The 72,089-nt window shown below is 45.1% G+C and overlaps 2 protein-coding genes across 2 annotated transcripts; one reads left to right on the top strand and one right to left on the bottom strand.

Annotated features, from left to right (window-relative positions):
* Positions 1-4,687: 4,687 nt before the first annotated feature.
* GPR12 (G protein-coupled receptor 12) lies at positions 4,688-6,996 on the bottom strand. The gene is made up of 2 exons (XM_033146366.1): positions 6,840-6,996; positions 4,688-5,955 (listed from the first exon to the last, which is right to left on the bottom strand). The coding sequence occupies exon 2, from the start codon at positions 5,938-5,940 to the stop codon at positions 4,936-4,938; it is 1,005 nt and encodes a 334-aa protein (XP_033002257.1). The 5' UTR covers positions 5,941-5,955; positions 6,840-6,996; the 3' UTR covers positions 4,688-4,935.
* A 13,501-nt stretch (positions 6,997-20,497) lies between these two features.
* On the top strand, positions 20,498-27,487 carry LOC117045078 (testicular haploid expressed gene protein-like). The gene is made up of 5 exons (XM_033145860.1): positions 20,498-20,564; positions 21,348-21,414; positions 23,725-23,851; positions 25,336-25,420; positions 27,167-27,487. Exons 1-5 carry the CDS (start codon positions 20,498-20,500, stop codon positions 27,181-27,183), a joined length of 363 nt encoding a protein of 120 aa, XP_033001751.1. The 3' UTR covers positions 27,184-27,487.
* The last annotated feature ends 44,602 nt before the right edge of the window (positions 27,488-72,089 follow it).

Genomic DNA, 72,089 nt, shown 5'->3' on the forward strand with positions numbered 1-72,089 from the left:
CACACAGGCACTAGAACTGGCCTACAGAAAACAAACCCTAGTGCACAGATCTACAGAATCTCTTCTAGGATTCAAACAATCTTCTTTGCATATATTACAAGATATACTTGATAATCTTCATGTAACTTGGAGGGATGGAAGGATATACACCGATGCATGAAAACTTTCATGGCTGTCTTAATAGGACAGCATGTTGTACCAATTCATTGACAATCACTTTCTTTTAAAAAAAAAAAAAAAAGAGAGAGAGAGAGAGAGAGAGAGTTCTAAGAACTGCCACTTTTGGCCCCAGAGGAAATGGCACATGTGTCCACTACATTCGTACAAATTGTGTCTAGGTAGCATGTGTAAAATAATGCTAATAGAACTACTAATAATAAATTGCTGCAGTTTTCCTGTTTGTGATATTTGGTGGGACTGGAGGAAATGAGAGCATGTTACATCCAAACCAGGGTTTAGTGTTACATTCAAACAGAGTCATGCTTTGAAAGAAAGGGATAGTGAAAAAAAAGAACCAATTATTATCCAATTTATAGAAGCGTTTCTCTCTGGTCAGCTGAGTTTGCATACTGAACACATCAGACCCCTGGGCATGTTAGAGAAAGACAGAGAGAACAACAAGTGGTTTTGGCAACATTTGAACAAGATTCTTTGTTTTACTAGGGTAATACAATCAAAATAAATTGACTTTTTCATTTTAGCAAACAAGCCTAACACGTAGTTGTCATACATTGTATACACTTTGTATAAAAACCAAGAGCATTCATTCTAGAACACATTAGGAGATGCTTCCTTATTAATAGTGGGAACCGGGAAATGATCAGAATTGCCTTAATATACAAATGTAGACAAAGAAACGCATTATAGTATTTTGAGATGTAGATTGTTGCTCAGATCTACCCATCTGATGAGTCTGGAAGAAACAGTGGTGTTCAATACACCAGTCTTGGTAAGTCCTTGTAGTTTTACAAATAAAAACTTTAAACAAGATAGTTTACATTTGGCATAAAAACTAAGTTATTGCAATTGAAACCCCTATGGCCTCAGACAAAACGAGACCTATGCACACACATGAAATTCTGTTCTGTGTTTAGCTTACAAATTGTTAAAAACCACAGAAATGTGCCACAAAAGCCACAGCCGTCAAAACAGCCACATGGTAAGACAGGGAGCATGGACCGATTCAAACACGTTTCACTGAGGAGGTACAGCTCTGACAAAGTGTTTCTACCACCTCAACTTTCCACTGAGTTGTTCTGTTGAAGGTTCTCCCTGCGAAAACAGCGCCACAAGTGAGAAAGTTTAGCACCCCAGACAGGAGGCTAGGCTAGAGAGCTCCCCACCCAAAAAAACAAGGCAATAGTTCCTACTGCACAAGAAGTCTGTGCTACAACAAACCCATAAGATTGAATCAGCCCTTTGATTAGTAAGATACAGTGTCAGAAATATGGAATATTCTTCCATCAATATATACCATACAGCGCTTTTTTAAAATATAACTTTCAATATTTCTTTTTTTCACAAAGGAAATGTAATGGATTTATACAGAGACATGTCACTGAAACAATAAGGTATATCGCTTTGACATTCAGAAGATGTGTAAACTCCTGTCAATGCTTAGCAACCACACCCTTGGGGAGACATTCTGGCTCCAAGGTCAGAGGTTTTTGCTCCTTGTTATATTACACCCCACCCCCACCCACACAAGCAGTTCCATTCCCCCCTTCTCTCCCCAACAGTTCCTAGGTTTTGAGTCAGCTCTTCTCCTCGGCCGCTCAGAATGCTTGCCAGCATTTCCCTGACAGAGGTTTGGTGCTTTGAATTGCTTTGCAACAGGCCGACATTCAACAGGAACCGCTTTGTCTGGCAGAGGGGTGCAACAACGGGGGAGCTGCATTTTGTCAAATTTCTGCGTGCAGCTGTTATAGAAGGGGCGGCCAACATGGCGCCCTTCAGATGTTCTGAACTCCAGCTGCCATCCAGCCACCATCAACATGGCCAGTGGTTGAGGATTGGAACTGGAGGTCACAACATCCAGAGGGAACCACATTGGCTGCCCCTTTATTAAAGGCACAGAGTCTCAATTAGAATAAAAGAGAAAAGAGGCTCCTGTTCTACTTCCGCAGAGCTGCTCAGATATTCCCCTTCCTAGCCAGAAAACCCAGATTTGCTCCCCGCTGATGGCTTGGGAAATAGGGCAGAGGTGTCAATGGCTAGGCATCTCATGGATTCATACCCTAAGAATCTCCTCTCCTTGGCTCAGAAAGTAATACAAATGCCTACATTTCATTAAAACAGGCCAAGCTGCCAGTAACGCAGTAGTGGACAACCCATGACCCTCCAGAAGCTATTGGACTACAGCTCCCATCATCGCTAACCATTTGTCATGCTGGTTGGGGTTGACAGATGTTGAAGCCCACCATGTGGAAGATCACAGGCTGAAAACCACTGCATTCTTAAGTCCACGTGAAAATACTGCTTAGTTGTTTTTTGTTTTGTTTTTTTACATTTTACTTTTTTTAAAAAAAAAATCCAAAGCTTACAATACCCTTTCTGGCAAGAGCATCCCCCTCATAAATGTTTCCAAGTGCAGAAAACAACAACACGTTGTCTTGCATTACAGCCCATCACTTAACTATTCATTACAATAACCTCCATCTTTCACACTAGAACTAATATCCTGAAATGAAATAGAATTATATGAATACAGTATTGTGCTTCAAAATAGGGGGGGGGGGGAGTCACTAGAAAATGTTTCTTTAAAAAAAAAATGTTTCGTGCGTATTTCATTATTTGGAATGACAATCTGAGCTCATGCACTCAAACATGAAAATGTCAGATTTCAGAATTGGAGGCCAAGAGAAGAACAAAGAGTGTGTCATGTAAAACACATACAAATGTCAGTGACAAATCTTACCAAGCTGTCCTGGGTTGAGATTAATGCTGAATTTAAAGCATGTTGTTTCATTGAATTGTTCTTGCAGCCTTGAAGATGAATTTTTTTACCAGCCCCACCAATATTTTTTTCACCAGCCTATATGCCTGCCCTCGTGTATTTTAAGTGTCACAGTAGTGGGTTTGGCAATCTATGTGATCAGAAGAAACCATTACTCACCAAATATGAGTGGGCTAGTGGCTAACTGCAAGGCTGGCTGAAAAAACTAATCTGTTGTAAAAACAGAGCATTCCGTGCTTTATTGCTGTATAACAGTCTTAGTTATTGCAAATCAGCTGTCTAGGGTGCATAATCATAAACACAAGCACTAATGGAGCTATTGAAGGTTTCTGTTGGATGTGCAGCCTGGTTAACATTAGTGGAAACTGAGTTAATGATTCTTGCCCACTCTTCAGTTCACATATAAGGTAAGCCAAACCATGGGTTGGCACAACTGCAAAGGTTCTTGAGAGACTCTCTGCAGTCTTCCCCTTGTTCTCGTCCTGCTGCACTGCTTTGAGCTAAGCTATTCTTTGGCTTGGTGTGTTATCCACACATGGGATCATGGTTTGCTCTCCCAAGACAAACCACAAGCTGTAAACCCCAAAATAAATATTAGTTAAAACCGGTGCTTTTCCCCCCAGGGGGTACTCAAGGATACACAGTACCGGCACCTCTTTTGTTGTTGTTGTTTAAAAGTGTGGCACTTACTGTAACAACTTCATGGTGAGTACCGACACCTATTTTTCTAGGGGGGCGGGGAAGCACTGGTTAAAACTAATGGTTTACCTGAAGCAGGACAAACCTCAATTCCAGGGTTCAGATGACATGCTAAGCCAAACCATGGTTTAGCTCTTGGTAGTGCAGCAGCAGGAGGACCAGAAGAGGAGCACAACAGCTACCATCTCTTCTCTGGGAACCAACATACTTACACTAACCTATGGTTTAGCTACGTCTTATTTGTGAACTGGGCTGAAGACCAAAAGGGATGGGGTTTTCTTAATACTAAGAAGAAGAAAAAATGCAGCATAACTGGTCTCAGTTGCATAAACAACTGGGGAAAAGACTAATTTTTTGCTCATTTAGAGATTTATGGGAAACGCTAACTTCTGAGGTCATATTTTAGGCAAACTTCTCTGCACGGCATCCCTTGCTAAAACAGGAACCAAACATGTGCATCTGATGTGGATATACATTGGCATGTCCTTCCTCCAACACCAAGATCTGGAAGCAAGTCATCCTATGTAGGCATCCATATGAAACCGTGTGGTGGTGAAATCTCAGCACCGCTGCAGGCCAGTGTGTATACCCCAATCTGGTATCTCAGGCCACTAGTTCCTGTTGCAGGTGACTATCTCTTGACCACAGCCCACTTCATGTGTAACTTTCCTTGAATGTCATTTGCTTGTGTCCTAAAATGCAAGTCTGTAGATCTGTGTCTCTAAAATACATCAGAAACGAGAGAGAGAGAGAGAGAGAAATTCCCAACCCATTTACTCTGGACTAGTCTTATTAAAGTTAATGAATTTTTTTCCCAAGTAAGTTGGGTTGTGGACTTGCTTGCTCCTGAACAGGAACTCTATGTGTACCTCGTCCTACATTTTGGTGCAAGTGGGTTCTTGCAAGTGGCACACATGGGCAACTTTCTCTCATAGGGAGAAATCAGATCTACATCGAACATCCCCTCTCAACTGAAATGGTGAAGCCTGGGAGAAATAGTTGGATCTAAGGGGATTAGTCCCCCCCCCCCATCCCCAACAAGAGCAGAATATAAGCAACACTCAAAAGTTGGCAAAGAGATGATTTAGCTTCTAGGCATGATCCTGAAACTGCACAACATGGTTTATTTGGGTCAACAGGGTTTTCCTTTCCTTTTCTCCCTTTCTTTAAAAAAGGTCAATACTCCCTGTGGCTCGAGTGTGGATCTGTTATGTACAATGCAATGAAATCAGCAAAGCCATGTAACACAACGCTAAATGAACGTCCGTCCTGTCTCTTAATCAAACATCGCTCGGAGATCTCGCCCGTGCCGAAAGGTTGGAAGAAATGCAGCCGCAGCAAATGAGCCAAAGTGCCTTTTGGATTTCTTGGTTTCGGAAAGCATATATTACAGGGTTGATGATGGAATTGTACGTGGCCGGGAGGAGAGTTGCGTAGGTGTATATTGAAGGATAGGTGTAGTCGGCTATTAAAGAATAGAGAGTGAAAGGCATCCAGCAAGCAGCAAAGGTCCCCAGGATAATGGCTAAGGTGGACACTCCTTTTCGGGTCGTCACATAGTGGGAAGTGGCCAAGAAGTGGTGCTGCAAGGCAATCTGATGGGCATGGCGCATCACGATTTTGCAGATCTGAATGTACAGCTGAAGCATGAGAGCAAACATGAGCAAGAAAGAGACAGAGAGGATGGCCGCGTTATTTTTAGTGAGCGGCCGGATCACACTGCAGGTGGACTCGTCTTTCAGGCAGTTCCAGCCCATTATAGGCAGCAGCCCGATACAAATGGAAGCTCCCCAGAGCAGAACCAGCATGATATAGGTGAAAGTGACAGTCCTCTCCGAATTGTAAGTCAAAGCATAATAGAGGGAGAGGTAACGGTCAACCGTGATAGCCAGCAAGCTGCAGACAGAGGCAGAGAAAGAGGCAACGATCAGTCCAACCGTGACCAACTTGGTAGATTCCGACTGGAGAAGGTAGGCAAAGATAAAATTGAAGATCAATCCGATCCCTGCCAAGAGATCTGCCAAGGCCAGGCTTCCTATCAGGAGGAACATAGGGGCACGGAGACTAGGATTATGGAAGATAATAAGCACCACCACGGCATTTTCACAGGAGATAAGGGTTCCTGAAGTACACAAGACAATATCCCAGGGGTTTACTATGAACTCTGGCTCTGGGTCACTGGCAGGAATCAGGGAGGTGACTGCAGCCGTGACATTCTCTGCCGGACTGGCTTCTAAGTGATCCGGAGGCAGCCACGTTAAATTAACCGTTGGGTCTTCGTTCATATTTAAACCCGTCCTCTTCAACGAAAAGACAATTTTTTCATTTTATTGCTCAGATAAACAGCACTTTTAAAGGAGCATGCAATAAATAAATAAATAAATAAAAAAGCCCCCTCCCGCACCTGCCATAAAACAGCCTAAATCTACTGGGCAGGCACCCATTACATAAACATGACTGTACAAAATGTGGGTGGTGAGAGGAAACACAATGGATTTGAAACAGGATTTCAAAGAAAAATGAAAGGAAGGCAAACGACATCAGAGCAACACTTGCCCCCACCTGCTCCTTCGTGTCAAAATAAAAGGACAATTGCATGTATCAGAGCTATAGGGTCCTGCTGCCCTCGATAATAAAATGTTATACGACAGCTAGAACTGTAGGAGATAAGGATTTTAAAAGCACACGCACGTAGATGACACCCAAGTTTTATTTAAAGACCGAAAAGCAGCATGGTGCTGGAAGAAGCATAAAAATCCACATCCACCATTTCGGAGCAATTAGTTAATCTGTAACCTTGCAAACAGGCATGAGAGTTTATTACCAGCGATCCCTGAAATATAATCGATTTAACAGAAGAAAAGAAGTCTTGCAACTCCCTATACAGCAGTGGGGAGGGCAGCCTATCAGCACCCAGAGCTTAAATAGATCTTGGAGGCACTGATGCTGCAAAACCTTGGCAGCGGGGGAAACCGGAGTGGTGGTGGTGGGGGGGGGGGCAGGTATACATAAAAGGAGGAAAGGAAAATGTCATGCAGGGTGACGGGGGCGGCTATCGGCATAACCTCCCCACCCGGGCAGACGCATGGAGGAGATGGATGGCACACAGACACACAGACAGATATATATATATGATCACAACACAGACAGGAGAGCGAGACGAGCCCTCTTGCGCGGTGGTCACCTTGGCTTCTCCTCTGGAAGAAGAGGAGGAGGAGGAGGAGGATCCCCGCTTCCTTTCTATGCAGCTAGACTTGCCGCCGCCGCCGCCGCCGCCGCCGCTTCATGCATGCTCATTGTTTGCGCGGCGCAGGCAAGTGGAAGGAAGGCAGGCAGGCAGGCAGGCAAGGAGGGATGCAGGCAGCCGTCCCCGCGCCAGCTCCAGAGAGAAGGAGCGCAGGTGGGAAGCGCCCCCCTCTCCGTGCACGCGGCCGCCTGGCGCATCCAGGGGCGGGGAGCGGAGGAAGAGGAGGAGGGAAAGAAGGGAAAGGAGGAGGAGGCGCGAGCACGCGCGGGAAAGGAGAAGGCGCGCCTCCCTCCCTCTCTCTTTCTCTCCCGCCGAGCGGGGAACCACGTGAGCCGCAAAAGGCCGGCTGGCGGCTCCGCAGAGGCGGCGCGTTGATAGACACCTGCTGCTCTCTAGTGCGCAAGCGCCGCCTTTGGGCGCTTTGGACATCGGCCGACGTTCCTGCCTCGGTTCCCTAGTCCGCTCAGGCCACATTTTTTTGTTTTGCTTTTATATCCCGCTTTTTCTCCAACGGGTTAGGCCCCGAGTGGGGGTTGGAACCCGCGTCTCCCAGGTCTTAGTCCAGCGCTCTAACCAGCACACCATACTGGCTCTCCCTGCCGCCTCCCTTCTAAGAGCCCTCCTCCTTGCTGCTCTTTGCTTCAGACCCTCATCCCTCTGCCTGAAGAAATCGCCTCTGCCATAAACTGGTCAGAAGGCAGCTGCTGGCAGACCCGCCTTCAGTCATGGATGATGCAGTGATTCCTGGGAGGGTGACCTTGGGCATGTGCAGAGTGCCTTCCTTTCCCTTTGAATAGCTACAACCGCCCCACACCTGCCTGGAATGAAAAAGAAACGTCTGCGGAAAAAGTAGTTTGTAGGTGCACCTCACTTCCAGCACCCTTTCATCCTTCCCTGCCTAGGGCAGGCATGAGCCACAGAGGGGTGAGCAACGTCTGCTTTGCTTGTTCTTAAGACTTGTAGGCCCATCAGTTGGAACCAGGCTACAAAAAAAGGGGGGGGGGCTCTGAAAAAAACGGCAGAATTAAAGAGCAACAAGGCACCATTGTGTGCATCCGTGTTCTTTCCTGCAGTGAGGTCTGGAGGGTGGCAAAATGAGAATAGGACTTTTCAGTGGTGGCTCCCCAACTGTAGAATGTTGTCTTCAGAGAGATGTGCCTGGCACCATCATTATCAGCTTTTAGGTGCCAAGCAAAGACGCTCCTGTTCACCCAAAGTGTTTTAGTCTTAACTGGTGGATACACAAGCTTCTACTTTATTGGTGTTCATCTTTGAGTGGGGTAAGGCAGAATTTCCCCTTTTTATGTTTCTGCAGAATCAACACTTTCAGCCAATTAACATTATTTTATCTTTCTGGTGTATTTTAAATTGCGTACCTACCATGTATGCTTTTATAAATATAAGTCACTTTGAGTTATTTTTGTAATAAGCAACAAATAAACACAATAACCAATCAATCGTTTTGTTTGTATGTCACCCTTCCAAAGTTAAAACCATTATTCATGGTTTCTTCCATTGACTCTGCCATCCTTGCCCTGGACTAGAACACAGTAATGCTTTCCCTGGCATTTGCACCCATTAATTTAACAGAACCTGCATCCTGCTTGATTGCAAATAAAACCTCAAAGCTGTCTCCCTCTTTCGGGGAAGGGAGATGGACAGCTCAAGTTCCTTCTACCAATTAGGGTTCTTCCAGGTAAGGCCTTGATATTGTAACTGGGCCGTGCAGATATCATAAATGGGTTCCTGGCAACAGATGTATCAGATATCTCCTAGAAAGGGTAAATTTGGATTAAATTGGGTGGGTGGAGAGAAACGTATAGCATTTTCATGCCGATGGTGTTATGTGGATGCTGCAAAAAAACTTCCATGTGTGAGGAGCACTGATCCCACAATAAAAACACGTCTGGTCCTCTGTACCAGTTTCTCTCTCCTTTCAGTTTGTCTCCCAGCTGAAGGCTGAATTCTATCAAAGCAGCGAGCAACGCACCTCTGGCTTGATGCAACAATGCACATGTACGGTAGAGTGGTGTGCAACTAGGGTGTTCCATCAGCACAAGGATTCACCCTTGTGCAGTGGAGCTTCTCCCCTCCCCTCTGCCTTGTGCACCTCCTAAATATTCTGGGGTTTCCCTCAACCCTCTGAGGCAGATTTGGGGAGGGCATGAGGTGAGCAGGGGAAGAGGAGAAGAGAAATTTCATTATGCGAGGGCAGATATTTGCATTCACAGAACGAGTTCCTTAGGCCTACATTGCATACAACCCATAACTTCCTACACAGAGATAATCTCTGAAAAAGGGGGAAATAATTTACAGCCTTGTCACTTCTGATGTGCAACATATACGAGCTTTTTTGGCCAGACATGGAAAGAAAGGGAAGGGGCTTTGAAGCAATGACATAGTATGAATTGACAAGGCAGAGGCCATAGATTTTTGGTTTCAGTTCTCTGCTATTTCATGGATCTACCACCCAGATTACCCTGCATCGCCTGTTGGCAGACTGTACCAGTATTTGAGATGAAAACATTTCTGTGGAGGATGGGGTCACAGTAAAAGCTGCCTCAGGTCAGGCTCGGGACGGTAAAGCAACTTGAAGCTTATAATCTGCAGGTCATTACATTTGCAGGACATTACAAAGCCCAGTTAACGTTTGTATGCTATTTGCTTTCTGGACCTCCCTACCAAATCACTGTAGAGGTTAATTTGTGAATTTAATAAGTGTATTCTCTCAAAGGAGAAGGGGACGACAGAGGAAGAGGTAGAATCATAGAATCATAGAGTTGGAAGAGACCACAAGGGCCATCCAGTCCAACCCCCTGCCAATCAGGAAACACCATCAAAGCATTCCTGACAGATGGCTGTCAAGCCTCTGCTTAAAGACCTCCAAAGAAGGAGACTCCACCACACTCCTTGGCAGCAAATTCCACTGCTGAACAGCTCTTACTGTCAATAAGTTCTTCCTAATGTTTAGGTGGAATCAGTGGCGGAGTAAGGCTCCGCGGTACCCGGGGCGGCAAAGGAAACGCCCCGGGGGCGGGGCATCGTGACATCACATTGTGACGTCATGACGCTCCGCCCCCAGGGCGTTTCCGGGGGTGCCGGCGCCGCTTCTGCAGCCCTCTTTTAAGCCGAAGAGCTCGCTTTTAAGCTCTCCGGCTCAAAAGGAGGCTGTGGAAGCGGCGATCCGATGACAGAGTGCGCCTGCGCGTGCAGGCGCACTCCGTCGTCGGGCCGTGCGCTGCCGCTCCCAGGGTGACGGAGGGAGCGGCAGCGCGTGGGAATGGTGGGAGGGGCTGCCTCTTGTCACCCCCACGTGCCGCCGTTCGCTCCGTTGTCCCAGGAGCAGCAGCACCGCACACACCGTGCGCTGCTGCTCCCGGGGTGACGGAGCCAGCGGCAGCGCGTGGGGCTGACAAGCGCCGGCCCCTCCTACCACTCCCCACGCTGCCGGTCACCCCGGGAGCAGCAGCGCTGCACGGACGGGGTGCTCCCTCGGCCGTGCGCTGTTGCTCCTGGGGTGACGGAGGGAGCGGCAGCGCTTGGGAATGGCGGGAGGGGCTGCCGCTTGTCACCCCCATGCGCCGCTTGTCGCCCCCACCCGCCGCTTCTCGCCCCTGTCGCCCGGGGGCGTACCGCCCCCACCGCACCCCCCTAGCGACGCCCCTGGGTGGAATCTTCTTTCTGGTTGGACAGTGTTCTCGAAACTACCAACATGAGTCTGACCAAACTGCGGGAGGCAGTGGAAGACAGGCGTGCCTGGCATGCTCTGGTCCATGGGGTCACGAGGAGTCGGACACGACTGAACGACTGAACATCAACAACATTCTCTCAAAATTATCAAAATGTAATGTGCTGCAGATCTATGGTGCTTCCACTCTATTGGGTACAATCAAAGGGTTGTAGACTGTTGGGTTAAGGCATGGCAGGCTTGGGTTCAAATTCTTGTTCAGGTATGGAACTCGTGTGTGTGTGTGTGTGTGTGTGTGTGTGTGTGTGTACACACATATATACACACAGGTGCCAACTTGAATAAAATATTGAGGGGACCCAAGTAAGCCCCACCCTGCATAATTGATCACATGATGCAGCACATGCACACCATTTGAATGGCAATACCCATCAACTTTGGGAGGGGACAGCCCCCCCCCAAATATTATATGGGGGGCAAAGGAGTTGCCCTACACACACACATATACACACAGTGTCACCAGTGGACTATTCCTCTATTGCAAAATCCGTTTGTGCCATACATTTCAAATGCATTTATTTAACCAAGCATCCTGGTAACATTTCCACGAAATCTATCCATTGTAATCAAACTTCCCTGTGAAGTTCTTGTGATTTTAACATGGTGAATGTATCGCTTTGGTGCTGGTGGTGGGGAGTCCAAGAATTCATCCGATTATATAGCAATGAACACGGTGCCTTTTATTCTGGTGGCTACATGCATCTGTTCTATATGCTGTTGTATATCACTTGTTTCGTTGGCTGAAAATCGCCCGTCGGGGAAATCAAAGCAACTATAAAAAGCTTGCCTGAAGGATTTTAAATATAGCAAAGAAAAAAAGAAGAAGAAAAAGGACTCGTTTCTCTGGCAAGGGCTGAACTTCAGAGTCCCACTCTCAGCGGAACAAAAGCAATCGGAAATGGCAGTCATGGGAAATCTTCAGCGAAGCGGCAGTCTGCATTAATTTAAAATGTTCACGCACACCCAGGAGTGACATATGGATTTTGTGCCTTGCAGTGCGATGAAGCTTGTGACACCTGTTTCATAAGCACACACCAGCCTGCTTTTTATTTTCTCTGTAAACTGAAGGTAACAGCGCTGCAGCAATCTGACACCAAAAAATTGTGCGGAAAAGTCACCGCTAAATGCTTGCGTTTGTTATTTTCAGACTAATTCTAAGAACTCAGCACTTTTGGTTAGAATTCCTTTTATGATCTCTTTTGCAACCAGCACCTCTAATTTGAGGTTGGAATGCACACTGTACTGAGTTTGCACACCCACATTGGGCAATATTAGCATGTTTAATAGCACAATTATGTGAAGATCACACACATATGTCACCCTGGAAGCATGATCCCCCCCCCCAAACCTTAATCCAGAACCATTTTGCATTTAAGAATGATATGGAAGAGTACTATAATTGCGTACATTCCTTGGGGGTATTAGCAAGAGCCATTGATTCCCAATTTGGATTCAGATTGGAAAGTTTAATCTGTGTGCAGAGTGGAAATGGTGGCCAGAAAGCAAAAATAGCTTTGCGGCTTGAAACACCAAATGCAATGTTTACAAAAGAATAAGGTGGTTAGCTGCTCAAGTTCAAATGTATGCAAGCTGCCCTAACCCACATTTTCTGGACTGCAGATTTATGCTTAACTATGAAAGAGGCTGAGACAGACAGGTGAATAATATTACTGTCACTGTATAAGGGGTGAGGAGTGGTGCTGAGGATTTGGCAGGCTGAAATGGAGCTGTACAAGCCCTGAGGGGATGCTTAGGTGCAAATGACACAGGTTTGGACATGATGGCAGGAAGATAGAGAACAGGGGAGGTGGAAGGAAAGCATGGAACAATATTCACCTTATACAAGGAGGAGATGAGTGTGCTCCTTGACTCTCACTATAACACTACGGTTTGGTGCTCAGCCTTCAGGGCTTCATGGAGTGGCTGACCATGAATTCTTGGGCATTTTGCTATTTGATGACCAGACACCTCATGGGGTCAAGAAATATACAGTGGTGTAGGGGTCTCTCCCTCTCTCCCCCCCTCCTTTTCTTCTTTCCTTCTCTTTTTCTTTTCTCTCTTCTTCCCCTCTTTCTTTTTCCTTCCCTTTCCTGCTTCTACAGTATCCTCTATATCAGGGGTGGCCAACTCCCAAGAGACTGTGATCTACTCATAGAGTTAAAAACTGGCAGTGATCTACCCCCTTTTTGGGGATTCAGGTCAAAGTTGGTGACCTTTTTTTTAGGGAGGAAAGCCTTGTTTTGGGGGTTCAGGTCAAAGTTGTTGAGCTTCTTTTGGGAAGGAGAAAGGCCCATTTTAAGGGGTTCAGGTCAAAGAAGTTGAGCTTGTTTGACGGAGGAGGGAAAACCCCACTTTTGGGGGTGCAAGGCCAAAATGTTGAGCTTTTTCTTAGGGGAGCAAAAGTTGTTGAGCTTCTTTGGGGGGAGCCAGTGATCTACCACAAGACGTCCAGTGATCTACTGGTAGATCACAATCTACCTGTTGGACAGGCCTGCTCTATATCATACATCCTAGCTTAGTCAAAACAAAATAAAAAATAAAAAATTCCTTCCAGTAGCACCTTAGAGACCAACTAAGTTTTTTCTTGGTATGAGCTTTCGTGTGCATGCACACTTCTTCAGATACACCTAGCTTAGATACACCTAGCTTTGTGATTGTTATTATTATTGCTGTTCGTTTTATTCCAATGCACTTCTCTTTACAAATTTTCTTTGTGTGTCTTTTGTATGTGGTGTGACAGGCACAGTTCTCCAAATGGTGGGAGAATAATTCTGTGAATCCACCCTAATAATTTTTAGCTTCCCTCCTTGGATGTTGCAGTGCAGGTGTCAATTGGCCAAGGGCTATGAGAACAATGTCAGTACGCTTTTTTATATATATAATTTTTTTATTATTATTAAATTTTCTGTTTTTCAATTTAAAATACTCATTTTTACATCCTTAAGATATCAATGACTTCCTTTCTTCTCTTTCCATGGTTCATTTTACATATCATAAATCCCTGCATATTTTACAAAAAAAACTATACCATTCAGTATTCCATTATTACATCCATCAAAACTTATTTACACTGTTGAATTTATCATAATGCTGCCAGCGTCCTCAGCTGTACACAGTTATATTCAATAAATGTTTTCCAATCTTCTCTAAACATATGTTCTTCTTGTTCTCTTATTTTATTTGTTAAGTCTGCAAGCTGCGCATATTCTGTCAATTTAAGTTGCTCTTCTTCTTTGGTTGGGGCCTCGCTCGTTTTCCATTGAATGATGTTAGGACTCTTTCCTAGCCTGCTCTATAGCTGGGCTTTGGTATGGCCCACACTGAAGACAAGAAACAGAGCTGTGAATAATCATCGTTTGGAGGGGGCGAGGACAAGTATACAGTGCAAACACACTGATGATACCACCTTTAATGGGCTGCGTTAGTTTTCCTTGTGAGCTTGTCTTCTTCTGCATTGCATGTCAGAGTGTATGTGTATCTCTGAGCTGTCTACCTTAATTTCCTCAGTTGTCTCTTCCATCTTTGTCTCTCAGGGGAATTCAGAAGGCGACAGGAGGGTGTGCTCATGCTCTTGCAGCATGCAAGTGGGTGGATTCACTGCTCTGAGCATGGCGGGGCGTTCTGTGGCATGTCAGTCGCCGTGACTATTTTTGTTTTACTGCTCCAAGAAAACTAATGTTTATGACATGTTCTTCATAAAGGAAACCCCTGAAGGGCATGATCACAGCCGAACCTTTATTACGCAGACCTTGGTTATATAAATCAGAGCTGGAATGATTCTGGAGGAAAGTTCTCAAATATATTCTCTCCTAACAGGAATATACTTGCAAACAATAACATACAGGTGAAACTCGAAAAATTAGAATATTGTGGAAAAGTCCATTTATGTAAGCAATTGTTTTCATTAGCTACTGAAGTTTAATATATGAGATAGACTCATGACATGCAAAGCGAGATATGTCAAGCCTTTGTTTGTTATAATTGTGATGATTATGGCACGCAGCTGATGAAAACCCCAAAGTTGAGATTGTTAATTTGGGGTTCTCATCAGCTGTACGCCATAATCATCACAACAAATAAAGGCTTGACATATCTCGCTTTGCATGTCATGAGTCTATCTCATATATTAGTTGCACCTTTTAAGTTGAATTACTGAAAGAAATGAACCTTTCCACGATATTCTAATTTTTCGAGTTTCACTTGTACATATTCTCAGAGATTCTCTCCTCCCCGCCCCCGAGCATTCTAACATTAGGAGAGCCAGGCGAAGCAAGGTATAATAATGTTTAATTCTAAAAGTGCTGACTTAGGGTGTCATCTGAACCTGGGTTCATGGTTTTGCTCTCTCAAAACTAACCATTATTTTTATTCAAGATTTGTCCTGTGGTTTATGACTCATGGTTTTGTCCTGCAGACCTAAACCAGGTTCAGATGACACATTAAGCAAGACCATGGCTTAACACAGCACGGTGCAGCAACAGAATGACCAGGGAGGAGCAAAGCAGCCACAATCTCATCTTGTGGAGCCCACGTACTTGCACGTTCACTACAAACCATGGTTTGTCTTAACATGATGTGGAAACTAGGTCAGTTATTAGCAGGTGAAGCCATGGGGATGGGGGAAGAGTGTCAACACCCGCTGGTCTGTTGTCTGTTATGCAGCTTTCCCAGCCAGAGTCTGGACCTGGACAGTTGGCCAACCCCATTGAGGGGTCTTTTCCTTCAGAACCCACTCACCTTTCATACAGTTCAATAAAAAGCTTTTGCTTTTACTTTCAGAGGTATTTTGATGGCACACCATCAGAGAAGGGCTTCTGTCCCCATGTCCACCATGTGGGCCTCTCCTAGAAGGCATCTGGTTGGCCATTGTGGAGAGCAGAGTGTTTGATTCAATGGCCCTAATTTAGTCACTCTTACTACATCCTTGGGACGCGGGTGGCGCTGTGGGCTAAACCACAGAGCCTACGGCTTGCTGATCAGAAGGTCGGCGGTTTGAATCCTCACGACGGGGTGATCTCCCGTTGCTCGGTCCCAGCCCCTGCCAACCTAGCAGTTCGAAAGCACGTCAAAGTGCAAGTAGATAAATAGGTACCACTCCGGTGGGAAGGTAAACGGCGTTTCCATGCGCTGCTGTGGTTCGCCAGAAGCGGCTTAGCCATGCTGGCCACATGACCTGGAAGCTGTACGCCGGCCCCCTCGGCCAGTAACACAAGATGAACGCCGCAACCCCAGAGTCGTCTGCGACTGGACCTAATGGCCAGGGGTCCCTTTACCTTTACCTTACTACATCCTTACGCCCCTTTGGCTGTTCCTAGAGTGCAGCCTAGACATTAGGTCTGCAGGAGCTCCCCCAGCAACGGAAGATGCGGTCACAATCCCCATGGCAACAGCTGTTTGCATCGCTGTGTTCTATTGAATCATGTGGAGACTTGGGACAGGTTGGTATCAGCGTGGGGGGTGGGTAATAAGCAGCAGAAAGCATGCAAGAAGGAGTCAAAGGCAAAGAGAGGGAGAGGTGGAAAAGCATCCCATGTTGCAGGCTGGGAAGCAGGGCAGAGATGTGCCTCTAAATCCACAAATCTACGTTGGTGGGGACGACTTGCCAGAACCTTTCCTGGTCGGTATTCTCCAAATTGACTTTGGAGAATACCGACTTTTACATCTATGAAAAAAAGGAAGGTTTAAAGTTTGGACATTTTCACCTGCCAATACGGTGCTAGCCATCTTTAAAACAAACAAACAAACAAACAAACAAACAAACTGATACCCTTTCAAAAGTAATCAGATGAGCAGCTCATTGTAAACACAGACAATATGTTACTATGATTAACAGTTATGTTTGCTGTTACAGGTAGGTAGCCGTGTTGGTCTGCCATGGTCAAAACAAAATAAAATAAAAAATTCCTTCCAGTAGCACCTTAGAGACCAACTAAGTTTGTTCTTGGTATGAGCTTTCGTGTGCATGCACACTTCCTTGTAGGTCTTTCCCATTCTTGGTATGAATATATTGAAGACGGTCATGGAAGGGAAGTCAAAATGATCATGGGACTGGAACAACTCTCTTATGAGGAAAGGTTGTGACTTTTAAGTTTGGGGGGGAAAGCAAGTAAAGGGAGGCATAATAGAATTGTATGGTATTATGTATAATGTGGAGTATTGGACAGCGACTTTATTCTTCATATTACTTGAACTTGGGGCCCTCCAATGAAGCTTGAATGGTGGGAGTTTCAGGATGAACAAAAGGCAGCACTTCTTCAAACAAGAACACAGGTAAATGCTGCAATTTGCTGCCGCAAGGTGTAGTCATGGCCTCCAGCTTGGTTGGCTTTGAAAAGTGTTTAGACAAATCCAGGAGGACAAGACTATTGGTGGGTACCTGTCCGTGGAAGGTATACTTTGCCTTCACTGTTGAAGGCAGTAATGCTTCTGCAAACCAGTTGATGGGAATTGCAGGTGGGGAGAGCACTCTGCTCCTGCTTTTTGGCTTCTCATTGGTATGTGGTTGGCCACTTTGAGAACAAGATGCTGCACTAAGATAGCCAGTGTGATGTAGTGGTTAAGAGCGGTAGACTCATAATCTAGGGAACCGGGTTCGCGTCTCCGCTCCTCCATATGCAGCTGCTGGGTGACCTTGGGGTAGTCTCACTTCTTTGAAGTCTCTCAGCCCCACTCACCTCACAGAGTGTTTGTTGTGGGGGAGGAAGGGGAAGGAGAACGTTAGCCGCTTTGAGACTCCTTCGGGTAGTGATAAAGCGGGATATCAAATCCAAACTCCTCTTCTTCTTCTTTTGGTCTAATGCAACAGGACTCTTATTACTAACAAAAGCAGTTTATGCTAAAGAAAATTATCTAGCACCTAGCGACACATCAGAAATACCATACCCTCCAACATTTCCAGGCCCAAAACCAGGCCGCATGGCTTCTGAGCAAATCACATGAACTGAATGAGATCGCAGCCCCCCACAAAAACACTTTTTTCAGGACTGTGTGCTTCCATGAGCGCACAGCACCCAAAAACACACATTTGGGGGTGCTGTGTGAGATCATGGCCTTGAAAAAGCACTTTTGGGGTGTGTGATTGCGGCATCCAAAATGGCTGCAGCCCGCTGGCTCTCACACGAAAAAATGGGATGTCCTGGTTTTCCCAGGACAGTTGTGGATTATGGAATACTTTTTAAGTAAGTAGACTTATATATTCCTTTTTCAAAACCTTCCTTCTTATATAAACTCTTCCCTTTATTTCCTCGCTCTCACCCAAGGAAGGCCCTCAGAAACTTGAGATCTTGGGGCCGCTTGCCCTGAGGGCTGAAGATGGCCCTCTGAAAACAAAGTCTCAGGCCAAAATCCTAGACGTCCCCAAGACATCTAGTTGCCTAAGTTCACCACTTGGCTGGAAACATAATTGTGATTCCTAGAAGGAACACCGTTTCCAGAGCTGGTTGCACTGGCAACACATACCTTTGAAATGGGATTAGTGGACGGAGGATTGGATCAACATGCTTGGCCGGGTGCAAGATAACCAACAAGTTAAGAGGTAAGAACTATGTCTGTTGTCCTTTGTCCCAGTATCAATGCTCATTGGTGTTGGGTTGAAATGTCATGTTTGTATTAAATCATGGCATTGGGCTTATCTACAACTTACCTTTCCTCTGCTCTTTCCAGCCACAGTCTGCAATTTAAAGCTCTGTGTCTGAGCATACCCCCACTCCCCCCCTTTTGCTCCAGAGCTTTCCTTGCAAGACAAACAAACCCACTCTTTAAAGCTCAACTGGAGCAAATGGTAATCCTCATAAAACCCTAATAGACATTTGCTCAGATTGAGCTTTCAAGAGTGGTTTTTTTTTTAAAGGGAAATCTGGGGGCAGAATAAAAATGCTCAGACACAGAGTGCACACCTCTGCCTGGAAATAGCAGACAGAAAGGTAAGTGTGGATAAGTCGTTTGTGGTCTCAGATTTCACTGTGCATTAGTTAGCCAGCTTATTTATTTATATATGCTGCAAAGCTGTGGGAAACTATTTGATTTAGTAGCGCTGCCAGCATGAAAGTTTTCGCTATAAAGCACTGCCACTGCTAAAGGGGGGGGGGAGGAAATGCAGTAATTCATCTCAGAAACAGCCTGTTGTTTTAAACCAGTATAAAACAGATACCTGTTTTAGTGTAGGTCTGCCTAGAAGAACATCAGAGCTGGGCACAGAGACAGAAGTGATTTTGCCAATGCTTTTAACACACTCTCCCTGCCCCCTGTCTCTCCCTAGGCGTACATCAGAACGTAGAGGCACAGTCCCAGGCAAGTTGTCAAGTATTTGTGCTCTGATCAGTGCTGACAACAGAATTGTGGGGGGCGGGGGGGGCGGTTTGGGGCATGGCAACCTCTGTGTTACCCTCTGTCCCAGGAGAGCTAGTAAGCAGCACCTGATCTCTTTGGCTACTCTGTGTAAAGTGGAAACAGCAGTGTTGTTTTTAGCACATTGGATCCTCAGCTGGCATGGATTTAATGTCCATGGTTCTCCTCCATAAATTGCAGTACTCCCTAACACACTGGTGTTTCTGTCAAATCCAAAAATCTTTGCTGCAAGCAGCCGCCATCTTCACTCAGTCCCGATAAAATCCAAACAAAGTATCTGCTCAATAACTTTTCCAAACTGGCTGCATCAAACTTTAACCTTTCCAGGGGAGGGTTGCCAAGTCAAACTGGACGTACACAAATAATGAAATATTATTAGAGACTCACCTCCCCCTATGGAATCCTAGCCTACTTTAAGGCAAGTCACGTTGGTATCACCACCACCATTTCCATTTCCCATTGCTGCCTAGGGTGTTTTTTAAGAGAAGGAGAAAGGCGGAGGCAGAGGTAGAAATTTGATAGGGCTTCCTGAAACAAGGCCAGGGCAGTGTGTGATGAGGATTCTGGCCTGCCTTATTTCTACCATTGCAGACAGTGGAAATTTAACTTGCTGGATTGATGGGCACTATTTAAATGGGCACTGTGGGTTAAACCACTGAGCCTAGGGCTTGCCGATCAGAAGGTCGGTGGTTCGAATCCCCGCGATGGGGTGAGCTCCTATTGCTTGGTCCCAGTTCCTGGCCACCTAGCAGTTTAAAAGCACGTCAAAAGTGCAAGTAGATAAATAGGTACCGCTGCTCTGGTTCGCCAGAAGCGGCTTAGTCATGCTGGCCACATGACCCGGAAGCTGTACGCTGGCTCCCTCGGCCAGTAATGCAAGATGAGCCCCGCAAACCCAGAGTTGGACACGACTGAACCTAACGGCCAGGGGTCCCTTTACCTTTTATTTATCCACACTTCCTTGTGTCTTGCTGCTTTCTCCCAGGGAAAACCACTCTTTAGTACTCAATTGGACCAAACAGCAATTTCGGTTTTCTCCAGATTGATGTTTGCTCCTATATGTCACTAAAGGATGGGTTTTCTCTGGGAAAGCAGCCGGGCCAGGGGAAAACCACTCAGACCCATGCCTCAAAAGCATATGTCAAGTGGGAAACCGCTTGGACCCAGGTATTCTAGGCACAGGACAAATATGAGCAAGCCCAGACTCTTGAAGGAGAAGGGGTACGTTGTCCAATGAAGAGAGATGGTGACGTTGCCCCAGGCCCTGGGAATGACAAAGCGCCAAGATATTTCCTGTAATATTCTCTCTGCCTTTAATATTCTCTCTTACTGTGTTTTGGTAAAATTGCAGGCAGATGAAGATGTTGGACAGTGGGTGAAAGACCCTGTGTGAGAGCAGGGGCGGAGCAAGGGGGTGCGTTGGGGGTGGGTCGCCCCATGTGCCACCCTGGGGGGTGACACTCGGCGCCCCCCCCCACGACTCCCAAGCCTACAGTGAACGATGGCCATGGCGGCCAGTCTGGGCTGCCAGCAAAACGGCAAACTCTCCCCCTTTCCCCAGGCTCGCTGTAGGCTTGGGAGGCAGGGGGCGCCATTGCCCCACCACCCAGGAAAAGGCATCGCTCGGTAGCTTGCTCGCTCACCTGCTCGGCGCTTTGCTTCCTTCCCACTCGGGCTGCAGGTGGAGGTGAGGGGTGGGCCAGGGAGGGGCATCAGCGGCCCAAGAGAAGCGTCCCCTCCCACCCCTCCCCTCTGCTCGCAGCCTGAGCAGGCAGGAAGCAAAGCGCTGAGCAGGTGAGCAAGCAAGCCACGGAGTGAGGCTTTTTACCGGGCGGTGGGGCAACGACACCTCCTAAGCAGCCCAGTAAAAAGCCTTGCTCCGTGGCTTGCTCGTGGTTTGCCGGCTCCACCGCCAGCAACCCGCTACGTAGCGCACACGTGCAGCGTTGCTACATAACAACGCATGCATCGTACATAGCGTCGCTGCGCATGTGTGCTACGTAGCAATGCCTCGCCCCTACGTGCTCATCGTGTTTGCTGCTCCAGGTGCCCGAGCGGCTTGCTACGCCTCTGTGTGAGAGGCAGGGAAGGGAGGGTCCCCCAGGATGAGAGGCAGGGGGAGGAAAGAGATGCTCCAAGGCGAGAGATGGGAGGGTGCATCCTTCTCTGTATGGGATAAAAATTAGGATATACTGGTGAGATAGGATTCCTATCTCTCTCTCTCTCTCTCTCGTTTTTTGTTTAGATTACTTTGTTGTTTTATTGTATTGTGAAAAGTCTTAATAAATCTTCATATATAAAAGGTCCACTAACATAAATACATGTAAATATATTTAAATACTTCTCTTCAGTCTTAACTCCTAGGTTGGAAGAGCTGGCTAAATGCAAAACAGTAAATCCACGTTTTAAAGCAGACAGGTGAGGAATAAAGTGACGAGACTTCAGACAAATAAAAACCCACCCTGGATTGAGGGATTTGTTTACAATGACCGAATTAACTCAGTGTGCACATATATGAGAAAGGGAACGGCATGCTAAATCTGGACAACCAATTTTATTATGTTGCAACACAGTTTCAGAGCAAGATTCGCTGTCCTTTAAATCTTTATGTTTTTTTATGCCACCATTCAACGATTTCTCCAGGGTGGTTTACCAAAAGGAATGAAGGAATTAAAATGTAAGTGCAATACTAACTATAAACCACAAAATTATAAAAAAGCAGCATAATACAGCAGGAGGAAAAATGCACCTCAAAAGCTCAGGAGAATCAAAGCCTGGCAGGGCAATAAGTCTGGCGATTGTGCAGTACTGTGATCTCACCATTGTAGGGCCATAGAAGAAGAAGAAGAGGAGTTTGGATTTGATATCCCGCTTTATCACTACCCGAAGGAGTCTCAAAGTGGCTAACATTCTCCTTTCCCTTCCTCCCCCACAACAAACACTCTGTGAGGTGAGTGGGGCTGAGAGACTTCAAAGAAGTGTGACTAGCCCAAGGTCACCCAGCAGCTGCATGTGGAGCAGTGGAGACACGAACCCGGTTCCCCAGATTACGAGTCTACCACTCTTAACCATTACACCACACTGGCTGACAGTATCCAAATCCACACCTAGAATGTGTGCTTTACAGTCCAGGGTTCTTGTGCAGGAGCTGGGGGAGGCTAGAGCAGTGATGGGAGCTGCATACCCTCCAACATTTCTCTGATGAAAATTGATTTTGGTCAGGACCGCATCAGAGGAGAATACCGTTGATCCCTCCTCCCTCCTTGCCTGCTGTGATCTTACAATTATCAGCCCTTCCTGAGGCTGCTATTACCTGTTACCTTACCTGTATTATAAAATGCATGTGCAGTACTGTAGATGCAAATAATCATTTCAAGGCTGCTTCGGACTGGATGCATACCCTCCAGCACTTCTCCTGTGAAAATAGGGACGTCCCATTCCATAATGATCATTTTACCCCACACATCTTACTGGGTTGCCCCAGCCACTCTGGGCAGCTTCCAACTTATATAAAAATGTAATAGAACTTCAAACATTTTAAAAAACCTTCCCTATGCTGTATAGCAGGCATGTCCAACAGGTATATCATGATCTACCGGTAGATCATTGGACGTCTGCTGTAGATCACTAGTAGATCATTGGCTCCCCCCCCCAAAGAAGCTGTATAAACAACTGTGGCTCCCCTTAAAAAAGTTCAACATTTTACCTCCTCCCTGACAAAACTCAACAACTTTGACCCAACCCCCCCCCCCAAAAAATGGGCCTTCATCCTTCCTTAAAAAAGCTCAACAACTTTGACCTGAACCTGGTCAACTTGGGAGTTGGCCACCCCTGCTGTACAGGATTGCCTTCAGGAGTTGGATAGCTCCATCCCCTCTAATATTTCTCCAATGAAAATAGGAACATCCTACCATCCCCTTCAACATGTCTCCAATGGAAATAGGGACATCCTAAGGAAAACAGGACATTCTGGGATCAAATCAGAAACCAGGACAGCTTCTGTCAACAACTTTGTCCAGATTTTCACTCTTGGGAGTATTGCAACCCTACACTTGGAGGGTCTGGAGCTGGGCCCTAAGATGCAACAACTAAACAATGTTGCTTGTCCTTTATCTGTACCAACTGTACAAAAGCCAACAAGAATTCAGTAATCGCAGCCAAAGAAAGCAAATAACATGTAAGCAACATCTGTACACAACTGAAGCGCAGGATCTGCCTTACAGCTATTCAAAGCCCCCAGCCTCAAAATGCAATTGCATCCTGAAAAAATGCAGGCAGGCAACTGCAAAATGCAGTGACACTGTTTGAGTATCGTCAAGGAACACAAGTCTCTTGAGACATTTCCTCCTAGACTTTGGTCTTCTTGCAGAGATAGGGGCCGCAACTACATGATTTCCTCCTCAGCCACCTCCTGCTAAATAGCTGGTGTGTGTCGGAGGAGACCCAGAGAGATCAAATCTTGATGTGGGCCTTATCTGTGCTGTAGGTTGGGGAGATTCTGCACCACTGATCTAGTTCTTTTAAAAGGTGGGGGGGGGAGAGAGCATTTATTTTGCAGGCATTGCAAAACCATGTGGCAAACTGTTCCACAGCCTGTGTATGAACTATTTCCTTTAATATGCCTTACATTTCCTGACATCAATTTTTTTAGATGTCTGAGAGATTTTTTTAAAAAATAAAATATTGTCTCATGCGTTGCTGCCGTTTTCCTTTTGTTGGCAAACCCAGATCCCCCGCTGAATGGTTCGTGACAGAGGCAGCTCTGAGGGCACAGGCATCACCCAGGTTGAAGGAGCTGGCACAGCCTCGGCCTTGCCCAGCTGGCTGGGAATTCCATCGTTCCCCTTATTCTGTGGTATGTAAGTCCTTCACTAGCCTGCCTCATTTTCGGCCCATCTGGCGTGATTGCCCCTAATGCTTCCCTGCGGTTGAGGTTCCACACGATGATGTAGCTGCCCCATGTTGGCTCGCTGCTTACAGACATTTGTGGCAGCCTCATACCCTGCTACTGTAACATTCAAATAAAGCTTCCCTTCCCTCTCTATAGCAGGGGTTGGGAATCTGCAAACCGTGAACCAGATTTGGCCCATGAAGCTGTTCCTCAAAAACCACACCCACCTGCCCCACACCTAGCATGGTCAAGTGCCTCCACTCCACAACATCAGCTGCTGCCATCAGGGAGAGAGACGAGGCGATGTCGCCATGATGAGTCCCCTTCCTGTGCCACAGGTTGGCTACATATGCAGTAGAAATCCACGGAGCAATGAGCAGAAACATTTTTACATGCAGAAATCATCAAATCTTTGCTTCTGATCATTGGCTTTTGGGTTCCCCTCTATATGCTCCAACTTGTGCCCCTCTTCTGTTGACCTTCCTTCCACTCTCAGCTCCCTGCCACCTGCCAAGCTACCCTCATCTTGTCATGCCACTTCCTTCCCGTCCATTCGTTCAATTGGTCCACCACACCACCTCTGCCTCCCCTGTTTCTTGCTTGTGTCCTCTTTGCTGCATGAATATTATTACATTGTCTCTCCCCATCATGATCCTGCTCTCCCTCCTCCAGCCTCTTCTTCATTCTTGAATCCTAATATTATGACAGGGATGGGGTTCTTGTCGCCCTCCAGAAGGTACCAGACTACAACTCCCATCATCCCTGGCCATTGGCCATGGAGGCTGAAGCTGATGGGAGTTGTGTTCTAACCAGATTTGAGTGACATCGGTTCTGTATCCCTGTGACAGAGCATATCTTCAGAGCAGATTGTTCAATGGGTTTAGCAATCATTCTCTGTAGTACTGGTATTAGGGTTGCCATATCTTGAAGAGCAAAAAAGAGGACAGCCCGAGCCGCTGCCAGTCAGAGTGGGGAAAAGAGGTGTGTGGATGCGCCTACACAACCCTACACAAATCCACAGTAGAGTCCCTAAGATGGTTGGATGACATCTTGTATGCCTCCTTCCAGCAACTCCTGCAGCCAAGCTGGTGCCAAACGCATTACTTTGGACCACATCAGCGAGGCCGAGAGGGGGCAGGTCTTGTCATCTGGGCAGCTCAGGACCTCCATACACACTGCCCAGGCTTGCGTCCCAGGGAGGTCATTCGGGTGCTGCTAATGCAACAGTTTGACTTCACCCCCAGAGGCACACTCCATTGTCTCTTAAGAGAAACGGATGCCAACAAACATTGAACCTAGTTGGGCATAATTTTTGGAAAGCTGCTGCAAGGGGAATTTGATTGGCTGCTCCTTCATGCCACCTGCCACCCTCTCTTTGCTTGTGTGCAGTCCTGGTGCAAAGATATAGAGCATCCTTGGAATACAATATCCTTCTCTCTTGTCTTCAGGTGACTCAGGCAGCAAAGAATGCCGTAGCCTCAGAGAGGCTACTTGCTCTAGCCAAGCCAAGGCCACAAGCCAAAGCAGCAAACAGTAAGCCTATCCGTTTCTTGGTTACCTTTCTGAGACAGGTTGAGGGGTTATGCTTTTCCTTGCTATCAACCCCCCTCATTCATTCATTCATTCATTCATTCATTGAATTTCTCTATTGCGTTTATATTGCACCTTTCTCTCCAAGGAGCTCAGGATGGCATATCTGGTTCTCTCCCATCTCGATTACTCCCCACAACAACGCTGTGAGGTAGGGCCAAGAGGAAGCAACTGGCCCAAGGTCACCCAGTGAGCTTCATGGCTGAGTGAGGATTTGAACCCTGGTCTGCCATGTCCTTGTCTGACACTTTAACCATAACACCACATTGACTTTCTTGTCCATTTCCAACTTTTTGTACAAATGTCCCCTATCCCCCCCCCCCAAAAAAAATTTGTTTAGACTGCACCAAAACATCATACTTTGTTCAACTGCTTGGGGAGCTTCCCATTTATGCGGACAGGCGGAGTCCCCCCAACCCCAGGCAACTCCCGAGTGGAATAATGACTCAAGATAACGTGCTATGGGATTAGAATTGGCCACAACTTTATTAAGTTTCAGATGTAGGGAGACCTTGGCTCAGGCATTGGGCGTTTATCCTTCCTAGTCCCTAGCTGGGGATCTGGGAGACTTCAGGGTTATCCAGAATGTGTGGGGATTGGGCTGGCTCTGGAGAACCTATGTTCAAGCAGAGGAGAGCAATGACAGCCTCTCGACGTATGGCCAATGCTTCCCCTCAAGACCCCTTTAATGGGGAACCCTGGGATCACACACACCCCCATTTAGGGAAGATAAAGGTTTCCGCCCAAGGCCTGAAACCACCAAATTTGTGATGTTTTTCTATGGGGAAGCCAAAACCTGCCAATGCAAGAAAACTCATTTCCAGCCCTTCAACAGCGACCATGACATAGCAGCGCCCATGTACCTGTGGAGAAGAGGTTAACCTGCAAAAGAAGGCTTAACTGTGGGAGGGCAGGGTGGGAAAAGCTCTGCAGCCAACTGACAATTCCCAGGTAAGATCCACCCTCTGTTGTGTGGGCAGTGTGGTCCCTCCCCTTACCTGGCCGATCCCCTGGCAACACCTCCCCAGGCGGGATTGGGCAATTGGCTGAGGTAGGCAGAGACCTCCAGGTATCCAGCCTGGGGAGGGCGAAGCCAGCCCGTACTGCCAGGAGCCCCATGGCATCTGGGTCAAGACATTTGTTACTAATTTTAGTAGTAGTAGTAGGAAGAGGGAAGGCAACAATCTCTCTCTGGCCACACCATACATTTAAAGCACTCTGATACCACTTTAAACAGTCATCATGGCTTCCCCCAAAGAATCCTGGGAGCTGTAGTTTATTAAGGATCCCAAGAGTCATTAGGAGCCCCCTAACAGAGCTACATTTCCCAGAGTTCCCTGTGAAGATGGACCGATTTGTAATTCACTCTGTTGATTGTAACTGTGAGGGAAATAGGGGTCTCCTAACAGATCCCACCCCAGCACAATCCAGGTGAGCTATAGCAAGATTGGTATTGGGAGGGTGTCTCCATGGCTCTGCCACCCCACCAGCTCGGCTGCTGCCGCCTAAGGTGAGACATGACAAAGCCAGCCTGCTCTTGGCACTATAATGCAGATGAGATAGCTTAAGTCGTCTCAAAAGGCTGAAAATCTGAGAAGTTTTGCTGATTGTGACCTCACTGCATCTTCAGGAATGTGTTGCTGCCCTTGAATTAAACCCCAATCTAACGCTTCTGGTTTGCTCTTACAGCAAAATCTGGAAAGTAAATCCAAGGAGTGGTTGTTGAATCTGCGAAGTTTGGCAAACTCTCTGAACCTCAGATCTACATCTTAGGCAGTGGCAATCCTTACCAAGTTTCCAAGCCTGCTCTTCAGTATTTACCTAGTCTTCACATTCTTGAAATCAACCATCCTGGGAGAGTAAAGGCAAAGTGGACATTACTTGGCCTTGACATTGACCAACTTGAGGAAGTGATTAAAGTATCTTGCACCCTTCAAATCTGTAAACTGGGAATGATGTTTCATCAGTTTGGGAGGCTCCAGTCTATTGCTTGGTTGAGTAAAATTTTGGGCCCACTATTTCCCTAGGTTGGTGGGGGGGGAGGGGCCTAGTTCTTATCACAACTTGGAGAAGTTCCTATGTGTTGCAGGGTCAACTTTATTTGTTTATCTATTTAATGCTTTGTAAACCACTTCTCCGCCAATGTTTTTCAAGCGGTGCACAACAGAAATATATATTTAAAAATATGAGTGATATTCAGCTAAGTTTTACTCAGAGTAAACTCATTGAAATGAATGGAGCTAACTTAATCTTGTTTATTAATTTCAGTGGGTCTCCTCTGACTAAAACCTAGTTGTGTATCATCTATCTATCTATCTATCTATCTATCTATCTATCTATCTATCAGAAAACTGTAGAGATCTAAAAACATGGATCTTTGTAAGCATCACATTGCAAAAATTCCACATAGTATGTTGTTATCAGTTTGTGGGTGCCTGGAACCCCCACCCCCATCTAATCCCTGGGTGCCACACACTGGATTTAGCATGTTAAAATACAAACCAGGAGCTAGCCTGGTAATGACCCTCTAAAGATGAGTCGTTAGGGGCACAAAGGGAATTGCTCTGTGCCAGAGAGCAAGTGGGAGACGCCCTTTCCTCAACTCATAATTCATTAGAAAGACAAAAGCCTTTGCAGTAGCAGTTTTTTTGAGTTGGAAGGAGAGGGGTTGTATTTGGGATTGCAGTCGGAGATGATGTGGGGTGGAGGAAAAACAGTTGTGTCAGCAAGCTAGAGGGAAAAACCAGCAGTCTGTTAAAATGCAGCAAGCTAAAGAGGAGGATCAGAGCCATGTTTGATCTCTTTTTGAATCCAAGGCTGCAGCAAGGGGAGAAACAGGATCCTCTCGAAGTGTTCATGCCTCAAACCCCTCCATGGCAGGCTCAGGTTGTATATATGTGCAAATAAACCATATATCCTAAAGACACCACATTCTCCACTGTGCCTTATTTCCAAGAAGAAACAGGAACCCTGGGTAAGTGCCTGGAACCCCTAGATTCTCACACCTCTCAGAGACTGGGGTGGTGTGTAACAATATATATATATATAAATCTGAGTCACTCTCCTTTAAATGCTAGGCTTTCAATTGCTGCATCAAAGCAAAAATGCTAGGTGCTTGTCAAAGTGCGAAAGGAAATGGATTCCAACTTTGCCTTTAATTGAGGTGCCTCAGGGTGAGGGAGTTGCTCTCCTCTACTTCTAACACCAGCCATGTAGTGTGGCCAACGCTGTCTTGATAATGAACTCTGGTGTGTGTGTGTGTGTGTGTGTGTGTGTGTGTGTGTGTACGCGCGCTAACCTTTTAAACTGGGGGTTTAACTCTGTGACATAGGGGTCTTTATAAAAAACAACTACCGTACTGAGCTCCATTTGTCATTCATGTTTATGTTTGGAGTTTGGTCCTTCCTATTATAGAATCATAGAGTTGGAAGAGACCACAAGGGCCATCCAGTCCAACCCCCTGCCAAGCAGGAAACACCATCAAAGCATTCCTGACAGATGGCTGTCAAGCCTCTGCTTAAAGACCTCCAAGGAAGGAGACTCCACCACACTCCTTGGCAGCAAATTCCACTGCCGAAGAGCTCTCACTGTCAGGAAGTTCTTCCGAATGTTTAGGTGGAATCTTCTTTCTTGTAGTTTGAATCCATTGCCCCGTGTCCGCTTCTCTGGAGCAGCAGAAAACAACCTTTCTCCTTTCTCTATATGACATCCTTTTATATATTTGAACATGGCTATCATATCACCCTTTAACCTTCTCTTCTCCAGGCTAAACATACCCAGCTCCCTAAGCCGTTATAATGGTTACTCTCAGAAGCTACATGGGACTTGTATTTCTATTTATGGTATATAGTAGTGATGATTCCTCTGTTTGCATCTATACGTATAAATCGGCACGTGCAAATCCTGACCCTCCTCTCTTCAGGCGATGCCATTCCTCTTTTTAGGCAAATTTAAGTGGTCTGTGGAAACTCGGTTGTAATAGCAACCCCCCCTCCCCTTCCCTCTTTATTTTATTGGGTGGATGCAGACAATGAACAAGAAAGAGCTTTTGGATTAGAAAACAACTACAGATGGCATTTCTGCAGGAAACTATCTTGTGGGGCGAGGAGCCTCTTCAACATTTACAACTTGTTCCTTTGTATGCTGCTAGTTCTGCTGCGAAGCAGCTGGCCGATGTCCTGAGGAAGAAAAAACAACAAGTCCCTCTATCAATGGCAGGTTTTAGGCTAGAATGGAAGCAGTTGCCTCCAATGGAACTTTGCCTTTGAGGTGGGATGGTGCCAGGAGTGCTGTGCAATTAAAGGAGGAAAGAATCCCCCCCTCCACCACCCCCGCCCCCTGCTTCTCCTGAGAGTTACAGATACAGAGATAAGTGAGGGATGGTGCAGAGTAGATGATTCACTGGAAGAGATGGGGGAGAACCAGGCTTCAGAAAGGCAATCTGCTAAATAATCTGTCACTCAAGCATTCAAACTGTATAAAATTTTCTCTTGTTTTAGACAGTTCCGATACAAAGGATAGCATTAGAGTAAGATGAACCTTCTTGCCATTATTTTTTTTGAAATATTTTTTATTTGGTTTTACAAGTATATATTCATAACAATACATCCATTCACATTCACATTTACAGATTCCTCCAAATCTCTGGACTTCCCACCTCCCCTCCATGGGTCCTATATTTAAACCTTTTCTGCTGCATCTTTCCCAATAATCTATATTTCATATAACTCCATTGTCTCCATAGTACTTGCTACATTACGAGTGTTATTGCAATCCTGCTAATGTTTTCATTTGATCACAGTGGTCTCCAAGATAAATTACAACACCCCCCCCCCCCCGTTCTTTGTTGAAGTTTTGGTCTTCTTGGTTCCTGAGCTTTCCGTTCAGTTTCGCCATTTCAGCATAGTCCAGCAGTTTAATTTGCCATTCTTCTCTGGTAGGGACTTGGTCTTCTTTCCATCTCTGGGCTAGAAGCATCCGTGTGGCAGTCATTGCATACATAAAAAGTCTTTTCTGCTCCCTTGGAACATCAGCACCTATAATTCCTAATAAAAAAGTCTCTGATTTGTTGTTGTTGTTGTTGTTGTTGTTGTTGTTTGTCAGACCACTCTCCAGCTAATAATTATTATGTCTGGAAGTCCAGAAAAAATGTTGGCCTTGGTAGGTCCCCCCCTCCCCTTTATTAGAAGAAAGTTTTGGTTGCAATCTTATACATGTTTACCTGGGAGTAAGTGCCACTGAAAATAGTACACATGTCTGAGTAAGGTAGACATAAAACTCCCCTGCAACATTTTGTTGTTGTTGTTCTTTTCTGTGGAGAAGTGAAGCAAGGCTCCTTCTGCACAAATGCTCCAGCACTTGGGAACATTTATGTTTTATTAATCTCTTTGAACATTATGCACTGCTTCGCCACCCCACATCAGAACCAGAGTGCACACCACCCCTCCTGTTGCTTTTCTCCATTTCCTCTTCTCCATTACATTTTAATATTTATAATCAGTGCTTTTTTCTAAAAAAAAAAATTTTTAGGGGTGCTCTCATTATCCTACTCATATTGAAATACTGCCCCTCAAGGAAGCTAAACTTAAATTCACAAAATGTTTAGGAGTATGCGTACCCCTGCGTACCCCCAGAAAAAAGCACTGCTTTTAATGCTATTTCTGCAGGATTGGGGCTTCCATAATAATACAGCTATATAGTTTCTTTTGGAAGCCATTGAGATGGTGGTGGTGATTGTCAAATGCCTATACTGTGTTTTTTTAAAAAAGTATTTTTTAATTAAAGATTTTCTTGATTTACAAAGGTGTGTGCAATGTCTCTCTCATATTTTTTCTATGTAACATTTTTACAAGTCAGTTTCGTTTGTTGAGACATTAGGAAGAAAAGGGGGGAAGAGGTGGGCGGGGTGGGGAGATGGGTGGGGTGGGGTGATGATGTTTCTATTTTACTTAATATATGTAGGGTTTGGTGTCAGCGGTTTCTGTTTACTGCAAAAAACAGGCTTTTGAGCCATTTGCAAGTATAACAAATTCCATGAGCATTAAAACATGCATATCCATAATTAAAATATGCAATAATGTACTCACATCAACACAACGCAGTAATTAAAACAGGAGCCTCGAGTTGAGAGAGCAAGGTGTGCTTTCAAAAGCTGGCAGAATAGCAATACAGATGACATCTCTCATGTTTCAGTAAGGAATACATTCCGTAACACTGATGCCAGCAGTGAAAAGGCTTGTTTCTGGGATCACCACAAGCTCATATAGACAAGATTAAGGATGCTCTCAGTTAACACAATTGTGATGGAGGAGGCAGTCTCCCAGGTATCCAGAGGACAAGCCACTGATATTTTTCTATGTCTTCCATTTGCATTGTGTTCTATGACCTCGCTTCATTATCAAGTTAGCAGCAGCCCTTCCCTGCTCCTTGCTATGAATGTTGGAGTAGGGATCTTATGGCCTTCATGCTAATTTACCATTCACTGCAGATTAATCATTTAATAAAGTTGTGTTCCATTCTTCATTTGCCATCAATCATGCTCACACAGCTCAATGCATATTTAGACAAACTCATTTGCTCCATTGTCATCAGCCTCCTACAGCTGGGTCCCTGCATTTACCCAACAATTATGAATATGTATGAGACCATTAATTAATGTCCACCTATTGAACTAGAAAGTCAAGTGAGCTGTCAAAGAATTATCGCCAAGTGAGGGATGACATGTTAAAGATGCACTAATTTCTTTGACTCTAGGCATATTGCCAATGGATTCAGGAGCAGCTATAATGACTCTTTCATTCCTTTACTCTGACCTGCGACCCCCCCTTGAAACGCAACAGACCCATTTAGAAAAATGTCTCATATTCTCCAGGTAGCCTTTGTTCATGGAGATCCACAGGGCTTTTCCGTGACTTTTCAGATTATTAATTATGACAAAAGATGTCGAATAAAGCTGCAGTCCTTTGCCAAATGTCAATAAGGCAAGATAATAATGGAGGTTTTGGAATGATTACTGGAGTTGATAAACAGGCACGCAGACTTCCACCTAGAAGGCTTTCCAAATAATGTTTATTCATGAATTAGAGTGCTCTTAATTCAGAAAAGCTGCCATTATTATTTTATGCATTGAAAGTTTTTGTTTGCTCCGCAGTATTGATTTTTGTTTTGATGAATAGGGGAGGGGCCATGGCTCAGCAGCTAGAGAATATGCTTCTGGTGTAGTTAGCCCTGCGTTTCTTTATATGCATCTGTCATGCCTGTGCCTCAGAGTTCTACTGTTGGCCTGAGGTGGGCTCTGATTGAGACGATGCACCAGTCAGTCCCACTCAAGGGAAAGCCCTCAGCACCCACCATTTTTGCATTGCTGTGGCCTGAAATTGGGGCTCTTCCCTCGTCTTTGGAATCTGATTCCACTGCAACCTCTTCTGCTCCACAACCTTGCAGCCTGCAGAATAGGCTACAGGTGTTTTAAATACGGCAAACAGCTCTCTCATAGGGATGGAGCCACTGCAGACTTTTTTAAGGCTTCAGATGAGCCAAACTCAGTTGGGAGCTGTCCAGGGTCCTGATTTGCCTCAGACCTGAGCTGGAAGCCAGTGTGCTATTTGCTTCCACTTTCTCCAGCCCCAGAAGTATCTCTGGTTAAAAGGTAACATTTCTGGGAAAGAGCTTGGCTCAGAGCACTGGGGAGAAGTGAAAACAGGCAGTGTGAGCACTCCTATCTTGTCCGAGAGCCCCAGAGACAGGAGGAGAGCCAGAATCCTCTGGAAGCCACTTGCTGGGAACCGAAGAAAGACTACTTCATGCAGCCCATAGTGAAACCGTGCCATTTGACGCAATAAGAAGTGGTGACAGTCACAATTCACGGAAGATAAGGCTATCAATGGATATTAGTCATAATGACAATATGTCACCTCCAGGATCAGAGGCCTCTAAATATCAGTTTCTGGGGAACAACAGCTGGAGAGGGCATCATATCTTCATGTCTTGCGTCTGGGCTTTCCCTCCAACAGTTAGTTGGCCACAGTGAGAAAAAAGAATGCTGGTCTAGATAGGTCTTTGATTGTTATGTCAAGAGGTCAAGGAGGAGGGGCTTTCTATGGCGGTTAAGTCAGGACATGAGTGGAACAGCACCTTGCCCACCTGTAACTCCAGCAACTAGTATGCAGAAGCATTTTGCCTCTGACAGTGGAGGTAGAACATAACCACCATAGCTAGCAGCCATGGGAGTCTTGTCCTCCGTGAATTTGTCTAATTCTGTTTTAAAGCCATCCAAGTTGGTGGCTATCATTGCCTCCCCTGGGAGCGAGTTCCATCGTTTCACTGTGTGTTGCATCAAGAAGTATTTTATCTGTCCTGAATTTTTCAACATGCATCTTCATCAGATGTCCATGCATTCTAGTGTTAGGAGAAAAGGAAGGCCCAAAGTGCTCCATGTTCACCTTCTTACCAAAGTTTGTACTGAGTGGACCAGTATAAGTTTGTGCGCTTGTGGTTACAGCAATCTTCCTCAGCCTGGTGTTCAAACATTTTGGACTACAATTCCCATCAGCTCCAGACAACATGGCTAGTGATCAGGGATGGTGGGAGTTTTAATCCAGAATGTCTGGAAGGTCCAAGGTTAGGGAGGGCTAGATTAGAAGATGGGACTAGGATCTCGAGAAGGCGGTCGTTCTTCAGTCTCAATTGACATGCTGCTACCTGACTCACTCCCAAGAGACGCACACATTCAAACATCCTTTGCTCTTCCAGTCACCAACCTATTTTACCAAGCACTCAGGAAGTGAGACAGCTTGTCAAAGCTGCATCAAATTTTCATAGCTGACAAGTTCTATTTCCAGACTCAGCATGCTTCTTTGGGGGAGAGAGAGGAGGGGAAGAAGGAAACAGTAAGATGAAACCCTATTGTGAAAATAAACAACTATCTGCACAAGGCTGCATGTCTAACAGGGGTGGCTTGACTGGGGTGGGGTGGGGGGTGGGGATAAATTGTTTTTACATCCAATTTGCACATCAGTCATTTGATCCAAGAACGGAGTCCAAAATAGTAACTGGACAGACGGGCAGAACTCCGGGGATTCGATCTTGCAGTCATTTCTCAGGCAAAATTGTCACAGGCAGGCTATCTTTTATGAAGAGTAAGTGATATCCACAGACAACGAACCCATCAGCACCTGCTATGACAACATTAAAACAAAACAAAACACTGCACAGCCACGGTGGGGGGAAAAATATTATTTACTTAGCACTAAGTCGTTTTTTATTTGCATCTTTTTGTTGTTTAGAACATAAGGAAAGCCCTGCTGGGTGAGACCAAGGGTCTGCCTGCTTCAGCATCCTGTCTCTGCAAGTGACCCAGCAGATCCCTATGGGAAGCCAGCAAGCAGGATATAAACACAAGAAGGCTCGCCTTTTGAAAAGCCCTGTGAAGCCAACCTTTACGATTCCTTCTTTACTTTGGCCACAGCCCCGAGAAATGTCACATAACCCGTAAGAAACAAACAGTCTCCAAAAATTGAATAGTACCACTTTGTGCAGCCACACCTTTGGACTTTTTTTTTTTTGTAAATCTAGTCTTTAATAATACTAACCAGACTTTTCCTGGTAAGAGAAAATCTGCATCAACAAGCGGGGAAGCTTTGGAGGCATACAACTCATACATGATGCTGTGCAGATTCCACCAACACCAACACTGCCCCCCACCCCTCCCAAAAAGAGTGCCTGGGACACTGCAAATATGCTGTAAATGGTTGGAAGTGCCCCTGCTTCAGAGTAGATATGCGCAGGATTCTGCTGTAAAGATTGTAGCCCTAAAAACAGTAAAACTTTTTTTTAAAATGGCATTTTTAAAAAATCAAGAAGTTAAACAACGTTCTGTTTGCATGCTTAGCTTTACATATTTTAAATGCACTCATAAGGAATCAATAATTTAGGCATTCACCTTTGCTGTACTGTTTTTGGTGGCTGCTAAAACCCTTTTAGGGATGCGGATGGCACTGTGGGTTAAACCACAGAGCCTAGGGCTTGCCGATCAGGAGGTCGGCGGTTCAAATCCCCACAACAGGGTGAGCTCCTGTTGCTCGGACCCTGCTCTGGCCAACCTAGCAGTTTGAAAGCACGTCAAAGTGCAAGTAGATAAATAGGCACCGCTCTGGCGGGAAGGTAAACGGCGTTTCCATGCATTGCTCTGGTTCGCCAGAAGCGGTTTAGTCATGCTGGCCACATGACCCGGAAGCTGTACGCCGGCTCCCTCGGCCAGTAAAGCGAGATGAGCGCCGCAACCCCAGAGTCGTCCGTGACTGGACTTAATGATCAGGGGTCCTTTTACCTTTACCTTTACCTAAAACTCTTTTTGTTTAGACAAGCCAGCCCAGATATGTAAAGCTGACTTGTATTTTAATATGTGATATTATTTTATAATGCAGATTTCAACTGATGAGTTCATTTATATTTTGTAAAAACATATATAATTTTTAAACTCTCCCTTCTATCAATAATTTTAATGTGTCTCTTATTTTATGAATTTTGCTCATAGGTTTTTACTATTAATAAAAATAAAATAAATAATGGATCAGGAGCCAGACAGTTTGTATCATTGAACTATAATTTCTTTTTTCACCCCTTGTCCTTTCCAAAGCTTTTAGCAAGAAATTCTCTATCTTGGGTGACATTGCCAGAATAAATTATAAGATGGCTATAGATTTGGAGGGAATCCTGGAATGCTGCATAAAGTCATAAAATTAATTTTCTCGGAGCTGTAGAGAGGCCCATTAGATTTATATTGATCACAAGCTCACTGGCTGATTTCCAAAATACATACATCTTCTTCCCTTCACTCCCTGCCAAGGGTTATGGAGCAGCAATTAACGCTCTTCGCCTTAATGTGAAATTGGATTTAAATAGCCAGAGTGGTCTTCTGCCCTGAGAATGACAATTAATTATATGGCTCAGCAATACATAATTTGCTGGGATATCTGCAATTTATAGCTTCACAGACATAACTCTTGCAGAGTGTCAATATTAAGAAGACAGTTTGGATGATAAACAGAGGACGCTTAATATAATCTAACCCACAGAAATCTATTGCATACTAAATGATTCCCCCCCCTCACCCGCACCAGAAAGGATTTCTGCCGTTATTCTTTTAGCATGCCTATGGGAAAATGTAATGAGTCTGGGAATCTGATTAATATACCCTTCCTTCTGAAAGGTAGGCAAAGAAATCATTATGCTGGAAGTTGGTATCAATGGCGCCTCTGACCACACATTAAATTGTGTAGAGACGCCCTTCTGGTTCGGGTGGTGCTGTGCAGGGCCCTAGTGTGTGTGTTCGGGGAGCTGCCAGGGCGATTGCCCCGGGCACATTTTCCTGGGGGATGCGCTGCTCAGGCCACCCTTCCTGATCAAATCCCCAGCCTCACAAAGTGGTTTGGGAAGGGTGGCATGAGAAGGACATAACAGCCACGTGCCCTTTGAGCCTAGCCCCTTGAGGGTGAGGCTGGAATCGAAGGGTGCATGGTATCCTTCTCACACACCTCTCCCCGAGCTGCTTTGTGTGGGGCCTTGCACTGCTTTGTGTAGTAATAATAATAATAATAATATTTATTATTTGTACCCCGCCCATCTGGCTGGATTTCCCCAGCCACTCTGGGCGGCTTCCAACAAAAATCAGATACAAAAATATCACCCATTAAAAACTTCCCTGAAAAGGGCTGCCTTCAGGTATTTTCTGAATGTCAGGTAGTTGTTTATCTCCTTGACCTGTGATGGGAGGGCGTTCCACAGGGCGGGCGCCACTACCGAGAAGGCCCTCTGCCTGGTTCCCTGTAGTGAGGGAACCAACAGAACTGACTGCTTAGGGACCTCTGTCTTAGGGACCTTCTGTCTGTAGCTTGGAGCTGTCTAGTCCAATTCTATTTAAAAAAACAAAACAAAACAAAAAAACAAATCTGGTTTAAAGACAGAGGTCCCTAAGCAGGAGGAGCAGGAGTTTTGGCGTCACAGCTGGACCTCAGACTGAGCCGGTGCTCAAGCCACTTGCTCACAGTCTTCCCCAAGATGGTGAGAGGTATTGTGTTTCTATGTAAATTATAGTCATTCTTTCTAAATTTCCACCAATGTCTATAAATTAAAGGTAAAGGTAAAGGTACCCCTGACAGTTAAGTCCAGTCGCAGACGACTCAAGGGTTGCATGCTCACCTCACTCTATAGGCTGAGGGAGCTGGCGTTTCTCCGCAGACAGCTTCCGGGTCATGTGGCCAGCATGACTAAGCCGCTTCTGGCGAACCACAGCAGCGCATGGAAACGCTGTTTATCTTCCCGCCGGAGCGGTACTTATTTATCTACTTGCACTTTGACGTGCTTTCGAACTGCTAGGTGGGCAGGAGCTGGGACCGAGCAAGTGGAGCTCACCCCGTCGTGGGGATTCGAACTGCCAACCTTCCAACTGGCAAGTCCTAGGCTCTGTGGTTTAACCCACAGCACCATAGCTTTTGCAAATTCCATGCCAATCTCTGGGTTGTATCCAATGCTGCTGTTCTGTTGAGATGACAGATGTTTTGCTTGCACCATGGGGCATCCCACTCCTCTCTTATATCCTGCAGCCCTCCAGGCACCCTCAAAAATCTTCTCCAGAGGGTTGGATGACTCTCTGGAGCAGAGGAGAGGCCCTGCTGCACAGCATTGGATGCAGTCCGTGGTTTTCTTTTCATTCTCTTTTTTTTTTGGTTATGTTTAAGTGGTCCGTAGGTGTGGGTGTGTAGAACTGTCTGAGGCCGAGCTTGCCAAACCCATTCCTTTGTCTAGGTGATGGCTTTGGTTGGCCAGTTAAACCCCATCATTAGCATAACCAAATGAGTTGCTCTGTGCCATAGTACAAATGTGTGCTCCCCTCTGCCATCTAGCTGCTAGGTAGGGGAACAATAGCCTGAATTTGGGGAGTGAGCAGAGCTGGAAACTGGAGCTTGCTCTGTGCTGGATCCAAAGCTGCCACTAATGGGGAAGCAATATCTTTTGGGGTGTTAATGCAAGGAACCCCTCCCAGGCAGAGGTTGCATATATGTGTAACTAAAACCATATATCCTAAAGAAACTGGCATGGCGTGTAACAATATATTAGGCAACATTGCGTAGGGAAATGTGCACAATTTGCATTAAAATGACGAATTCTCACGAGGTCTTAAACTTTTTCACAAAGTGATGTTGAAATGTGGAGAAGTGAACTGAAGACAGGGAAAATGGGGAACAGCAAGAAAACTCTCCCTGTCATATTCAGCACCCATCCCTAGTTGTAAGGCACCTTTTATGAGTGAAAAGGTTGGCTATGAAGAAACAGACACACGGAGGGTGGGTGGCTGCAATTCACTTTCCCCCTTCCCCAACATGAATTCATGGAACATCTGGAGGGAGCAGGGGCAATTCCTCAATGTAATGCTCTCTCTGACTGAAAGTGGGGGGGGGGAAGGAGGGAGAGAGCAATATTTTAGCTCCCTTCCTGCATTCGGAAGAATGAAATATTCTGCTGTGCAGAGTCAGCCATCCAATTTAGGACTAAATCACTACTTTGCAAAGGCCAATGAAGTAATAAATGATATTCAATACCAATTTTTCATTCAGTTGGCTGAAATACCCAGCTACTCAGAGAGAAACTGCTGAATATGTCCATAAATTATGTTCATTTGGAGTCAGATAGATATTTTAGCACTCCTTTGCAAGAGACAAGGCATGGTGACTGCGGTTTCATTTCAGAAGGTTTTTCCTCTGGCATATTATGTCTAGCCCAGCCCAGTTTTAAGGCCGTATAATTTCTACCGGTAATTAGAATTAAGAGGGAGGCAGTGATGTGGCCACTCTTGGAGGAAAAATCCAACCCTTTATGCCCATTACTGCCCAATCATCAGCACACTTTTCTTGGGCAAGGTAGAGGCGTGTTGAATTTCTGAAAGAGAAACAATCTGTTTCACATTAATGCTCCTATCCTAAAAACCTATTTTCTTTCATTTAGTCTATTGATTTTGATGGAGTTCATTCTTCAGACCGCCATTTCCTAACTGATTATTCAATTATGGGGAGGGTGAGCTACTTGCCTGGTAGGACATTAGCTGTCCCTTCCCCTGTGCTGCCAGGAGTGCTACTCCTTTGCAGAGGATAGTTTTCTATTAGGTGGATTTCAACCATCAGAAGGGAGAACAGGAAGGGGCTTGAAGTGACCTGTCAACAGTAAGTACCTAAGCAGACAGCCAACAGAGCAGGTCGCAGTCTCCCCCTCTATTTAAATTATAGCAGTTCCCCCCCTTTGAAATTTCTATACAGTCATACCTCATGTTGGTCTGCTTGAGGTTACGTGTTTTCGTGTTGTGTCTCACGGCAACCCGGAAGTACCGGAATGGGTTACTTCCAGGTTTCACCGCTTGCGCATGCACAGAAGCGCTGAATCGCGCAGAGCGCAGATGCAGCGCTTCAGCTTGCGTCAGTTCCACTGTTGTTGTTGTTCAGTCATTCAGTCGTGTCCGACTCTTCGTGACCCCATGGACCAGAGCACGCCAGGCACGCCTATCCTTCACTGCCTCCCGCAGTTTGGCCAAACTCATGTTAGTAGCTTCGAGAACACTGTCCAACCATCTCATCCTCTGTCGTCCCCTTCTCCTTGTGCCCTCCATCTTTCCCAACATCAGGGTCTTTTCCAGGGAGTCTTCTCTTCTCATGAGGTGGCCAAAGTACTGGAGCCTCAACTTCAGGATCTGTCCTTCTAGTGAGCACTCAGGGCCAATTTCCTTGAGAATGGATAGGTTTGATCTTCTTGCAGTCCATGGGACTCTCAGGAGTCTCCTCCAGTACCATAATTCAAAAGCATCAATTCTTCGGCGATCAGCCTTCTTGATGGTCCAGCTCTCACTTCCGTACATTACTACTGGGAAAACCATAGCTTTAACTATACGTACCTTTGTCGGCAAGGTGATGTCTTTGCTTTTTTAAGATGCTGTCTAGGTTTGTCATTGCTTTTCTCCCAAGAAGCAGGCGTCTTCTAATTTCGTGACTGCTGTCACCATCTGCAGTGATCATGGAACCCAAGAAAGTGAAATCTCTCACTGGACAAAAACTCCATGGACAAAAACTCCATGGACAAAGACAACAGTTCCACTGTACATACATATTAATTCACAAATGCAAACTTTATGCAAATTTGGGCTCTCTTTTTGACCTCTTTCCAGTGATGCATTTCCTCTTTTTCAGCAATGCCCAAGTCAGTACAGTCGTACCTTGGAAGTCAAACGGAGTCTGTTCCGGAAGTCCGTTCGACTTCCAAAATGTTTGGAAACCAAAGCCTGGCTTCTGATTGGCTGCAGGAAGTTCCTGCAGCCAATAGGAAGCCGCAGAAGCCCCGTCGGACATTCAGCTTCCAAAAATGGTTCACAAACCGCAGTCAGGAACCAAAACATTTGAGAACTAAGCTGTTCGAAAATCAAGGTATGACTGTATATGTAAAGTTCCATTCAATGGCGGAGGAAGAGGGGTGTGGGGGCTGTGGTCTGCCCCAGGTGTCACGACTGGGGTGGTGGTGACAAAATGAGGGTTTTTTAAAAAATGGGCTCACGAAACTTTTTAGGAGTGACATGGTGGCTTAGGCACCTGCAGGTTCCGCGCTCCCTGAAACAGCAGTGTAGGAGTTATGGTAGGTCTGCCTACTGCTTCTTCCTTAGCCACCCTACAGCTGAGGGGGAGGCCGAGGAGAGGCTCCAAACGTTGGAGAGGCTTGCCCTGCCCCCATGTGCAGATCGCCCTGCCCCATGGGTGGCTCACCTTGCCCCCGGCTGCAGGACATGCCCCCGCTCCAGGCACCCGAGTGGCTAGCTACAACACTGGTTCCATTCAGATGTTGTTTCCTGCAACAGTGACAGAAATCAAGCTGCAATTGCAGATAAACTTACCTAGGAGCAAATGGGAATTCAAAAATCTGCAATTTGTCTAGCTTATGTGTTTGCTCATCTATTGCAGAAAGGCCATCTTTCCATAGCTATTGCTATAAAACAGATAATCTTTCTTTCTGTCATCTATCCAACTGTATAGATGTATGTGTGCACTTCTTTATGATAATGAATCTGCAGCCTCCCAGTCTCTTTTTGCATCCTGGCAGACTGAAGACATGGAGACATCTGTGCCTGAAGAATATTTGCAAATGAGAAAGAACTGGTGAGTTGTTGCACTTTCCCCAAATGCTTCTCTATTTTTTCCTTCTTCTATTATTAGAAGTCTGTCATCTTCAATGAGCTGTCTTTTCACTATTTTTATTCAGAGCCGTCAGAATGTCCCCATTGTGTTTGATAGTTTCAATTTCCTCATTTTTGGTACTTGATTGCTGTGTACTAACAACTGAATTATCTAGTTACAGGTAGGTAGCCGTGTTGGTCTGCCATAGTCAAAATAAAATAAAATAAAATAAAATTCCTTCCAGTAGCACCTTAGAGACCAACTAAGTTTGTTCTTGGTATGAGCTTTTGTGTGCATGCACACTTCTTCAGATACCAACTGAATTATCTGTTATGTTTGTGGGGGGGGGTCCCCCCACACCTGCCCTTTTTGCTATTCTATTGAGAGCAGTCCTATTCTGTACCTCTCCTTCTTGTCCTTGGTTTCAATGGTATAGTTAGGTCATTTGAGACCCTGGACTTACCGGTAATCATAATGTGTATTACTTTAGTTGTGAAGCACAAAATCATCATCCCATCCTTTACAACCGCTTCTACATTCCTGATGCATTAGGAGCAAAATAACAAGAAATAGTTTGCCAAGCCTCACTCAAATAAATAAATTGATGCCCTGAGCATGTGCAGGTCTCACATGTTAAGTTCACTCAAAACCATAGCACCATCATTGTTACTAGAACAAAACAGGGGTTGCATCTGAGGCCCTGATGCTAAACACTTACTTGGGAATAAACACTTCCTTGGGAATAAGCATCATTGTATTGTAGAAAAGCCGAAGGTGCCCAAAAATTAAATAAATTAAAAAGAGAATATAATTGGAAAGGGGAGAAAATCCCAACAATTGAGGATTGGCAGATTAAATTAGTAGAATATATGAATTTAGCAAAGATGACAGCAGCGATTAGAAATGTCCCAAAACAAAAAATCAAAAGCGAGTGGAAATATGTGGAGGATTACTTGATTAAAGAAGGTATAAAAACGGAATTGGTTATTTGTCTAGAGACACATAAGGGAATATATAGATGGATAAAATATTATATGATAGATTGATGCATTTTGCTAATGGTTGTATTGTATGGTGAGGAAAAGTAAGAAATGTTAAAACGTAGAGGGAAACGATATACAAATGACGGGGAGTCATTGTTTTTGTTTTTGTTTTTTTTGCTGTTTTTTGGGGGGGTTGGTTATCTTTTTTTCCTTGTGATTGTGATTGTGTTTGTATTGTATGATTTGTATTTTTCTTTGTTGTATATTTGTGTGTGAGTGTATTTTTTAAAAAATATTTTGAAATAAAGATTATTTATATTCTAAAAAAGGAATAAATAAAAAATTAAAAAGAGAATATAAAATAAGCACCCATAACCATGTATACAACTGATCAGCCACACCCCGACCACTACTCTCTCTCTTTCTTTTCTCTTTCTCTCTCTCTCTCACAAAAAGAATTTGAACAAAAGTATGCTATGTTGACCAGTGTGCCAGACAAATATCATGCTTCCCCCCCTTTTTTAATATAGTTACAAAGTTGGTGGACCAGGGTAATGCTGTGGATGTGGTATATCTTGATTTCGGTAAGACTTTTTGACAAAGTCTCCCATGATATTCTAGTGGAGAAGCTGGAAAAAATGTGGGCTGGACAAGATAACTATTAAGTGGATTTGTAGCTGGTTAACTGACTGAACCCAAAAAGCGCCCACTCATTACCCTGGAAAAACATGACAAGTTGGGTGCTGCAGCATCCTGCCCATTGTTGTTCAGCATCTGTATAAATGAATTGGATGAAGGAATTTAGGGGGTTCTCATCAGATTTTCAGATGTCACAAAACTGGGAGGGGTAGCTAATGCTGCAGAAGACAAGGGTCTGGATTCAACATGACCTTAACAGATTGGAGAACTGAGCCCAAACTAACAAAATGAATTTCAATAGGGACAAATGTAAGGTTCTACAGTTAGGCAGGAATAACCAGCTGCACAAATATAAGATGGGGTTCTATCAATGTCTATAAATTAGCACGTGCAAATTTTATGCCGATCTCTGGATTGCATAGAATCATTCCATCCAACTCAGTATTGTCCACACTTCTCCCTGTCCGAGAATCCTAAAATCCTAAAATTGTAAAGTTGGAAGGGACCCTGAGGATCACCTAGTCCAACCCCCTGCAATGCAGGAATATACAGCTGCCACATATGGCCAGGGCCGGATTTGGGTTTGATGAGGCCCTAAGCTACTGAAGGTAGTGGGGCCCTTTATACAGTGGTACCTCTGGTTACGAACGGGATCTGTTCCGTAGCTCCATTCGTAACCTAAAAGGTCCGCAACTTGAAGTGCCATGTCTGCGCATGTGCGTGATGCGATTCGGCGCTTATGCGCATGCACGTGATGTCATTTTGCATGTCTGCACATGCACAAACCGCCGAACCTGGAAGTAACCCGTTCCGGTACTTCCGGGTTCGGTGGGTCCGTAACCCATGACAAACGCAACATGCAGAGTTCGTAACACGAGCTACGACTGTATGTCCAGCTGTCCTTTGTCAACAACAAATTGTCGCTATTTTGTGTGTGTTGAATATATGCTATATGTGGGGCCCATTACTTACATCATAGGAGCCTACAAAACACAAAACACTGTTGCTGTATGAAGGTTTTATTTTATTTTATTTGTTTTTTTTATCTTATATTTTGGAAATGTGCATCCAATTTTTCCCTTATCCTTACAAGACCTCTTTAAACTGACTGCTGTGGACTTGATGTGCATTTGTGACTGCTCACAGGAGACAGTGCCCTCCCTTCTGCACTCACATCTCCGTGGTCCATCAGTGTTTCGGAAGAATTTGAGGAAAGCCTGCTGTTCTGCTCTCCAGGGAGGAGGAAGAAGTGAAGGTTGGATGCTCTCTCATCTCCATAATTAATATTAATCACCCATAGCCATGAGAATCTGCTCCTACCTCAAGGTTAGAGGGGGAAAGGAGAAGCTGGTTGCAGTGCACTTAGTGTATTCTGCTTAGTTATTTCCCTTCTGAATCCCTTCCCCGTGAATCATCCCAAAGAGATGAACGATAAAATGGCTGCAATAAAAACCTATCTGAATGCAATTTCCAGTCCAATGCAGATACAAGCCAGGATAAAAATATCCATTAAAAAGGCTAGTTGGAAATGGAAGATCGTGGAAAAGGAAGATTTTTGACAGGTGCCAAGAGAGGATAGAGGCAGCACCTGCCTGATATGTAATGGGAAGGAGTTGCAATAGTTAGAGGCCACACACACTAAAGGCCTGGTATCTAATGGTTGGAGATGCGATCTGATCTTACTCTCTGAATCGGATCTTGTCGGATGTGTGGAAAATCCGAAGAGAGATTTTGCTGAGAGCCAGTGTGGTGTAGTGGTTAAGAGCGGTAGACTCGTAATCTGGTGAACCGGGTTCGCTTCCCCGCTCCTCCACATGCAGCTGCTGGGTGACCTTGGGCTAGTCACACTTCTCTGAAGTCTCTCAGCCCCACTCACCTCACAGAGTGTTTGTTGTGGGGGAGGAAGGGGAAGGAGAATGTTAGCCGCTTTGAGACTCCTTCGGGTAGTGAAAAGCGGGATATCAAAGCCAAACTCTTGCTTAACTGAGCTTCAGTTCAGTGGGTGAACTTTTTTTGCAAGACACAGCTGTGGAACAACGAGTAAATCTCTCAGACCTGGTGGAATTAAACAGCGCACAATATGATCAAAATGTGAGTCAAGTGTGGATGAGCCTTTAATCACTCCACAGGTGCCAAGCAAGCCCCCCAGGGAAACAGCTATATTAAAATCTGCCTGCCTGCTTTTCAGGAACTGGTGCCAGTTATTGACATTATGTTGGAGAATACGGTTAATGTGTGCACTCTGCAATAACTCTGATCTGTCCCCCGTGTATGCGGTGTTGGCAGCTATATGCCAGCAGCTGGGAACATACGGTAATTGCTGCTCATATATACATATTAGGCCCAAACCTCCTGCTTGGCTTTGCTGTGCCTTGCTCTGATATGCCAAGCCTTGTGCCACTCTTACCCAGCAGCAAAAGCCACAACATAAATCAGCCATAATTTGTGCACAATATTTTAGCTTAGGGAAGTGATTCATTATGACCTAGAAGCAGTACGGGAACACCATCTGTCTGTTGGTTCAGGTTGTGATGGAATATAAAGGGAGTTCTCCAGAGACTCATTCAGCAACTGGGACGACGCCTGTAATTTCATATTCTGGTTTCCTTTGCTACTGATCCACCTGATTGCATCAGAGATGCTGTCCTCCAACCCTATGAACAGGAGTAGGAGGTGCTATCACTATTTTATGGGAAAGATTCAAGCATATACCTGAAATTGAGGTTTGAGAGATTAAAGTGCCCTGTCACCCTAACACAACAAATCCGCTTAAAACAATCACACAACAGATTTTGGAGGTGGGGAAATGCACTGGAAAGTGTGGGGTGAACAAATGATTAACAGGGTTTGAGCCCCACATTGGGGAAAAGATTCCTGCATTGCAGGAGGTTGGGCTAGATGACCCTTGTGACCACTTCCAACTCTGATTCTGTGATTCTATATAGACACCTCCACAAGCAAATTAGAACAAGTACTTGATAAAGACCTGACCTAGTCTCACATCTGCATAAGTTTTGAGCAAGCAAATCAGGGTGAACACTGGTGATGTTTCTTCCTGGACTGAATGGAGGATAGAAAGGGATGAATGAGCAACCTGTTGCTCCACTCATTTGTACTTTTGGCCATTCCCACCTCTGGCATGTGGCCCCCAGAAGGTTACCCAGTTGGAAATACGCCCCTGGATTAAATGTATATCCAACGTCCCTCCATAAATCTCTGCTCTTCTTTTTAACAGATGAAACCAGTTTAAAAGGGAAGGGCAACTCCACTTTGGGATGCTGCTCAGGCCATGACAGACGGTGTTGGCTCCAGGCTTTGGAGCACTCTTGAGCACAGAGCAGGGCCTCAGATACTGAGCTGAAAATTTGGGCAGATTTCTTCCTGCTGAGCTGCTTTTAAAGATACAAGAGCTCAGATAAAACCATAAGAAGAGCCTGCTGGATTAGGCCAGTGGTCCATCTAGTACAATATCCTGTTCTCACCATGGCCAACTAGATGCCTATGGAAAGCCCCCAAGCAGTGGCTGAACGTAACAGCACTCTCCGCTCTGGCCATTTCCAGCGACTGGAATTCAGAAGCATGTTGCCTCCAACAGTGGAGACAGAATATAACCATCAAGGTTAGTAGTCATTGATAGTGTTGTGAGTTTATGGGTGCTAGATACCCTAAATTCCTAGATTCAGCAAATGTTAGAATTTCATCAATGCTTGGAGTATTAAAATATAAGCCAGATCAGCTTCCTGTGTCAGGAAATCACCTGGGAGACGAGCAATTGAAAAAGACAAAGAGAAGGTAATGAGCCATTAGGAAAGCCAAAGAGAGCGGTGTCTGTGCCAGATGACAAATGGGAGAGGGGCCCCCTCTCAATTCAGAGTTTAGTTTGGAAGACAAGCAGAGTTTAGAAATAGAGTTTCAGATTTGGCTATGAGGTGACCTAGGGGGGAAAGATCGCAGCCTGTAAAAGTCAGCAAGTTGTAGAGAGTTAGAGCCATGGTAGGTGCCTGCAGCAATGGGAGAAGCAAGACCTTCCTGGAGTGTCAACCCCTCCATCATAGTCTCAGGTTGTATATATGTGTAAATAAGCCATATATCATAAAGACACCGCAGTCTCCACTGTGCCTTATTCCCCAAAGGAAACACGGACCCTGGGCAAGTGCACCTGGAACCCCTGGAATCTCACAATGTTTGGAGATTGGGGTGGCATGCAACACTAGCCTTTTTTGACATGAACTTGTCTAATTATCTTCTGAATTGTGGAGATGGCAATGGTACCCAGCAGTTGCTTATCCAGGGTTGGGCAACTTGTGGCTGCCCATGACCCCTGGCCACTGGCTATGCTGCCTAGGACTGATGGGAATTAGGAGCCCATCAACATCCGGAAGGCCACAGATTGCCCACCTCTGGCTTATATGTTTGCTGTAGTCACCTTTAATAAATGTATGTGCTGTACTATGTTCCAGCTACTGGTACACATGGAATTACACATGGAATTGTATCCTGTTTAGCAATAAGTGAGTGATGCAGCTGCTACTCTTCTGATTCCATTTGAACAAGGAAGTCATTTGGAAGCAATGACACACAGAACACAAACCACAGACGAAAGACTTCTATATTGAGGCAACTTCCACGCCAGGAAGATGCCCTCATAATGTGGCTAATGGGTCTTTTGAACAGATCTGGCTCCAGCAGTACGGTTCGTAAGGCATGTGTCTGTAGTACTCAAAACTGCACGTAGTTGAATTTCATGTTCCTTCTTATTGGTGCAAGAGCTTATTTCCCTTATTAAAGCAATCTGTCCTTGGTGATTACCTACCTCAAGGGCGTATGATAATGATGCTCTTTTCTATTTTGAAACATGGAACAAGTGCACAAATCTACCTAATGTCGTATCTGCCCGAGTCTCTCCTGCGTTGCTTGGTGGGTTTGAAGAGCTACTCCAGTATAGTGAGCAGAATGTTGGACTGGGATTGGTGCGCCACCAATAACTTAATAAGGTTGGTTTTAGGAACATAAGAAGACCCCTGGTGGATCAGGCCAGGGGGCCAGCCACTCAAGCCAACCAGCCACAAGTGGGACCTGAGCACAACAGTGTTGTCCCTATGGGATGTGACATCAATATAGCAGTCAAATACAACATTTCCTGTTTGCCCAGAGTGGACACACAGGAGAATGTTGCTCCAGCCAGGAAGACTTCCAGTCACACCTGGTCTGGAGCATCCTCCCCCTGCATGTGACCGTGTGTGACCATGGCTAACTCTATAAAGGGACTAGTCATGCAGCCATCTTCCTCTTGATCCTTTTTCTTTTGACCCATCTTGACGCTTTGGCTGTGTGCTGGCTCTCAGCCAGCAGCACATGGACTCATGCCTCACAGCAGATGAACCCACACTTTTCTCTGTAACTACAAGCTAAAGTCTGCCTTCAGGATCACTGTGGACTGAATGTGAGTAAACCTTAAAAAGGTAAAGGACCCCTGACAATTAAGTCCAGGCGCGAACGACTCTGGGGTTGCTGTGCTCATCTCGCTTTACTGGCTAGGGAGCCGAAGTTTGTCCGCAGACAGTTTTCCCAGGATTATTGTGTCATTTTTGTTTTTAAGAGGGAACTAATGGGATTTACCAGACAAGCCAGACTGGATGGCTTCACTCAAGTGATTCTCACGAATCCAATCAATTAGCTTCCTGCTATGTACATGGGAATGTGCTCTGCTACAAACTCACTAGCGTGAGTGAGGAAGGATAATATTAATCAATATATCCTCTCCTACTCTCCTCAATATTCCCACAGTCCCCACCGGTAATTCCCATCAACGGGTATTGAGACACAGATTGCCTCTGCCAGTGGAGGCAGAAAATAGCTATTGTAGCTACCAGCCGCTGTCTGCCTTAACATCCATGAATTTATCTATTCCTCTTTCTGAGCCATCTAAGTTGGTGGCTGTGACGGCCGCTGGTGGGAATTAATTCCATAGATCAATCATTCCATAGTTTGTTCTGATTTGTTTCCGGGCCCAATTCAAAGTGCTGGTGTTGACTTATAAAGCCTTACATGACTCAGGACCTCAATCCTTTAAGGATCGCTTCTTCCCATATGAACTGGCCGGGACCCTGCACGTCATCTGAGGCATCCAATGTAATCCACTGGGAGCAGTCAAGTACAACATTCCTTGTTTGGCTAGAGTGGACATGCAAGTGAATGTTTGGTCCAGCCAGTCAAAACTTCCTGTTCCTCCTGGCCTGGAGCATCCTTCCTTGCATGTGACTAGTAGGTGGGCATGACCTTTCCAGACCTGGTAAATGGCCAAGTCACGCTGCTACCTTCCTCTTTTTGACCTTCCTGTTCATCCCTGCCTGCTTCCTGCATCACCTGGACTGTACTGCTGGCTGCCACAGCAGTTCCCCAGGTTGTCTCCCATATAGGGTAAACCTGTTTGTACATGTTTGTAACTTTAAGCCTAAAGCCTGCCTTCAGGGATAATAATAATAATAATAATAATAATAATAATAATAATAATAATAATAATTTGTACCCCGCCCATCTGGCTGGATTTCCCCAGCCACTCTGGGCGGCTTCCAAAACAAAATCAAATACATTAAAATATGACACATTAAAAGCTTCCCTAAACAGGGCTGCCTTCAGATGTCCTCTAAATGTCTGGTAGTTGTCTATCTCTTTGACATCTGAAGGGAGGGAGTTCCACAGGGCGGGCGCCACTACCGAGAAGGCCCTCTGCCTGGTTCCCTGTAGCTTTGCTTCTCGCAGTGAGGGAACTGCCAGAAGGCCCTCGGCGCTGGATCTCAGTGTCCGGGCTGAATGATGGGGGTGGAGACGCTCCTTCAGGTATACAGGACCGAGGCCGTTTAGGGCTTTAAAGGTCAACACCAACACTTTGAATTGTGCTTGGAAACGTACTGGGAGCCAATGTAGATCTCTCAGGACCAGTGTCACACTGTGCTCTGCCTGATCGTGAGTAAAACTACTTTTTGTTACTTATGAATGAGACTGTGGTGTCTTTATTATTTTAGGAGGGGTTTGAAAGGGGTCTTCCCAGGAATATTAGAACACTTCTCAATCTGGACAAGCCAGATTGAATTGCCTATTGTCTTAGGAAACTCACACAAGTTTGCAACCAGCTTTCTGCTGTGTAAGAAGGGGAATGCATTCTGCTAAGTGAAGAAACTTGCTAGCACAAGTTAGGAAGGATATTAATAAAGAATATATCCTCTCCTGCCACCCTCGACATTCCCACACCTTCTCTATGTCCCCCATCCCAAAGAGGTTCAGAGGGTGACAACAAGAGAACAGGCCTTTTCTGTGGTGGCTCCTGAATGCTCCCTGGCACCAGAGCTTTTTTCAGAAGAAAAGCACCGCTTTAAAATGTGGCACTTACTACTTCATGGCAAATACCAGCAGCACCATTTTTTCTAGGAAAAAAGGCACTGCCTGGCGCCATCATTACATGTCTTTACTCTCCAGTCAAAAACATTCCTCTTCACCCAGGCCTATGGCTATTAAATAATCTATAGTCTTAAAAATTGGGGGGAGGGGAGGAGACTTTTATTATGATGACTATTTTATTATTAGACGGTCTCAGTGCTTTTTTTTTCTTAAAGAAATGTTTAGGGGTACTCTCATTTTCCCACTCATATTGAAATACTGCCCCTCAATGAGGCCAAACTTAGATTCACAAAATGTTTAGGGGTATGTGTACCCCTGTATTCCCCCCCCCCCCGAAAAAAGCACTGGACTGTCTGTCAGTATGCTTTTTATTATGTTTCTGATCACTGATGTTCTGTAATGTGTTTTTAGTGTTGCACATCGCCCTAGGATCTTTTGAGAAAGGGTGACATATAAATTTAAATAAATTTAAACAAACAACAACAACAACAATGTCACAGATCCATTAATAATTCCATAGTTTTAATTCCATAGTTTTAATAATTCCAAAGTTTTAACCAGGAAACTGCTATGGTCAGGCTCTCCATCCACCTAGCCCAGCATCTTCTGCTTCTGGAGTGAAAAGTTCTGGGTTCAGGCTTCTACAGCTCTTTTTCTTCTTAACCTTCTTCCATTCTCTGTGTTTTCTAGGTTGCCCTGTATGCTACTACATGGGGTGAGTGGAAGAAATAGGTCACTTGAATAATGTCTCCCATTAGCAACTCTTTTGCGTGTGATGAATATTGTTGACATGCTAAGTAAGATGTGCCCTGGCCTGTTGATTACAGAGCCAGCCTGACCTACTAGCAGACAGGAAGTCTTTATTCAGAGAAGGCAGAATTACAGCTGCACAGCAGGCCAAATGCTGCACAGGCTGTTCTGCCAGGAAGAGAACTGCTGCTACCTCTAGTGGTGATGATATTCTTGATAATGCATCAGATGCTCCATTAAAAGTCACTTCCCAGGAAGAAGCAAATTGTGTTATGGAGTATGCCGGCCGTGCAGGATGAGGAGTTGAAAAGAAGCTCCCATTGGTGTTTATAGCAGGGGAAAGGACTTCCGTTGCCAAAACCTGCAGTTCTGCTGTGCGCTTGTTTCCTCCCACAAAATACTGACAGTATTATCTGAGATGGTTGCTAACTCTTTCGCTGACCAGTTTTTAAGTGCATAGACTGTCTCTCATCAAAAGATGGCAGTATTGGTACATATCAGTCAAATCGCCACCCCAGTACATTTTGGTCCAAAGTGCAGGATCTGAAACACATAATTCTTAAGGGACCAGTGCTACTAAAATGAGAGAGATGGGGTTATACTGGGTAACGATAGAGATAGGAATATGAGGTGCTCCCTTTACCCTCCAATTCTTATGCCTGCCTTGAGATTATTTTCCCTGTTTCCTAGTGATGTTTCAGGATTGTCAGCACTGGCTCTGCGGGGTTTCGGGCAGGATTCCTTACCAGGAATGTGACAACGATTTAACCTTCCACATACCGTGTTTCTCCTAAAATAAGACACCGTCTTATATTTTTTTCCCTCAACAAAACAAAGTATGGCTTATTTTCAGGGGATGTCTTATTTAACCGCGTCACATTGGTACACTGCATAGCCATGCCTCTCCAGGCTGTTTTAATGGGAGGTGCCATGTCACTATGGCTTATTTTCAGGGTATGGCTTATTTTCAGGGAACGGCTTATATTTCGCAAATGCATAGAAATCCTGCTATGGCTTATTTTATGGCTATGTCTTATTTTAGGAGAAACACGGTACAATCTATTCAGTCTGCCACTGAACTACAGCCATTGCCCACGCAACCAGAGCACTAAGTCTGTATTGCAAACACTTATTTGTCCAATATAAAGCAATGCTTAGATTACTTCAGGTCCTGCTTTTATAAATATCACCAGGTGCTATTTACGTAGTGGTGTAAGGCACGCACAATTCTCAAATCCATTTGTTGAAAAATGCAGTGACAACTGGCCTTTTGAGCAACACGCTATCCATCTATATGGTGATCTCGCTGTTGCCATTGTTGTAATTCATCTGGCTTTTTAAAAATAATATATGTTAGGGTTTAAAACCTGAAACGCTGGCAGACTAGCAAGGTCACATGATTTAGGTCGTTAAGTTGTTAAGCTGCTCAGTAAATACAGAGCGTTTGTTTTGTTTGCCTCTTGGGCGTGGCTCAGTGAAAGCTCCGGAGGTGTTTTCTGTTATCAGCCTGCAATAAACCTCTCTTTAAGAAGCTGAGCTCCCGTTTGTCATTTGATCGTCTCTGCACTAAGAATCCCGCTGCTGGAAGTGTTTTAATGCTCTGCAAAGAGAAGTGTTGCTGGTTTGCGCAGCAGAAGCATTTTTCTGGACCAGTACACTAAAACCTATAAGGTTATGGGCCCAGAACGTTTTTGTGGCTGTGTTGTGTGCAGAGACAGTGAAAGTAGCCTTCCTGTGAAAGAAGACCGGCTTGGTTGTAAATCCAGGAACGGAGAGGTTGTGAAAGTTAAAGGAGCTGCTTAAGAGAAGATTAACAGCTTAATTAGCTGCAAAAGGCTAGCTTAACCTCCCGTTGTGAGTGTTGTTGTTTTTTTTGCTACTAAAGACAGCAGACGGTAGAAGGTTGCTAGTGAAGAAATAGATGGAAGTTTAAAGGCTTCAGAGAAGGCTCCTAGCATCTGAAAAGTGAGTAATTTAAATCTCAAAAGGGGAAGAGAAGCCAGGGCACACGGAGGGAGTAGCAGCAGACCTCAAGAATGGCAGCAGAAAATTTTCAGGTACCTTTTCCAAAGTTGAACTCCACTAATTACGTGCAGTGGTCTAAGAGGGCACAAGTTTGGTTAGAAGCTAAAGAAGTGTGGACAGACTACGTCCAGAGGCGAAAGCCATTTGTGGCTGTTGAAGCAGATGCCACACCAGAGCAACAGGCTGCTGCACATGTTCAGAATAGAGAACATGATAAAATGGATACCAAAGCTAGATGTATGTTGATGGTATCGATAGAGGACTCTCAATTACCCCATGTTGAAGACCTACGATCTGCATTTGAAATTTGGAATGCCCTTAGACGTATTCACCATAGAACCACGCCCGGAGAGAAGGTGAATATTATACGTGCTTTGTATGGGTTAAAATTGAAGCCGGGGGACAGTGTGGTTGAGCACACATCACAAATGACTGAATACTTTAACCGGTTGTCGTCTTTAGGCGTGAATTTTCCTGAAAATATTAAAGTTTATACTCTGCTTAGCAGCCTGCATGCAGGGTTTGAAAACTTGGTACTAACTTTACAAGTTTTGCCAGAGGACCAGCTGAATGTGAATTATGTGACTGGTAGATTGTGTGAGCAAGAGTATCAATATCATCGAAAGCATACTGATAATCCAAGTGTTGGGTGTTCAGATAATTCCCAACGTGGGGGAACTGGCAAGCAGAGCTGTAAGGAAGCTTCACAGGTGTCTGCTATGACCAGCAAGTCATGTTTTCAATGTGGCAGCAGGTTTCATCTAATAGCAAAGTGTCCAGAAAAGCAACAGGAATTTCAACAGCCAAAAGCCAATTTCAGGAGCTACCGGGGAAGACGACGTGAGAACTACAAGAATCAACGACCCAGAGGGGGAGGAGGTACTGATAAGGGACTATCTGCAATGGCAGCGCAACAAAGCCCTAAAAGGAATCTACAAACCTTGAAATGGATTATAGACAGTGGTGCCAGTCACAGTTTGGTTCCAGCGACATCTTGTGGCAGCTTGATGAACTGCAAGACCTTACCAGTTGCAAAAACTGTGACTATAGCAGACAATAGTAAACGAGAAATGAACCTAAAAGGCACAATTTATGTTAATTGTTTGCAAACTAACCTTCCTGTTTTTGTTCTTCCAGGAATGAAGAATGGACTTTTGAGTGTGTCATGCCTGGTAAAAAGTGGTTTTAAGGTTGAATTTGAAAATGATGTGTGCACCATTTCAGAACAGGGGAGGAAGCTGGTTAAAATTCCCTGTGAAGATGGGCTTTTTGTTTTGGATGAAGAGCAGTTAGCAGCAGGCAGGTGTTCAACAGGTGAAGCACAAGCTAAGTGTGTAAATAAGGCTCCTCATACAGGTTGTGCACATCTACTACACAGAAGGTTAGCTCATATATGCTTTAAGTATGTAAGCAAGATGCCAGATTTAGCTGAGGGGTGTAACATTAAACCCTGTTCAATTTTTTTGGATTGTTGTGCTTGTAAGCAGGCTAAGGTTAAAACATGTAACTACCCTAGATCTGATAGAGTAAGCAAGAAACCCTTTGAACTGGTACACACAGATGTATGTGGACCTATGCCAATCAAATCACTTGGAGGTGCGAGATTTATGCAAATTCTGGTGGATGATTTTTCGAGGGCTAGTTGGGTTTTCTTTCTGAAAGAAAAATCACAAGCAGCTTCAATTCTAATGGATTGGATTGAAGAAGTTGAGTGTAAATTTGACACAAGGGTACGTAAAATACAATCAGATCGTGGTGGGGAGTTTGTAAACCACAAGCTAGAGACTTGGTTAAAAAGGAAAGGTATAGTTCATAGGCTTACCAATCCTTATTCACCCCAAGAGAACGCAGTTGCGGAAAGAAAATTCCGAACATTACAAGAAGCCATTGCTGCTTTATTGTTTGATTCTGGACTTCCACAGCGTTTTTGGGCTGAGGCTGCACTGTATGCAAATTATACTTTTAACAGAGTGTACAATGTTACAGTAGGCAACACACCTTACTTCATGTTATTTGGAAAAAAAAACCAAAAATTGATCATTTAAGAGTCTTTGGATGTCGTGCTTATGTACTGGTGCCTAGGGCACAACGTAAGAAAGGTGATCCCAGATCTAAAGAAATGTTTTTCTGTGGTTATCAAACAAACACAAAAGGTTGGAGATTTGTGAATGTGGAAGGCAATCAAACGGAAATCACAATCAGCAGAAGTGCTGAATTTTGTGAACAGGATGGTTGGAATAGAATACATGGAAATCCTGACATATTATTTGATGTGGTGAACAGTAACAATCAAACACAGGCTCCAGGGCAGTTATTAGTTCCAGAACAGGCTGAGGAATTTGAGTCTGAGGACGAGGGTGAAAAACTGTCTAGTTCACACAAGTCTGTAAAGTCAGAATCATCTAGCTCTGAAAGCTCACCTGTACAGCAAGGGAGACGTGTAAAATCAGAATCAGAAAGTTCCTCAACTACTAGTGACAAACAAGTGACGACAGGTGATTCTGAGTCAGAGGGGGAAACTGAAGGAACATCGCAGGAGCTGTTAAGACGCTCCAAGCGAACCACCAAAGGAAAACCTCCTGAGAGGTATCAAGCTATTAGTGTTTGGGCAGGGTTGGCGAATTCCGAACCCGAAAGTTTTGAGGAGGTTGAGCAATTACCCCAGGAGGAGGCCAGTAGGTGGCATGAGGCCATGAAAAAGGAATTAAATTCTATGAAGGAACTTGGTGTGTTTTCCATCGCCAAACTGCCAGAAGGTACCAAGGCAGTAAGTTGCCGATGGGTGTATAGAATAAAGACAACAGCAATGGGGAAACCAGAGTACAAAGCAAGGCTTGTAGCTCGAGGTTTTACCCAAAGAAAGGGGTTACATTACACCGAAGTTTATGCACCCACTTCAAGGAGTGAAACCCTGAGAGCACTATTAGTGGTTGCTGCTCAGAAAGGATTAAAAGTGAGTCAATTTGATGTCTCAACTGCTTATCTTCATTCAGACTTGGCTGAAGAGCTTTATATGGAGCTACCACCAGGTTTGAAAGACAATAAATTAAATCAGGTATGGAGACTACATAAATCCATTTATGGACTCAGGCAATCTGCTCATAATTGGAATGAATGTCTGAATGACGTTTTGATAGGCATTGGTTTTAGCAGAAGCAAGGCTGACAATTGCTTATATTTCCGAGGTTCAGGAGACGCTCGAGAATCTTTGCTTGTTTATGTAGATGACCTGATTTATACTTCAAAGACGCAAGAACAAGTAAAAAAATTGGCCAAAGAGTTAAATAAACACTTCAAAATTAAGAATCTTGGTGATGTAAAGGTCTATCTTGGTGTTCAGATAGATAGAACCAAAAATGGCAGTTTCCTACTGAATCAAAAAGGCAAGATATTGCAAATGTTGAAAAAGTTTAGCATGACAGAATGTGCAGGTGTTAAAACTCCAATGGAAATGGGTTTCGTAAAAGACAATGAGTTCAAGGAGAGTGCTGAATTCAAGCGTCCTGAAATTTTTCAGTCAGCACTGGGAAGCTTACTTCACATCTCGCAATGGAGTAGACCAGACATTGCGTATGCTGTTAATGTGCTGAGTAGGGAAGCATCAAAACCTAGCGTAAATGCATGGAAAGGAATTCAAAGAGTCTTAAGATACTTACAATACACCAAAGATATCTGTCTTGAATTATCTTCTGAAGGACAAGCACAGGTTACTTGCTGGGCAGATAGTGATTGGGCAAACTTAAAAGATAGAAAATCAGTATCTGGCTGTGTAATAAAATTTGGTAACTCTCTGATTGGATGGAGATCTAAAAAACAAAACCTGATTGCTTTGTCATCGACAGAAGCTGAGTTCTGTGCTTTATCCGAATTATGTAGAGACTTAGAATTTTACAAATGCTTGGCACAAGAGATGTATGAAAAAGTAATCACGCCAATCACTGTATATGGCGATAATCAACCGTGTCTTAAGTTAGCACAAAATGGACAGTTTAAAGGTCGTACAAAACATTTGGATATACGTTTTCAAAATGTGTGTCAAACAGTGAGAGCAGGAATTGTTAAATTAAATTACTGTCCTAGTCATGAAAATCAAGCTGATGGTTTTACAAAACCACTTGGGTTTCAGCGTCATGAAAAATTTTGTGAAGAAATGGGTCTGAAGTAATCCTGTTGTTGTTTGCCAGCGAGAGGGGGTGTTAGGGTTTAAAACCTGAAACGCTGGCAGACTAGCAAGGTCACATGATTTAGGTCGTTAAGTTGTTAAGCTGCTCAGTAAATACAGAGCGTTTGTTTTGTTTGCCTCTTGGGCGTGGCTCAGTGAAAGCTCCGGAGGTGTTTTCTGTTATCAGCCTGCAATAAACCTCTCTTTAAGAAGCTGAGCTCCCGTTTGTCATTTGATCGTCTCTGCACTAAGAATCCCGCTGCTGGAAGTGTTTTAATGCTCTGCAAAGAGAAGTGTTGCTGGTTTGCGCAGCAGAAGCATTTTTCTGGACCAGTACACTAAAACCTATAAATATATTGTTATTAAGTTTTACACAAATTCTCCAAACATCATTTAACATTCCTTCATATCTTATACAATATTTTTTGGGACTTCCATCAACCATGTCTAAAGATTTCTAACCTTCATAACTTAATCTTGTATTTTCACTATTACTTTTAATAATCTATAACCAATTATCATTTTCCTAAATTTTCTGTGTAATATTTCATATAGTCCTCCTTACAAAACTTCTTGCAAAACTACTAGCGTAATTTGTTGATTACAATTGTTTTTCAAATAATTCTCAAATTTCTTCCAATCTTCCAAGAATCTGTGGGCCCTGCCCATCATAGTTTTTTTTTTTTAGTAAACATACAGAATAGATGCAGTAGCCATAGCCCTGTGGAAGGAGAATGTGTACGTTCCATACAGAAGGTTCTAAATTCAGTCCTGGGCATCTCCAGCCAGCTAAAACGATGGAGCCACCTGCCAATGAGAATGGGTGGTTCTAGACTACCAGTGGCCTGACTGGATAGAAGGCACCATATCCACACACACACACACACACACACACACACACACACAATTTTCAAGATAAAATACAATGAGAATCAAGCTAGTCTACAGAACAAGAATATTAAAAAAAAAACCCACGAAAACAAGAGAAAAAAGAAAAAGAGGAGGGGAAATACATGTAAAGCCCTTTACCATCTTTATAGAATCATAGAATCCTAGAGTTGGAAGAGACCACAAGGGCCATTCAGTCCAACCCCCTGCCAAGCAGGAAACACCATCAAAGCATTCCTGACAGATGGCTGTCAAGCCTCTGCTTAAAGACCTCCAAACAAGGAGACTCCACCACACTCCTTGGCAGCAAATTCCACTGCCGAACAGCTCTCACTGTCAGGAAGTTCTTCCGAATGTTTAGGTGGAATCTTCTTTCTTGTAGTTTGAATCCATTGCCCCGTGTCCGCTTCTCTGGAGCAGCAGAAAACAACCTTTCACCCTCCTCTATATGACATGCTTTGATATATTTGAACATGGCTATCATATCACCCCTTAACCTTCTCTTCTCCAGGCTAAACATACCCAGCTCCCTAAGCCGTTCCTCATAAGGCATCGTTTCCAGGCCTTTGACCATTTTGGTTGCCCTCCTCTGGACATGTTCCAGCTTGTCAGTATCCTTCTTGAACTGTGGTGCCCAGAACTGGACACAGTATTCCAGGTGAGGTATGACCATTTAGTACCGTTATGTAACGGGGGGCCCAACTCCCAAGAGGCTGCGATCTACTCACAGAGTTAAAAACGGGCAGTGATCTACCCCCCTTTTTGGGAGTTCAGGTCTAAGTTGTTGAGCTTTATTTTATAAAAAAGGAAAGCCCTGTTTTGGGGGGTTCAGGTCCTTTTTTTAGGGGAGCAAAACTTGCTAAGCTTCTTCGAGGGAGCCAGTGATCTACCACAGACGTCCAGTGATCTACCGGTAGATCACGATCTACCTGTTGGACATGCCTGGTATATAACATATATCCTGTCATTTATCTCCACAAACATGGAGGTGGACTCTCCCATCTCCCACCTGGGAGCCTACTTCTTCTCCCAGACTCTCACCCTGGAAGACCCCTTTTATGCAGGGACCCCCCCACACACTGTCCTCTTCCTGTTTGTGTCCTCTTCAGCACAAGGTAAAGGATTTCTCTTTCCCCCACCCAAAGCATTTATAAATGTTTCCAATACAAATTAGTAAAAAATACAAAGAGAAAACATTGGAGGCAGCTTCAACTGCATGTGCCATTTTGTAAATGTAGCAACCGCAATAAATCTATACAGGTGCAAGGTGGAGAGTGGCAATGTTAATTGTTTGTTGGGAGTTCTGTGAATTTGAAGGTGTGCCCAGCCTGGAACTTGCATGCGTTCCTAGTGCTGAGGACACTGCCTTTAGCCGTAGCACAAATGTTTGTTCTGAGAAGTAAGTATTAATGAGGCTGTATTGACACAAGTAGATGTTGAACTAATTTCATATACTGGGAGGTTTACAGCCACACCAGTTAATTTGTCATTTTACTGGGCCTCTTAAGTGAGCTGTAAGGCTAATCTAAATGTAAGTAACTTTACAGGGTTGACTATCCACTTTACAAGCTTGTTCTACACAGAAGTGTCAAATTAGGGCTATCTCAATAGATAAAGGGGAAGAAAATAGAGCCATTGATGGCCTGGTCTTTCACAGCTGATATCTTTATACAGTGCTATAAAAGCCAATTACTCTTAATTTAAAGAGAGGGGAACTGTTGACATCGCCATCAAATTGTACTCTTTAGGAAACTATTAAAGCCAAGCCTAATTTGAGGGAATCCTGTACACACATCTCAGCAAAGCATCATAAAAACCAAAAAACTTCACAAAAGCATGTTGGCGTATTGACACTTGAAGATAATCTGGGTTATTAGTTTTAAGATGCCTGGGGCTTTTTGCATAAAGTCACTGAATAAATTATTACGATTCCTCATTGGAAGAATAGAAATAACGCAGATGGGATGTGCTTGCAGAACAGGAGAGGCAAGCAGTGAGAGCTAGCCTTTCCCTAGCTCTAGCTTGCTTTGCACAAATGTACAGCCTGGAAACTTTAAAATACCGGTACCTACTACTTGGCCCAGCTACTGATATTGCTAATGCGTTCTGTGTGTCTTTCATTTTTAATGCAACTGAAAACACCCTGATCTTATTCCTCCACTTCAAAATATGTTTACTTAATTTTAATAACAACAAAGAGGTTACAGAAAAAAAAGAGAAATGAATCTTCATCTTTAGATGTTTGTGTAAAGTAAGTCTGCAGCTTGCACGCATTTAACTTGTGCGCATTCAGTTTTATGCGCATGGCAAAAACAAACAAAGCATAAAAGGGAGCAAAAAGGAGGCAGGGTTCTGGAAAAATACGGATATATCTTGAAACGTGCTGTGGAAAGAACACAGACCTAGGAGACTTGGGTTTAGTTACCGTATATACTTGCGCATAAGCCGACTTTTTCAGCCCATTTTTTGGGCTGAAAAAGTCGCCCTCGGCTTATGCGCAAGTGAGGCGGGCGGTGGGGAAGGAAAAGCAGAGAGAAAGAGCTTCTCTCCGCTTCCCTCTCCCTCCCCCCACCCCACCGGGAAATGTGCAGGACGGGGGCATCTTCTCCGATCCCGTCCTGTGCGTTTGCAGCTGTCTGCGAGGTGGTTGGGTAGGAAAAGCAGAGAGAAAGAGTTTCTCTCTGCTTCCCCACCCCCCCACCCCACCAGGAAATGCGCAGGATGGAGATCCTCCGCGCAGGATCCCATCCCGTGCGTTTGCAGCTGTCTGCGAGGTCCTAGCGCCTCCAGACACAAGCTGGAAGGGTAAAGATGCCTCTGCCTCCACTCACCAGCAGAAAGGCACAGAATGGAGGATCGGAGAAGCACTGCACAATGCTTCCCCCTCTGTCAGTTGGGGGGGGGGGAGAGAAGTGGAGAGAAGCTCTTTCCTGCAAAAGGCACAGGACAGGATCAGAGAAGCTGGGGGCACTGGCTTGCCAAGGGTTAAAAAGGATTGAGTGGGATTCCTAGAGAGGTCAGGAAATACCAAGCCCACCTACAAAAGGAGGAGGGGGCCTTTGTCTCTCTCTTCTGCATGTGCTGCATCCCAGGCGCCTCCTGAATCCAGTGAGTCTCTGCTCATCTTGCAAAGGGTCCATTGGGGAGAAGAGGGGGTCCCTGGGATGAAGGGGAGGGTGCAGGGAGGACCCCCAAGTCAAGGAACAGAGGCTCTTGCCCCCCTCCTCTCTGCAAAGCCCAGGAGGAGGCAAGGTCACAGGAGCTCTGCAACTCTTATCTTCCTTTGGATCCATTCACAGCTTGGCTGTTTGGGAAGGGAGGGTTCTTTGGGGAGGGAAGAAAAGGGCCTGAAAATAAACCCCCTCACACTCAGGAATCAGTCCCATTTATTGATAGAGGTTGTAGGGGGATGGAAATATTGGACATAAAATACACCAAAGAAATAAAAAGGAAAGCCTAACTGTTGGAAGAGGGGGGGGGGCAAATAAAAGAAAACGCTTATTCCTGTGGTGCAGAGTCAAGCCTATGGAACTCCTTGCCCCTGTTTTTCTTTGAAATAAATATTCAAAAACATTTAATCTACTGATGTCTCAATTAATGTAATTTTATTTATTTTTATTTTTGAAATTTACCAGTAGTTGCTGCATTTCCCACCCTCGGCTTATGCGCAAGTCAATAAGTTTTCCCAGTTTTTTGTGGTCAAATTAGGTGCCTCGGCTTATATTTGCGTCGGCTTATACTCGCGTATATACGGTAATATATTCCAAGCAAAGCTGTGATAAGACAGATGACCTTGAGTGAGTTAGTCAACTTGGTTATCTGAAAGCCATCAACTTTTTTTTTTAAGGATTAAAGCAGAGGATTATAGTATCACCTTACAGGTAGAGGACACAACCTATGTCTTCTGGCACATCTAACATGTGTGACCATAATGATAGCCTAGGCATGTCACTCAGTTTGGGGGCCCATGACCCCTAGATGCTTTTAAAGGTCAGAAAGCTTTATATTGGACAACCCTCCTAAATTTTCCCAGGGGGTGGTGTGGGAAGAGACAGGGCCGGTGGATTATGATTCAGTTAGCTTCCAGTGCAATCCTAACCATGGTCTACTCAGAAGTAAGCCCTGTTGAATTCAAATAGGACTTACTCCTAGGTAGATGGGGTTAGGACTGCAGCCTTTTTTTAAAGCTACACTGCTAGAGCAATGCAGAACAGCCTCCTTACTTGTGTCTTCAGTTTTTTTTTTAAGTTTTTTTTTACGTGTGTTTCCGTGCCTTTTTTTCCATGAGCCTATCTTTGGATGCAGATATAAGGAACGTGGAGAGAAATGGATGTTCCTGCTGTGCCTAAGTCTCTGGGCCACAGCAGGTTTTACAGGAAATGACCGTGACCTTGGAAATAGTTGCTGTAGCAGCCAGATGGCTTCCTCACCCAGGTCGCTGCTGATCTCTGTCTCAGTTTCTCCATTCTGTTATCAGGCGGAACAGAAGGTACACTGGGGGGGGGGGGGTTTGGATTTGAGAGGGAGCGGAAACAATTCTAGTCAGCCCATATAACATTTAATGGGGAGGTGCATGCAGGAGATGATCACATGAGAAACACTCTGGGAGCTGCAGTTCGCTAAGGTGCACACTTCCTGTTTGCATAAAATGTGCCACACCTTCAGATATAACAGGAAAGCTGTGGTATAACTGCATGCTGTGAGATTTGTCTTTCCCTCTAAGTGCACTCAGCTGTCTTTCAGCAGGTGACTCTTGCACAGGGGTCAGCAACCTTTTTCAGCAGGGGGCTGGTCCACTGTCCCTCAGACCATGTGGTGGGCCGGACTCTATATATATATATATGTATGTGTATATATATATATATATATATATATATATATATATATATAGGGGGGGGGGGGATGAACAAATTCCTATGCCCCACAAATAACCCAGAGAAGCATTTTAAATAAAAGCACACTTTCTACTCGTGTCAAAACGTGCTGATTCCCAAACCGTCCGCGAGCCGGATTGAGAAGGTGATTGGGCCGCATCTGGCCCACAGGCCTTAGGTTGCCTACCCCTGCTCTTGCACCTTAAGCAGGGAGACCTTTGGCAGAGAGAAGGAAAGAGTGAGAGTTCTCCTGAGTCAGGAAAAGATGTCAGGCAAAGCCTTTTCTTCCAACTGACTATATTCAGGCTCTGGGTACAGATGGGGGAGAAACTCGATTCAGTTTGCATTCAAACGCAAACCTACAAGTTTTGCACATTCCAAAACAACATGTGAACCAAAGGCACATCCACCCTCCGAAATTCGCATTTCTCCAAATTCTACAGCTCACCTGCTCAGCCAAGTAATGGGTAAGAAAAAGCATATATATACTGGGGGCAAATTGTCCACATAAACACATGTTACTGAAAATGACATGCGGAAATGCATCATTATATTAGGGAGAATTTGTCCGCAAAAAAATATTTGGCAAGACTGCATACGATCAGGTATATTAGATATCCACACTAAAATGCTTATTGATTTACATGAGGAAATATTCTTTGTGGGGAGTTGGCAAACTGATGTGAAAATGTAAAGAAGTGAACTTAAGAGAAGGGAAATTGTGGAGGGGGGGGGGGGAGGAATGGAGAGAAATCGAAATGGACAGATTCACCCATCCCTACATCAGGGTACACCCACACACACCCCACGTTAACAGAATCCTGTTCAGTACAGCATTGACTCCATGAGAGAGAATGTGATTTGTATGCATGTTCAGTCCTTAGCATCTGCCGGTAGGGCTGGGAATGGACTCATTTTGCCTGAGCCTTTGGGGACTCTGGAGAGCTGGTCTCACTTGGTATAAGAGAACGTTCTGGGTTGCTCTGTTTATTTTTTCATAGAAAATCCAGTAAGTTAATAAAACAGTGGTGACCAGTAGGGCAGAAGGCCAGGAGGCCAACACCAGGTGGAGCTAGACAGGCTGATTCACATTCACACACACACACACACAGACTAGTTTTAAGACAGGTGGGGGCAGCCTCCGCTGTAATAGAGCCTGTTGCCAACAACCAATTTGTACTAGCTGAATGATTTGCTTTTGATATCAAGTCCCCAGATCACCTGGAAGCCTCAGATATATTCACTGGTCGCATTGCATATAACTTTTTACAGGATCTCCTTGAGTTTTATTGTTGACTTCCCAGTCTTAAGCATCAAATAACAGCAGCACTGATAACTGAGAGGTTTAAGTGGCAGCCTGTGCATTCTTACGACCATTTCATAGCATCTTTACTGCCCTATAAAAATCTTATCCTCCTGTGGAGCACCGAGAACGGAATGGTGCAGTTTGAATGGCAAATGCTTAGAAACTGAATCTAAAGGCTGGCGTGTTGAGCACCCAAATCCTGACTGAATAGGGCCTGGATTGGCTCCACTTGGCTGCTGAGACTGACATCTTGTATATCTATCTGACAGTAAGCTCCATGGATCTAAGTGGGATTACTTCTGAGTAAAAAGGTAAAGGTACCCCTGACCGTTAGGTCCAGTCGTGGATGACTCTGGGGTTGTGGCGCTCATCTCGCTTTATTGGCCGAGGGAGCCGGAGTACAGATTCCGGGTCATGTGGCCAGCACGACTAAGCCGCTTCTGGCGAACCAGAACAGCACACGGAAATGCCGTTTACCTTCCCGCCGGAGCGGTACCTATTTATCTACTTGCACGTTGACAGGCTTTCAAAGTCAGTTGCCTTAGGACAATCCTCTGTTTGGAGCTGGGGCATAGCATGGGGGTGTCAGAGGGGCTGTTGCCCTGGGCAGGGATTTTTGAGGGGACGTGAAGCAGGGGCTCCCATGCTGGCACCCCCAGCATGACCCAGCCTGGCTCTCCTCATACCTGCCAATTGCACGCCAGCTGCCTGGACTCCCTCCTGCATGGGCAGGAACTGTGCCCCCTTCATTCCCCACACTGGGATGACTTCCATTCAAACCACGATTTGGCTTCTGGCCAAACTGCGATCTCTCTCTGCCTGTGCTCCAACCCCATACTGTACTAAGATTGGCTTAGGTTGTTGTACAGATTACAAAGAGATAATGTGGTCGAAGCCTTTTAAATACTCAATATTAATCTATCACGTCTTTATTTAGAAGACGCTTTATATGCAGCTCTTTGCACAAACCACAGGGAGGTTTACAACAAGACCAATCCATTAAACAAGGCAACCCTTAAAAATAATGATTTATTTCATAAAATGTACATGACTTCTTGATTGTAAAAAAACAACGACCCAACAACCTCAAAGCAGTTTGCAACCATTAGAATTATTGCTTTGTAAAGTGACACCAACCTTAAGAAGTATCTTCAATACAACTAGATTAAAGTCTCAAAGCTTTGCCTTTATGACATGATATGTAGCAGATATTCCCCTCCCCCCCCCAACCCCCAGCACTGCAAATGGGCAGAAAGGCACATTGGGAGTCTTCTGCCCCATCCCCCTCCATCTTATCAAGGAGATCATCTGCCCTTTGATCAATTGTCAACAGTGCAAAGAAAGTCAAAAAGAGCAGCCACCGCCCTCTCCCCATGCAGTCATTGGCAGCTCATAAAACATTTACAAAACCCGTCATAAACAGGGCTGATAAGGAAGCAAGACTCTGGAGTCAGCAGCTTCTCAGAAAGGGACCTTCCTATCACTCCAAGGTTCCTCTATTTAAACAGCAAACATAACCCCACCAACTTCACCCCGGCCATAAAACCTTTGAGCGGAGGTAGAGTTTTCAGCAGCCTCTGTGATTACCTGCTCGGTTTGGCATGCATCCACCTGATCAGCATCCATCCTTACTTTGCAGAGAAGAGAGAACAGCCCTCTCTGGGAAATGCAGTCCAGTCTGAGGCTGGTTTAAAGGAGAACAGGGGCCTTGACGTTGCCCATCAGCAGTGACCACACAAGCAGGTACACAATGCCTGCTATTGGCTCACAGTCGTCCCCGCTATGGGGAGATATGCCTTGTATTTCTGTTTAAGCTATAGTGATTTCCCCACTGAATTCACACCTGTGGATATAAATGAACAACCAGCAGATTTTATGTAAACCTCTGCCTTCTTTTGACTGATGCAGAAGTCGCCACCCTAATCCATCCACCTTTCCAAGAGATGCCCTGTAGCTCTAACCCAGGAGGTGTGTTCTGCCACAGACTAATGACTTAAAAGGCAATATGGTCACTGCTGAAATGCATTGGCCACCTCTTTTAATATGTGAGGCATACCCAAAGAGAGTATCCATTATTGGGAAGGAACCCTGGGCAGAAACCAGCCCTTCTTTCGATTTTGCCTAGACCCCATTAACAGGCCAATCTCTCCATTCCAAGGCTCTTGTTGTCTCCTTCAGGGTTGCCATCTTCCTCCTTATCTGATATTTGTCAATAGCTATGTTCTACCTCCACTGTCAGCTGCATCATGCCTCTGAATATTAATTACTGGTATCTGCAGGTGGGCAGAGTGCTGTTGTGCTCATATCCTGTTTGCAGGTTTCTAACAGGCATCTTGTTAGCCATTGTGAGATCAAGAATGTTGGACTAGATCAGGGGTCCCCAAACTAAGGCCCAGGGGCCGGATACTGCCCAATCGCCTTCTAAATCTGGCCCACGGACGGTCTGGGAATCAGCATGTTTTTACATGAGTAGAATGTGTCCTTTTATTTAAAACAAAATAGGAAATTCTTTCCAGTAGCACCTTAGAGACCAACTGAGTTTGTTCTTGGTATGAGCTTTCGTGTGCATGCACACTTCTTCAGACAGTGTTCTCGAAGCTACTAACATGAGTTTGGCCAAACTGCAGGAGGCAATGAAGGATAGGCGTGCCTGGCGTGCTCTGGTCCATGGGGTCACGAAGAGTCGGACACGACTGAACAACAACAACAACAACAAAATGCGTCTCTGGGTTATTTGTGGGGCATAGGAATTTGTTCACGCCCCCTCTAATATATATATATATATATATATATTATAGTCCAGCCCACCACAAAGTCTGAGGTATAGTGCTGAAAAAGTTTGCTGACCCCTGCACAAATCCGGAGTGGAATCCCAAAGGATGGTGCCTTGTGCCTCCTTCTGGCAACTCCTGCAGCCAAGATGGTGCCAAACAATTGCTCTGCTTTCCTTTGCACCACATTAGCAAGGCCAATATGGGGGTCTTGTCATATGGGCAGCCCAGGACCTCCATACATTACCATTATTATTTTTATTATTATTACAAGGACTGTATAGTCCATATAGATATATACTGCCTACATTGAATGGCAATAGCTCTCCAGGGTTCTGCCCCCTCTTTCCCTAGCTTAGAGATGCCAGTGATTGAACCTGAAACCCTTTGCCCTATTCTTTAGGCTGGTTAGCCCACCTCTGTCCTCAGAGCACCCCTGGCATCATATTGCAACAGGAGAACTCACAAGGTTCCTCCTTGTCCCCTGTCAACCTTTCCAACTTCCTGGTGTAGATAAAAGCTTGGCTTGTGCTGGGGCTTCTTCCTGCAAGGATGCAGCAGGCTGAGCATATCACAGAACTTCTGGACAACAGCCCATTTGGCTGCCTTTCAGCACACAATCCAAACACCACCCAAGGCTGTGCTGACTGCAATAAACCCTCCAAGGGCTGCAGACACAGGTCAGAGAGCTCAACATGTCCAGATCTGCCGCAGTAATCATTAACAGGGCAGTGGCAGAAGTCTCTGGACCTTCCCCCCCCCCTTTATCAATAGTAAGGGGAGTTTCCCTGCCACCTCCATCCCCTGCAAATATCTCTCCATCACAGAAAGACAGAAGGAGAGTGAGCTGCTAAATGCTTTGAGGGTTTGCAGAAGCAGCTTGCTTGAGTAAGCCATACATTAGTAAAAAAAAACACAATGTTTTGAATACGTTATAAGCATGCAACACCAGATGGCGCTGGAGAGCAAATAATTTTTGATGTGATTTTTACATAGCGGTTTTTTCTTTTGTTATAATGATTTAATTTCTTACTTATTTATAGCGTTTCCCCCCACCCCCTGTGTGTAGATCCACCCCTGGTCTGAGATAATCACTGCACCCTCCCAGTATTTACTATGGGCACCGTCCACCAGGCAGTAGAGAAAGGTCTTAACTCACTGCGGAGTTAACAACTGTGGAGGCAGAGCACAGCCACTGTGGCTAGCTTGCCTGTTTCAACTGTCTTTTCCCCTGCATGCAATGGTAGGATATTTACTGTGGTGCAGTTTCGGGGACAGCAGACTCAGAACCAGAAATGGTTTTCTGCACCCCTCCCCCTTGAGATGATGATACATATAACTTTGCTTACTTCAAATTCTGGCAAGCCTGTCTTGGAGTGTTGGGGGGGAGGACAGGGACAGAGGAAGGGGGTGCGGTGGGTGCGTCTGCCCCGGGTGTCACCACTGAGGGGGGTGACAAAATGCCGGGTGGCACTCACCGTGGGGCCTGCAGCGTGCCTGAGCCATGCATCTCTCCTGGGAGAGACGCAGTGGCTTGGGCACGTGCAAGCTCTGCGCTGCCCAAATGGTCAGCCTGCTGCCTCCCCCCCCCCAGCTGTAGGGCAGCTGAGTGGGAGGAGGCAGGTAGACTCCGGAGGCCCCGCGGTGCCCCCCGTCCTTATGGGCAGCTCGGCCCGCCCCTGGGCACACTGCCCCATGTGCCTGAGCAGCTTCCTCCGCCACTGGGGCAGTGGCTTCCTGCTCTTTCTGTTGAGTGGGACCATGAACGCTTGCCTCAAAGTCTTACCCAAACAGCACCACTGTATACTAGAAACTCCTAGTGTTGTTTGGGAGCAAACCATCGTTTCTTCACAAGCCAGGATCCCAAGCCACTGTAGTTTTGTACACTGCAGTATGTCAACACAACACTTTAATATAATATATAGTCAGCTATCAGTTCTACAGAATCAGTTTCAGCCACTCATGTTATCTCCCTTCTTAGTCTTGCCTTTGCTAGTATTCTGCTTGAAATACAAATTATTATTCCACCGTGGGTCGTACCCACAAAAAATCCAGACCATCCTATCCATAATTTTCTTTCTTTCTAGTTTCATTATGTTTTTTATCACACAATGCAAATAGTAATAAAGTATAATAATTGGGCTAATTGGACTGCTCTTCTCTAAAGCTCTTCAGGAGCTGCTATTTGGGCAATAAACTACTGCATTATGTATATTCATACATAATAAACCACTTAAGACAATAATAAGAAGTCATAAAATAAAGTGTGTGTTGCAGGCGACAAATACAAATACTTTCAAGAGGAGATTAAGTGTTGATCTATGATATAATACCTTGAGCACCCTTGTTATGAAGACGAAAGGCTGAAAGGAGGAAGGAAGGAACCATGGTGAAAAACTGAATCTCATATTCATGTGGTTGTGGGTTCAAGCCCCACATTGGGCAAAAGATGCCTGCATTGCAGGGGGTTGGACTAGATGACCCTCATGGTCCCTTCCAACTCCACAATTCTATGATTCTCTGAACTACAACTCCCACAACCCCTGGACATTGGCCTTGCTTGCTAGGGCTGGTGGGAGCTGCAGTATGGCAAACATCTGGAGGGCGAAAGGTTCCCGACACCTGAGATGCATGTTGTATCCCAGTCCTCTGCCCTGATTATATTTAAATCCCTTCCTCACTGAAACAATAAGGTACCCTATATTGGAGAGGGATGAGTGGCAGCACAGCCTTGTCCCATAGGGGCTGGGATTTCTCATGCGATCTGTACAGCCCAAGAAGGAACCTCAGTGCTGCAGACTCCCAGCTGTGAAGGGGATGAGACAAGTTCTCGCAGGATCAGGCTCACAACGACTACAAGTCATGAAGACCATTTGCTGCCTCCTGGATTCGAGAAAGGATTGGTGCTACCATAAATAGGAGAGAGTTATTGCACTTCTCTGCCCTGTATGTGAGCATCCTGAAGACATCTGCTTGGCCAAATTCATGGAGGATAAAGCTATCAATGGCTACTACTAGGCATGGTGGCTGTGCTCTGTCTTCACAATAATGCTTCTGAATGCCAGTTTCTGGAGACCATGGGGATGAGGGGAGAGGTCTCTTGTGCTGAGGCCCTGCTTGAGGGTTTCCCACAGGCATCTAGCTGGCCACTGTGAGAACAGGATGCTTAGCTAGACGGGCCACAGGCCTGATCCTGCAGGCTCTTCTTAGCTTCTTTACTACACAACCAGGTTGCCCAAACCTGCAGACTTCCCTTTGAACCGTTTCCTAGTGACCCTGGGTGGTCCAAGGGTGCTTTTTTAGGCAAGGCAGGGAAGGGGGGAGGTGTCAACAAACCATGTTTCCTCTTAAAATGGGGGTTTTAAAAAAAAGAGGGAGAGGGAGGGCAAACTTGAACTCCATCCCCGGCGCCTTTCAGTCTGAGTTTTACTATAAGTTTATCTCGTACCTTCACTTGGCCGTTTGAAAACATTACAGTGGCGAGATAAACAGGAATGAGTAAGCGCTCAAAGGCTCCCTATCTCGCCTTCAAGTGCCAATAAAAAAGCCATAATTTTAAAAATGGCATATTTATGTATTTATATTGTGCATGCAGATGAAGGGGAGTTTACATTAGTCAACAGTTTAGTGGCACGTACTCTGGGGTGCCGCCCACTTTCAGTTTACATGACCTCAACCGAAGACGCTGGGGCTTCGGTTTCCACTGTCAGTGGAAGGAGGTAAATATTAGCCGCCTCAGTTCGTTTTCCAGCCTCAGAGGTGCTTTGGCCACACCTGCGAACCTTTTCACGGGAGATAATATAGAGAAACGCTTTCTAAAATCTCCAGGGCTTGTTTCAGAGTCTAAACTGGGTGGGCGCTACATTGCATTTATAGACCACCATACCTCCAAGGAGCTAAAGGTAAAGTACATGGTTCTCCCTCTCCACATTTAATCCTCGCAACAACCCTGTGAGGTAGGTTCGACTGACAGGCAGGAACTGGCCCAAGATCACCCAGTTTGCTTCCGTGGCCGAGTGGAGATTTGAACCCTGGTCTCCCAGGTCCTAGTCCAGCACTCTAACCCAGGCTTCCCCAACCTCGGCCCTCCAGATGTTTTGAGACTACAGTTCCCATCATCCCTGACCACTGGTCCTGCTAGCTAGGGATCATGGGAGTTGTAGGCCAAAAACACCTGGAGGGCCGAGGTTGAGGAAGCCTGCTCTAACCACTACACTACACTGATTTCACACAACCGTGGGCAGAACTTCCTATGGTGAGCACCCTCCTCTGTCAGCTGGTTGTGGCCAGTTTACCTGGCTGTGCTGGCAGCACTGCAAGCAGCTCCGAGGGCTCATCCAGACTTCCTTTTGTCTCATGTTTCTAGACACAGGTCCATGTTTTGAAGCTCTGTGTCCAAGCATTTCTTTGCCCCCAGTGCCTTCCTTGTGAAAACACACTCTTTACTGCTGAATCGAAGCAAACAGCAAGCTGCAGAAAACCCCAATTGCCATTTGTTCCAGTACAGCATTAAAGAGCAGCTTTTCCTGGGGAAATCAGCCAAGGGTGGCTGGCGGTGGGGAGTGCTCAGGCCCTGAACTTTTAAGTGCCTAGAAAGCACAGGCCAAAAGG

Source organism: Lacerta agilis, chromosome 4, assembly GCF_009819535.1.
Source record: "Lacerta agilis isolate rLacAgi1 chromosome 4, rLacAgi1.pri, whole genome shotgun sequence".
NCBI lineage: Eukaryota > Metazoa > Chordata > Lepidosauria > Squamata > Lacertidae > Lacerta > Lacerta agilis.

What these genes read in the sequence shown, in the direction of transcription:
- GPR12 (XM_033146366.1), bottom strand. Translation starts at nt 5,940, where the DNA reads ATGAACGAAGACCCAACGGTTAATTTAACGTGGCTGCCTCCGGATCAC.
- LOC117045078 (XM_033145860.1), top strand. Translation starts at nt 20,498, where the DNA reads ATGGCCATGGCGGCCAGTCTGGGCTGCCAGCAAAACGGCAAACTCTCC. An exon ending in CCCCTTTCCCCAGGCTCGCT is followed by an intron (nt 20,565 to 21,347) that starts GTAGGCTTGGGA and finishes ACTTCTCTTCAG; the next exon opens with TCTTAACTCCTAGGTTGGAA. An exon ending in CCACGTTTTAAAGCAGACAG is followed by an intron (nt 21,415 to 23,724) that starts GTGAGGAATAAA and finishes TGGCAAACCCAG; the next exon opens with ATCCCCCGCTGAATGGTTCG.